This window comes from Rhea americana, unplaced genomic scaffold (assembly GCF_003343005.1).
Source record: "Rhea americana isolate MKP2758 unplaced genomic scaffold, rheAme1 scaffold_78, whole genome shotgun sequence".
NCBI lineage: Eukaryota > Metazoa > Chordata > Aves > Rheiformes > Rheidae > Rhea > Rhea americana.
In genome coordinates, this window is record NW_028186956.1 from 663,846 (window position 1) to 735,934 (window position 72,089).

Below are 72,089 nucleotides of genomic sequence, written 5' to 3' on the forward strand. Positions count from 1 at the left end.
TATCATTATTACTATTATTACAGCCTGATTAAGCATTGCCTTTAGTTTTGTCTTGTGTGTAAATTCCGAGCATAATCAACCGTGTTGAAACAGATTTGTTTGAAGTCTGTGTCCTCTGCTGTTAATTGAACTTCTCTCTTTAAGAAAATAATAAGTCCATTTACACTTGRAAAAGGAAAAATCTGACATAAAATCATACAGTTCCTAGTAGACAGTCAGGTAAGCACTCGGTATTCACTGTTGTCCACTTTTTAGTCTGTTTTACTGTACTACTGAAATCAAGTAACTGTGAGTTCTACTGTGTTTTATCTATTATTTTTAATCAATGAACACTTGAAGTAAAGAAAGCGCTAGCTGGCAGAGTTTGTTGCTAGAAGATGCCCACACACAAGTTGGACATAGAAGGGTCATTGTTCATTAGTGATCTGGGGTAACAATAGGAAAATGTCCCTTAAAAAAATTCAAGTTGTCAGCTGCCTTTACTTATGACTAAGTACACAATTTTATAAAAATCAGGAACACATATCTGTAGAGGATCTTAAATAGTCAATACAAATTTCAACCACTTAACACTACTGATGCAAAACCTAAAGAGTGAAGCCATTTCTTGACCCACTCAAGAATACTCCGTCACAACAGCTCACAGCTCTTAATATTACCCTCTCTGCTGGTGAGTCTGCTCCAGCTCTATTTCATACTGAGTTCACATGTTCAAAATGAAGGTCTTGCTCCCTAATGGGAACTACTAAAGTGAACATCACTGTTGAATCAGTGGGATTCACTGTGTGAAGCTGCAAACAAGTAACTGATGTTATGAATATCCTAGTCATATAGCAGCTGAAATGGCACTGTGAGARTCTATGACTTGCACAGGTGAGGTCAAGAGCAACCTGCTGATATGTGTTGAATAGTATTGTTAAATGCATGACAAAACCATCATAAAACCTTAATATACAAACTGATTGTTATATTAGTGCCATAAAGGAGTCAAATAACATATTCTTATTTTCTCGAATCCTCCTCAGATCTTCATCTGGCCTTCACTGGTACAATGTTGACATTCATTTACATGATGACTAAATATCATGAAATAGGATGGCCACACAGTGATATAATCTCTTTGACAATTGCTCTGTAGGAACTTACATATGAGGTAGACTTATGATATGATCTTTTGCTAATGAGAAGACATATATTAATAACTGTCTAGAGTTCTCAAAACAAGTAAAATCAAACTCATAAAAGTATTAAAAGCTGAAATATTTAAAACAGCAGATATCTAGCTTGATCTCTTGACATTACTATAATTCCATGACTGAATAAAGCTGAGGATGGCGAGCTGATATGTGCTATGATATGTAGCACCTCATCAGAAGTTGCGGTGACCATAATTTATTAAACCATCAATCTACCATAAGTGAAAAAACATTAGATCGAGCTCACAGCAACCAGCTCAGGATCAGCTGAGAATGCTGTATCAGTAAATCTTAAAATCATTATTCAGATGCTGCAGGTTAACGCAGTGGCTGCCACTGAAGTCAGTGGTATTTCTGACAAAATGTTCAAATATGGATGTCTATGTCTTTTCACACCAGAGCAACTGGCAGTCACCCTCTGGAGATAATACACTGGAAGTTTAAAATGGAAATGTCATCCGTGCCTATAAGCAGGATAGTGACAGTGAAAACCACTGTGTTTTGTTGTTTACCTCACCTTCTCAGAATCATAGAATCGCAAAATCATTGAGGTTAGAAGGGTCATCTTATCCAGCTCCATTGCTCAAGCAGGTCCATCTACAGAACATTGTGCAGGATTATGTCCAGACAGATCTTGAATACCTCCAAGGAAGGAGACTCCACAGCCTCTCAGGACAGCCTATTCCACTTTTCTGTCACTTCAGTAAAGAAGTTTTTCTTCATGTACAGCTGGAACTTCCTGTGTTTCAATTTGTGCCCACTGCTTCTCATCCTATCACTGGGCGCCACTGAAAAAAAACTGGCCTCATCTTCTCTTCACCTTGCCTTCAGATACTTACACACATTGACAAGATCCCTCCTCAACTTTCTCTTCTCCAAGCTGAACAGGCCCTACTCTCTCAGCCTTTCCTCTTATGAGAGATGCTCCATTCCCTTCATCATCTTAGTAGCCTCCCACTGGACTCACTCCGGTAGCTACATGTCTTGGATTGAGAAGTCCAGAACTGGGCTCAACACTCCAAATGTGGCCTCGTCAGGGCTGAGTAGAGGGGAAGCATTGCCTCCCTTGACCTACTGATACTGCTCTGCCTGATGCAACCCAGAATACTCTTGGCCTTCTTGGCCGCAAGGGCACACTGCTGGCTCATGGTCAACTTGTTGACCATGTTGTCCCCCAGGACTCCCAGGTCCTTCTCTGCAGAGCTGCTTTCCAGCAGGTCAGCCCCCAGCCTGTCCTAGTACATGGGATTATTCCTGCCTAGGTGCAGGACCCTGCACTTGCCTTGGTCRAACTTCAAGGGTTTACTGTCTGCCCATCTCTGCAGCCTGCCAAGGTCCCTCTCAATGGTAGCACAGCCCTGAGGTGTTTCAGCCACTCCTTCCAGTTTGGTATCATCAGTAAACCTGCTGAGGGTGCMCTCTGTCCCTTCATAGAGGTCACTGATGAGTAAGCTGAACAATCTTGGACTCGGTACTGATCCCTGGGGGACACCACTGGTCTTTGTGCCACTGAGCACAACCCTCTGAGCCCTACCATTCAGCCAGTAAAAATCCTTGGAAAACTCCTGGAAAACTCCTTGGTAAAATAACAATCAGCAGAATCTGTGGCAAAGAGCCCTCCCTAAAGTCAATCTGTCTGACCAWGACCAAGTTGATGTGAATTTCTGTTCACAGGCAAAATTAAGGAAAGTTCGGAGAACAAAGTCAAGGTCTACGTATGCCTCTAGCCAAAATCTTTAATACTGGGATCTGTGAAAACATCTACAGACATTTCTGCACGGGCAAGTCCATGGATAATTTTAAAGGTAAATAACTGCAGCAAAGGTGATATGTCAGAACCCTTTGTTACCAAAAAATGGCACCAGGCTAAGTAATATTCTTGTACTGATATAGTTTATCATTTATGTAGGTTAATCCTGGTCACTCTGCATGGGTTACATATGTATACATGTGAACCTGTGCATTGTGTTAGTCACTGTGAATGATTTCATCTGAAAAGAGTCCCTAATATTGATGGAAAGCATGTTAAACCAGCAGTATATACTGAAATCTGAGGACAATTCTGTTACTGTAACAGTGAACAGACATGCTGAGAGAAGCATGCCTGAAGACGGAGTCACACAGAGAAAAATAGAAGTCAGCACGGTATTTGGTTAAAATAGCGTGTTTGGTATGAAAGGCGAGTACTATGCAGTTGTTGTTACCATTTCTCTGTACATCTATGTATTTTTAGAGCTGTCACATCAAATGACTTAGACAGACACTCACTCATCGTCTAGATGCTCTTCTGGGTACAAAATAGTTAAAAATCTTGAACACGGAGTCTTAGAGCATTGCCTATATTTAGTATCTAAGCCATGCTCCCGTGAGCTGAGCTGCACCAGACATCTGGTGCATATATCAGACAACTAACCATCCATAAGCATTTGGTGTGGACAGTTTAAATACAATGAATGGCTAAGACTGACCCATTAAACATTACTGAGACATTCTCAAGGTAAATCTGCAGCCATATAACATCAGTCTCGCAACATGAGATACAATTAAAGGTCATCTGCTATAGCAGAGAACATATGCTGATGTTATGAAACATATGGGGAAAAAAATGAAAATTATGCTGAGCAAAATACAACAAAAGAAAGTAAGAATAGTGCATGTAGGAATCTACAGCTACCACATTCCCAGCTGTGGATGTACTGCAAATATTTAACAAAAATTCTCACTAGTAAGGCTGCTTATTTATTAAATTGACTTGTGACATTTTTGTCGGTACTGAATCTGCCATCAGTGTACATATCTGACCAAAAAAACCTCAAAAACACTAATATTATTATGAGCATTGTACAGGCAACACTACACTACCAAACTGGAGACAATAACAAAAAAAAAAGTAATTAATTATAAATTATATCTTTTCAAATAGAGGAATCCATGACAGGGCTTTCTGGTGTGAAAGGGCCAAGGGCAGGGCCAGACCTGCAGTGCAGCTCCCAGAGAGGGATCAGACTTGAACCTTTACCCTGCTATAATTCTAAATTAAGGTTTTAGAAGGTTTACAGATAGGCCAATATTCTTCATATTTGAAGCAGGAAGTAGGAGTTATGATTATATGACTTTATGACTTTATCACTAGTGAGTGTGCATCTGTTAGTCCTGATTATTAACCGATGAAAAAACTCTCTGCTGTATTATAAGCCTGCATAGGTTTTGCAATGCTGAGAACTACCACTGCCTTCTTCTATTCCAACCATTAGAAAAAATTTTTTATCCCTGAGTAGATCCATAAAAGTGAAAACAAAAGGAGAAAATTAGATGCCTTCAATATAGAGTTTATTAAATACAAGATAAAGACTAATCTCTTACATGTTATATAATAGATTGTTCATCCATGTTCTTTTAAAACTAATCCAGAGGCAGCTGATGCCTTTTTCAGATATCAATTACATTTTTTAAGGTATGGGAAACATCTCTTGCATTTAGTCTTTTTATAGGTTCCACCATGAGAGCAGAGAGATGAACACACCAAAGGTCTGTTTCTAAGTGTTTAAGCTGTCTTTTTAGCAATACAGATTAGTTTAGGAATATAAAACCAAATTCAGTCTCATGGACTATATGCAAATATATTTCCACTGAACATACCTCAGATGTTCCTAGTAATCAATATTTATGCACTAACAGGTATAAATGTGTGGAGATTCAGACCCTGCGTTTTCACTTCGATTCTAATTTGGGGGTATCAAAGTAACAAAAATAAGAACAATCTTAAAAAAAGAAAAAGGGCTAAATCCTACAATTTCAAACTCCTCTTGTACATTTGAATTTGATGCTTCTCTGTCTTAATCTCACAAAACTATATACTTTAGGTGAAGTTAAGTTATGAATATAGCAGGACATCATGAAAAGAATAATGGCTCAGATGACAATGAGTAAATAAATTTCAATTAATAATAACAACAATTTATTCAAAAATACTGCTTAGAAATGAAGAGCATAGTAGAATTATCAAAAGTCTGTATGAAAAAGTCAAATTGTTATTCCTTAACTATATCGTTAGATACTCAAAGATTTTTTTTTTCTCTTTTTTTTATGGAGGTATTCTTGATCAGGTATTGTGTATCGAAAATTTCACAAATTTGTCAGGAAAGCTTACTAGCTAGTACACTGAATCAAATTACTGCTGCATTTGCCTTAAATGTGCTTATGAAAAAAAGTTTGTGAAAAAACAATTTACTTCTCATAAGGGGAATTACTGCTTCTCAGATATTTAAACCAAGCTTCAAAACAAAGTCCAATCTACAGCACCCTTGCTAGATTATCTTGTCGGTGCAGGTCCATTGAATGGCAAGCTGTTTATCTTTACAAGAATTACATCATTTTCACTATAGAGGAAGCAGTCATCGGTCACTCTTTTTGTTGAAGTTTCATAATTTAAGCAATGAATAATCAAACAGACCATTAAAAGTGGTGTTAATAATAAAAGCTCATCTGAAAACAGCTAATGCTTTCGTGTGCCTGTCTGCTTTATATATGCCCTAGTATCAATACACTGTGAGAACAGCATGTGGTTTGTTTGATGGAAAGTAATGGAAAATGACAGACTGTTTGAAGATGCTGTGGTGCCAATTTCATGAATAATGCAGTAGGGTAGCAGGTATAATCAGTGCAGTTTAATAGACTGCAGCCTCCAGAGATACAACAGCAGCATACAGAGGAATTATTCTTATACTAGGTCCACCTGACACTTACCTTTTTTTTTCTTGACTTCATTGAGACTATGTTAAATAAAATTTTAAAAAGGCAGAGTCAAAGCCAAAAAAGTCTTGATTTAGAGTGAATTTAATCTATATGATCAGTTTACCTTTTAATAATAAACACAAATTTTAAATTCTTTTTTTCTCTGTTTTTAAATAAGATGTAAGCCTTAGATCTTAAAATTTTATAAGAAAATAATTTTTAGGCTTGTCATTCAAGTATTTTATAGGAATGACTTTATATCACTGCAAATGATGCAGCATGTTGCATACACCCCCAAAACATTTTTAAAAGCCCTAATTTTCCTATATCAAAATAAATATAAGACTAATTTACAAAAAGCCATCCTGCAGAATCTTGATAAAAGATTAATGACATGAAGCATCCACTGATTTATATTGAATGATCATAGAAAAGCTCCATGAAAAAGACTTATACTAAGATACACTGTAAGAAATATCTCTCTTGTCAATTGGATCTTATATTGCAATGTCATGACTCCACTACAATGCATATGAGTTAGGTTAAGTGACTTGGGACACATGGTTTCAACCTTCATACTCACAGTTTTACTCAATGAGAGATATATATTTCTGGGTTAAGAGTACCATTTCCCCTCTGACAAATGAACTAGAATGATGAACAGCTAGGTTTCTTCTTTCAGAATCTGTTCTACTTGGTACACATGCATCTTAAAAGTCATTTTTGGTAGATCTCTCTCTCTCTCTCTCTCTCTATATATATATATAGACACACATACCACAAATGAGAAAAAAATGTAATTAAGCTAGATTAATATAGGAAGCATTTTGGAAAAGTAAAATAAGGTGATCAGATGGTTATAAAAGCAGTTGGCACAAATAAGTTTATACAGAACATTATTGCTCATCAAATGTCAATCATGCCAGAACAGCATGACTATGAACTACACTATGCTATGATAATCTGTTCTAGTCTTCCACCCTTTATAAATCCCAGTTATAATTGCAAGTATAATTATTGTATGTCTTGCAGGTTAGTAAAACAAGCGTATGTGAAAACGCGATATGTCATGCCAGGAACAAAACAATATATTTTCATTTTATAGCAGTTTTAAAATAATTAGTGTCTTCTTCTACGAATATTTAGTAATAAAATACAAGTGGTTTCACTCATTATTAGAAGCATCATGGTTTTTAAGATAGAATTATTTCTTATTCTTCTAGTTATGTAAAAATCTATTGTAGTAAAAAAAAATGTATCTTAGCATGAGAAAAAAGGCTCATAAGTTTCTAGTTTCTAAACTGGGCCAAGGAAATGAATATTGTACTTCACACAACTGAGGAAATCTAGTATATGGGAAAGATGAATTCTGCAACCACCTGTCTTTTCTTGCAGCTTTTTCCTATAGGCTATCAGATGTATAGCATGAACACATTAAGAGCTTTCAACTTCCTTTTGAACTGATTCTTACAAAAAACCCACCCCTGTCTGTCCTGTCCAGTCCTTAAGCCCCCTCTGTTATTTGAATATCAGCCATTACAGGTAAATTTGCAGCAAATTTTCATTGTCATTTCTTTCTTGCTTGCTCTTGGATGTTTTATAATTTAGAAAGTTTGCTGTGTTCAAACTACAGTATAAATCATCTTGGATACAGTAGTAATTATATGCCTAGAGAACAGATTTAGTAATGAGATCTCCATCATTTAGTACACTTAGCAGATCTAGAATAAGTGATGAAGTTTTTTTCTTTTCTTTTTCTTTCTTTTTATAAACTATTCTGGGTAAAGAAAATAAGATAAAAACAACATAAAACAAGGACAGAGGGAAAGACTCATTTCCCTGTCTATTGGATTGGTTCAATGTCTGTGCTTAAATACATTGAAAGTATTTCACTGTATCACTATACCTACAAATATGTAGTGAAACAAATGATCAGTGTACAGAACATCATTTGTCAATTCACAATGGCATAAAACTGGTGCAGTGAAAAGTTAGCACCAGAATAAGCTGATAAAAGTTTAATTATCATCATCCATTTGGTATTCATACTTATTTAGCACCTGTTCTCCATATGTTGTGCATGAGTATCAAAAGCAAGAAATGTGAATGTAAATAATTATTTAAGAGCTTTCATGGGAGCACAGAGTTAAACAGATGGAATTCTGCCAGGCCAACTTTAAGCATGAGATCAAATTGCCAGAGTTTACTTGTGCAATGGATTAAAAGCTAAAACAGCCACTACAATCATTTTGGAGTCTGAAAATATGATAACAGAAAAAGTATTCTACCTAGGACTATACTAAATTAGTATATATTTATAAAATATTTTGGAAAATATTGTGCAGAAACTGTGCTTGACCCTCAGAAATGAAAATTAGCTTTGGAAATTGTATTGTTCTGTGGGCAGAACAATAGTAGAATGACCTACAACAGAAAATTTTTGTCTAGGACCATATTTGAAACCCACTATGAAAAGAAGAATATCCCCTGTAAATTACTATTACATGTTCAAAATAGAATTCAAATGAGAGTTTCATTGTCTCACAGGCAGACCCTGTGTGACAGAGTAGACAACAGTAGGCTCATTGCTATTAGGATCATTGCAGTCTGTTGCAGCCTTTTCAACTTCCACAAACAAACAACAAGGCCTTTCTACCCAGAAGTGGAACCACGGGGACTGTTGAAGATACATGYGTGGCCCCTTCATTCCCTGCCATTGCTGTGACACTCAGGAGGGCACCACTGCAGGATCCAATCTGCTTGATGTTTGGAGGTCTGAACCRCATGCATATACAGCTGATATCTAGATTGTCAGAATTTGAATTTAATATGTTATTTTTAACTAAAAGACCCTTAATACAACCTTTTTAATTGAAATATGTTTAATTAAAGGACAAAATAAATATGAAATGTTTGTTAGAATCAAAGTATGAAAGTCTTTAAAAATGTTTTCTCTTCTCTCCAGTTCCTCCAGAATTTTAAACCATATGCTTTATTCCTTCTCCCTTTTCAGTATATCGCTGCAACTCCTCTGCCTCTTCCACTGMCTTTACCCCAAATCCAAACTTCAAYTGTGTTTTTTTCTCCCARCCTGGTATGGTCTCCCCCCACCCCCACCCCCATGCTATAGCAAATGATTTTCAGGGTGACAGAATGCTTTTCATATCACTGTCAGTCCCTTTTGGGAAGCCTTGCACCCCTGTTCTTCAGGACTTCCAGGCCAAATGTAGATGTCTGTCAGCTCAAGTAGAAACGAACCCTCAGACTTATCAAGATTTGCCATTTCTTCAGTTATACGTCACTGCTATTGTGGTCAGAACAACTACAGGGGCAATATTAATCCCCCAAATCTGCCACCTTGTATACCAGACTAAGAGGTCCTTTTGCACAGCCCTTGGTGGTTCAGAAGACAAATGGGGCAGCAGTGGGAAGACCCTACAATTTTCCATAACCAAGGCCAGCACAGAGTCTTCTGGTACAGCTRGGAGACCAGCTGGTTCCAGTGGCTCTTCCCTCCCCCCCGCCCCCAAAGAAACAGATAATAGTGGTTCCAGAAGTAAATTCAGTCTTGAAGTAAATCAGAGTCTCCAATAACCTGTAACTCACGTGCAATCTGAAACTGCTCTGCCAGTTTTCTATCTGGGTAGCTGAATGGTCTTCCAGAAACTAGAAACATTGCTATCTGCTCTACTCAACATCCTTAGTTGTTTGCCGCCTTAGTTGTATAGTCTGCTTTTTTGGCACAGCTTTCTCACTTCTGTGTTCAAGGACGGACACAAGACAGATGGTCTGACAATCKTCTCTTTCCAATTTCTCCTACAGCAGGGAAGAGATTGGATGGGAAGAGCAGTGCAGCAGTTCCTTTAACACCAGTAAAATCTGTGGAGAGATGAAAAGCYTTAAAGATTTGTGAAGACACAATGAACTGCTCTGTTGCTTGTATGACAGCCTCTCCACAGCCCCCTGATTCTCAAGGGCAAAGATTTCTGTATGGAGTACAGACATAGATGCATTCCTTTGCTGAACATCTCCAAGGATGACTGAATAAGATTTCTGAATAGGATGATTCATCATCTGATGAATATCCCTTATGCTCTCTTTCTTACTGTGGCATAGAGACCACAGCTGCAGGAGCAGCACAAGAAGGCTAAGGAGCCAAAGCTCAAAAAACAAAGAGAAGATTTAATGAGAATGGTTATGTAATGAGRAGGAGAGTGTTGCCAATATAAAATGACCGAAATGCCCTCTGTAAATGTCAATCCCTTACTAGTTATCACTGCAAGAGGGCTGAGAGGTATTCACAAAGTAGTAGGCAGAGGCTTTGAGTACTTACAGGGTTATGCCTGTAATGCCGCTTTTGATTGCTGAGATGCTGCATGCCACACTGCTAGTGATCCAAATTAAGGAGAGATCCAAGTCTGTGTGGAACAGTGTGTGAGATGAATACTATGAGCTGAGTTGGGAGAAGCCTGTCTTGATTTGTTTGGCTTTTTGTCCTACTCTCTAAATTAGCAGATGTTGTAAAAATGTATCCACATCCTCATCTTRTATTGGGTTGTCAGGGGTCCTCTGTGCTAGAAGTTTACTGTCCATGTTGCCCAATATCATATTACCATCAGTTGTTCCTCTGTCTGCCCTGACTAACAAAGACACAGTCCTCTATTTAACATTATCTGCAACCAACAGCTTGCCCTATGCTCCTTTAGGCTAAATCTAATAAATGATTAGCACAATACCCTATGGTGTTCAGTGTGTATGGGTTAAAGMAGTCACAAGTATGCCGATGTACAGCTAATGAGCATTGCCTATRGCAGGATAAAGATGGGCTATTGGATCATATGAATGTCATGAAACCAGGAAGAAGGCTCAAGAGTAGATGAATATGGGAAACAGGAACTGTTTGTTATAGTYGCAAATGCTTTTTAGACTGAACAATCAGTACATACAATCTAGAGCTGTTCTTCAGTACGAAGTGGAAGAGAGGGGTCTATAGCAGTAGCGTACATGATAAYGTTTTGGTGTCAAAACCATGTAATCTGTCATGTTGGAGAAGGGAATAAACTACATGTACTAGACCTATAAACATAGCCTGGAACAGGTGCCTTTGGGACTTTAATTTGCACCACATGCTCAGCATCTAAAGCAGTGACATTGAGTAAGATGTTTCTATGTGGTTGGGACTCATAAATTGGGTTTTTGATGCATTTTGTCACTGTGTAGAAATGATCTCCAGCAATTGCTTTCTTAAAGGTGGTGGGAACAAGTCTTTTAAAGAGAAGARAGTCTCCTATTTTGAACTCTCATACAGATTCTCAACTGTTTTCTGAGGCTACATTGCTGGGCTGGGTTCAGGTAGTACTCTCCTTCTCATCCATCCTCAGGCTACATACAAGTATAGGAAAGCAGTACACTCAGCAGGACTGAGTTTTTGTACCACAGTAGAAGATGCAACTGATAGGGCCCAGGKTTCTGGTCAGGCTAGAGGTGAAGAGCTGAACTAGTGGCTTGTAGTATCTACCTCCTCACCAAGGAGCAAATATACTAGACGGATGTTATGGTCTAAATGATTTATTTCTTCCCCTATGACTGGCCTCAAATGCACACGAGCATTCAAGAACCGAGAATTGTGTGTAAACATTGGTTCAGTGACCGATTCAATACTGGAGGTCCAGTATCCCAGGTCTGGTTATCCCTCATTGGGAATTTCTCCCTTTTCTTAAACCTGAAGAGAAACAAACAGTCAGGTGATGAAAATAAAATGGAAGGTAGACTACCTGCATCTRTCTAAATACAGAGGTTAGAAATGTCCTGTTAATATTTTTGTTTCATCAAATAATCAATTACTATAAGTTTCTCTTTCTGTGTGTACATGAAGGTGCTGGCAAACTCTGTAATTCTGAATTTTGAGGAAAAAAKATAAATATGCAATTTTTATGACCCTGTCCTCCTTCTTTCCTTCTCCTTCTACCCAAATTTAGTCTTCCTRAAGGTTCTCTTGACTTTTACTGCTAGGCACACTTGGATCTTATTACTGAACTCATTATTTATCAGTATGTGGCTAAGTTATGTACTTTAACCTGGGAATTCCACAGAACTACCAAGTTTGGTAATATAGAGTTTGTCATAAATAGAAYGAATTACCTAAATGTCCTCTGGAGAATAGTTATAACAGAAGGATGTACATAACCTCAAGGTTATGTATGTAGTAACAAAAATCGCATAGAAGATAGTACATAGATGTAATAAGACACAGAAATGGCAGTAGGAGAATAATATGAAAAGGCAAGGTAGTTTTCAAYTTAAGTAGGATGAAGGAGGAAGAAAACAATAATAAAAGATCAAAGACAGTGCTGAAGTTGTGATTGAAGAACTGTGTGAATTGCAGTTAGGGGACTGCAGTGAAGATAGTGAAAGAGCAGCTGTAGTCAAGAAAAATATGCATTGATATACCTTAGGTATATTCAAATATACCTAAGGATAATTGAGAAAACGTGCAATAATTTTTGAAACAAGAAAGGAGAAGAAGAATAGAAAATACCACTGTTAAAAATTTCTTGGTGTAAAAGAGTTAACTCTTCTCTTTTGGTATAATGCTCAGCAGACTGCTCCAGGAAAAAGCTGGCACAACCTGACAATATTTCCAAGGAAAGCCTGAAGTCTTATTTCAACCAGCCCCATGTGTTAATCATTATAAATAGGCTCCTGTAAATAATGTAATTTTTCCTGTACTTTTTGGAAAGTAGAAGAGTTCACATTAGGAAACTGCATTGTGGCACATATTGCAGCTATCACACTAAGTATTTGGCACATACATAAAAAGATAATCATAAACATGCAAGAAATTAATGGTTCTTATTCTAAWTTTTTTGTCTTAGGAGTTGTGGTTGAAATCTTGTCTTGAGTTACCAAAGAAAATTTATCYAGGAAAAACACTGTTTGGTAATAATTTCGCTATTAAAAGACTCTAATTTTTAACACTTTTAATTTGGAGTATGAACAAAATATTGACACAGTCTAAACTTTCTAAAATGCATCRCTTGCTGGGAAAATAGAGAAAGATGTATGGATGACATCTCTAATTTTAGAAAGTCAGAACTACTTCACAAAATAAGGTGACAAAATTCAGATTTACTTCTAAATCACAAACTATATCGTTGTTTTTTTGGAAACTTCTACAGTGGTAAAATTCTCTCCCTCATCTCCTTTCTGCCTCCCCCACCACCCTCTTGTTTTCTTCTACTAATAATATTAGGGGAAAAAAGAGATTCTAAAATAACAAATTTGATCAGATATTTAAAGGAATGTCTTCCCAATTTTTTTTTCATGTTCTTTGGTAGAGCTTCACATGTGATAGATCTGTCACACTGCCTGTGACACTGAGTGGTAATTCTGAAGCCATTGGCATTATATAGTGATATCTATGATCTATCAAAGCAGAAGAAATAGTGAATTTGTTGTGAAGATAGAAGGAATTTTTGACTTTTCTTTCCTGTCTGTGAAATAAAAGGTAAAACCTTTCCACTTTGATGTTATGTACTCAGTATACTCAGTTTAARATGGTAGAAAGTCATACCTTCTGTTAGCAATTCTCTGTATGAGCATCCACACRTGTAGGTGTTATAAATTCAAGAAAAATATCTCAGATCCCTTGTGGATATTCTATGTTTTTATGATTTCTTTCTTTTTTTAGAGGAAAGATAAATTGATCATCTTCTCACCTTCCAATAATGAGTATATATCCTACCTTTTAATACTGCTATATTTGCATGATGGCTGCCATTTTTGCTTTAGAGATCAAACTAATGATCCAACTTTTGTATTCCTAGTAGGTAATGGCTAATCCTGAATCATTTTAGGTATACCTGTACTAAGCAATGACATGTGGACATACATATCCAAGCTAGCTCTGCCTTCCTCAGTAAAGTCAATTAATTCATATGCAACATATGTAATTCAAATATAACTGTATGGCAGTATAGTATTACGTGCTACCCAAGAAAGCTCATTTATCATACTGAATTATATGGTGTAGACATACATTATGACATGAAGGGGAAGGAATTATCAAGACTCAGGACAGAGCAATTTGTCATTAGGTGATGACTCAGGAAAAAAGTATTTACGTATAAGGAGTAGCTGAACTATTAACTGCATGTAGTTATTTTAATTCAAACCTTTTTTTATTATTATTATTTTGAATGAAACAAGAGAAAATTACTTTTATGAGTATATTTTTTTCTGTCATAAAAATTTTCTTGTCTCAATATTTCCTATGTACCAKCATCAGTTCCTGCATTTTGGAAGATTTGTTAAGAAATATCATTCCAAAAATGTTCCAACAAGCTAACTTTCTAAATCTGTTTTAGAATTTTAACATTTCTGTATAATATGGTATATGTTATGGATATAAAATGAAAAAGAAATACTTCAGATGAAACAATACGCATTAAAAAAATTAACATATCTTTGTATTTATATTTATGAGAGGCATTATTAATGYTGCATTTTTGTTAGCTCAGTAAAGATAGCCAATACAGGCAGCATTATACCTAATGAATTTACATTTGCAATACTCTTTGCAATGTAAGAATAACAAAAATAAGCTTTCAAGCATTTAAGTCCATAGGCAGCACTGTCTTTAACTATGAGCCAKTAAGCTGCAAAGTTATTCTACAGACTTTTTCATCATTCCAATCCCAATGACAAATAAGTGTGCACAAAACTATGCTGTCTAAACTGTACACAGTCGTATTTTGATTACCTTGAATAAGGATTTGCCTATATTGAACCAATATAATAAAGATAGTCAACAAATATGGTACAATCAGTATGTAAAAAGGTAATGTAATAGTTACTTTACAGAGTGAAATTAAGCAGCTTCACCCACATGGGAATTAATTCAATAGATATATTTCATTCCATTAAAATGGTACTAACTTTGTAAGTAACAGCTCCAAAACCAAAAGAATGGAACTCATTTCATTCTTCTTCTTCTTCTTCTTCTTCTTTTTTTTGGGGGGGAGGGGGTGGATCTTAGCAGACATATTAAGATTCTTATATAAATTGTTATGCATGGCCATGAATACAACTGTTCAATTGAAAATGTGCCATGTCAGCTTTGTGGCTAATGTTTATAGCCTCTAATAGTCTCGAGATTAACCTGAAAATGCACAAAGTGTAAGACATCTGACTCCACAGAATTTCTGCTGCTATTATTGGAACTGTATGTTATAACTAGTCATAACATTATCAGAGTTCATCACAGATTTTGGGAATAAATAGATGGATTCAGTGAGGAACTTTCTAGGTTGCTACTCAAGTTTTATATGAAGACAAAGTTACTAAATTTATAAACATTGAATGCTCTAAACCCAATTTTGTATAGTTGTAATTACTTGAGCAGATTTTGTTTGCTTGCTCACTTGCTGATTTTTTAATGCATGTACCATAAATTTAAGAATTCGTATCTTTTTTCTTTTTAATTCAAAACATGAAGTTGATTATTTTTAAATCTGCTTGCTTTTAATATTTTCTCCAGACTACTATTTTGTTTCCTTTAAATGCCATACATGATATACCAAATGGACCACGTACAAATGGTGTAATGTGAAACCAATTTATATTTTTAATTAAAAATTGCCCAGATTTAAATAGAAGTTTCCTGGTGTGTAGATGCACCCAGAAGAGCAAAACCAGCCTTGGGGTACATCCTGAAAAGAATGCATTCTGTCACAGCTGTATTTAAATCAGAATACTRTTTAATGAAACATCAGTGATATTTTTACAACTGCCTCAAAATGGCACCATCCAGGGGAGCCAACTTAATAAGGCCAAATAATTTTTTCATTGCTTTTTATATACTGCAGTCTCTCAGCTTTCTACCTCCTGAAAAAGCAGCTTATTGAAGGACAACCTGACTAAGGAATAAGTCTTAAGAACTGCCATGAACTAGATAATCTTTCTGTTTAATTGCCATTCCACCTCTTTTAATAAATATATCAGTGATTTTATTTGTTTGGTTTTGCTTGTTTGTTTTTTGTTTGCATGAAGACCTCCAAATATTTCCTTCGTTCTCTTCTTTGTCCAGAATAGTGGAATCAGAAGCTACCAGTGACTCTGAATATCTAGTTCATTATTGGAAGATTCTCTCATCATCTACTCTGAAAAAATATAAATAGTGTAAAGGAGGCGTAAATAGCAATCTTCTTTTACCATAGCAAAAGATTAATTTATTCCTCAGGAAATTTTGCATACTGTGTGGCCTTCCCACTTAATTTCTTTTACTTTCCACAGAGCGAGGACAAGTTTCACCCATATTCCCTGTTCGTTTTGTTGTTGTTGTTGTTGTTTTGTTTTGTTTTTGTTTTGTTTTGTTTTTTAATGAGCAGTTTGTTTGCAACTCTCTCATGAATGTACCAGAAAGATAGCTCAGGCTCAGCTTTCACTCAGCACAAGCTGCCTCTGCAGTATTAAATTAGCATCTATCCTTTAACAGGAACACGTTTGTTTCATATAAGCTCTGAAAAGAAATTGGACAATCTTTTGATCTCTGGTAACCTGAGCAGAATATGATTTTCTGACTTAAGTGTTCCTCTCTTCAGATGCAAGTGGGTTTTTTTTACATGTTTTCTTTATTATAGAAAGTTCCAATAAATACAAGGTAATCATTATGCAGTCAGTGCTTTGTAAGAGCCTCCTGACTATTCATGTCTTGAAACTACTTTCAGAATTAAGCATATATGTTAAGAAAGAACTTATGTTTGAGTGAAGTAAGAAGATTTGGCAGCTTTGAAAGCAAGTACAAGAGATTCAGCTAAGAACAAGCAATTCCAATTTACAGAAGTTAGAGCAACTTCACTTCTCAGTTGGTGGCATATTAGCAAGAACTTTGTCTCTCTCTTCCTTTGTTGATCAACAGACGTATCTTCTGCGTTCAGTTTTTAAATGCTTGAAAGTAGGAAAAAAATGCATGTAGAATCCCTCATTTATAGTTTATATAAAATGTGCAGATATTATTGAAAATCTAAAAAAATGAATAACAGTAATTACAGCTATCCTCTGCAGATCACAGGTGGGCTTATAACCATTTGTCCTAATGCACAAGTAAATATCAATTAAGGAGGCACATGTAACCTGACTTTTCAATATCAGTGTGAGCTACACTACAGGAGTTCCCTCCTAATAGCTTTTGGGTTATATTAATAGAATTGAAATAGCTTAATATCATTTAAATGTCTAATGAAATACAGTGGACTCAGTAAAATACATTTAACTGTATTAAATGTTAAATTATATTGTTGWCATCTTAACAAGTAATATGTTTGAAAGTCTAGTAACCTGCACTAAACAACTACTGTGCTACTATTACTGAAAATTTCATCCTTTTTGCAAGTAAAGAAAAGCTCCTAAATTTAGCAATAAATTCCTGAGGATGCACAAGTAGCAGGTACATTTGAGTGTTATCATCATATTTATGTTAACTTTAGTATACACCCTGTGCCCAAAATTAAGTATCACTAATCAATTTAGTCTAGTTGAGTCTAAAAAAGATTGTAGAAAGAAAAGACATTAATACACATTACTTTAACTGTCACCTTGACACATCCTTGTAAAAGCAGAGCAAATTAGCAAGTGGGTGTAAGTATGTCTAAAATGAGGATATATAAAGAACAGCAGTGTTCAGAAAAACCGTAAATAACATTTTATAAACCAGTCCTTTTTAGATTTTTTTTTCTCTCAACCTCCTGTTATCCACCCACTCCCCCAAAAAAGTTAATATACACTTCACTGAGAACTTCATACTAAAAGGACTAATACATACGTATGTGTGTGTATAMACAATATACATATGCACACCAAGATCCAGACTACCAAACTAATCCCAGTCTGTCTACTAAAGGGGAATATTAACTCTGGGCATTTTAATTTGTATTTTATGCATAACATTGTGTACCTGTGTGCCTAAACCTGTTATAGTTCAGACTGTACCATCAAGCTAAATATCAGCTTTTATAAATATATTAACATAGGATATGACTAAATGAAATTTTGAAGTGATTTCAGCTTCATTGTTTCCACACTCTTATGTGTTTCATCTGCAATCTCAACACTCTTAGCATAGTAATTGAGAAATTCAGTTCCAGCATTTTTCCGTCCTTTCATTTCAGCCCATTCCTCCTCAGTAGTCCCTTTCCCTTCTCAAAATGTTATTCCTCTTTCTGAGAAAAAAAAATATTATTCTTACACAAAATAAATTTCTTAATGTTGCTGATATCCTCACTCCAAGTACCCAGGGGTTAGGAAAATTGAACTATTTGCATTGAATATCCAAGTGTCTAATAATTAATTGGAAATATCATAAAATGTGTTGGCTAGTGGAGCTTGGATAGGAAAGATGAACTCAAGATGCAAAAAAGGAAAGGAATTGTATATTAATAATCCATTGCAACAAAAGCTAGTTTTAGTCTGAAAGTATGAAGCAGGAGTGCAAACTGGAGTAAGATAATTAAGATGGCTGAATATGAAAGAGTTCTTAACTTTGGAAGAGTCAATTTGAAGAGGAATGAGGAAAGAACAAAGCCATTCATTAAACACGAGAAAAAAAAAATCTTTTCTGGGAAGGAGAATGACCTGATTCAGACTGAAATGTCTGATACTTCTCTTGATTTTTCTCCTTGTTTCCAGTTATAATCTTTTGCTCAATTTGATCATAACAGAAGCAAGTAGTAGAAAATGCGGGCTATCCATCAGATAAATTAACATTTTTCAACCCCTGACATGTTCATACAGCACAGACCACAGAGAATTAAAATTAGATGGCCTTTAGAAACTTAATGGAAGAATGGAAGCATGCTTTCCTTTGAAACACGGAATGATTGCACTGCATCGTGGGAAGAAAAATCATTTATGGAAATGCAATATAAATATAATGATTAGCCCAGGGATTTTTAATATATTGTGTTTAATTTATCCTTCAAAAATTACCATAAACTAAATATTAAAAAAAAAAAACTTTCAATAATGAAAACTAATTAGTAAGATAATCTATTTAGGATTTCTATCTTTTTTATTATATAAGAGCTAAAATTCAGGTACAGAGAGTAAAGAAAAGATGCAACAACTCATCAGTGGAGAAAAAAGCTTTAACTGTATACAAAATATCATAGTAATAAAGCTTTTCATAGAGTGTTCAACACAATCATCAGCAATGATACAAACTGATCTGATAACACACAATAACCTAAAATATTTTTCACCTTTATGCCAAAAAAACATTTATAGGTTTGGGGTTTTTTTTCCTTTTTTTAAAGTAATTTTTATTTTAGGAAATATTCTACTCAGCCTTGGAGATTCACCTATTCCTACATCCTGAATATGACAAAAGGATAAAAATATGGAATATTTTGTTTGGTTACAATCTCAGTTTTAGACATTCAATATGCTCAACAAAATTAGAGACTCAGAAAAATTTCCCAAATATCATATTTCTACATACATAAAATTTGAGATTTACGATTAAAAAAAATCCTCTTGGATTCATATGTAGTGTGAGGAACAGCCAGGGCTGTGTTGTCTATATAAAGTCATCTCAGAGGCACTACTGCCTTTCTCCCACTCTGCCTCTCCCTCTGATTTTGTTTGGCTTGCTTAAACACCTATTTTCAATTAGCTTTACTTTAAACTGTAACAAGTTACTGGAAGTTCAGGCTAAAGGCATGAAAGAAAAAAAATAGAACTAGCTAAAAATTTAAGTACAGATTATTTAAATCCAGCTGATTTTTGAGCTTTGTTCATACTGACTTTTATGAAGTCCACATTACTGCTTGTATTCAAAACCCTAGAATTAACTATAGGATAAGGCACAATATAAAAGAAAAGCTAAATGATATGAGAGAGGAACTGATTAAATTGTCTCTGGTTTTCTGGAGGTGACATTCTCCAGCTCAGGCAAATTCACAGGGAAACCACAGAAAGCTCCTCTGTAAGTCCTTTGAATGTTAATCTTCCCAGGACTGGTAGAAAGTATGCAAAGTATGCAAATATTGCTTCAAGAACTGTTATGCAGTTATCCTACTTTACTTATTTGCAAAGAACATGGGTTTCCCTTACAAGAAACAGATACCTACCTTCATGAAAATTATGGCTGAATTATAGACTTTTTGCATTAATAGGCCTAATTAAGTCTTGGAAAGATTATTTGTGCGAGTGAGTTATCGTTCATCAACTGGAAATGAGATCTTGATTAAACAAAACAAAGCAAAATCCTATACGTAACTAGGAAGAGTGATTTGCATCACAGACCATGGGCCCTGTAAGTGTAGACAATCTAGTAGATGTTAGTTGTGCCTAAGTTTACCAGCTGATGAACTCCATAGCTCACTGTAAAATGCTGGTTGAAAGATCATTAAGATTATAGTTTGGTAAAGGATATTAAGAGGTCCCTGCTATGCTGTGAACCAGGATTAGTCACTGAAACCAGCAAGACAGAAGCAGGAGAAGAAAGCTAGCGTAGAGCTTCATACCATTCTAATCTTCAATGTCAGGCTACAGTTGCACTTAGGATGATATATGCTTTTAAATGTGAGAAAATTGGTGTAACCATTTAGCCTAGATGAAGAAATTAGACTGCTCACTCCACACTCCTTTAAATTACAAGCTACAAAATGCTTTCCCTAACAAGATTCAGAATATTAATACAAGAAATTGAAAGCTTTACAATTTATAATTTGCTAAGACACAAGAACAATAGAGGTCAAAATGACTACCAGTGTTCTTGGTGCCTGTGGCAGTGCAGAGTATGTTAGGTGATGATGTTATGCAGAGTTATTTAGCATTTTTCCTTCCAGCGCTATGAATTTCCAAATGACTATCTATTATTAGCTACCCACGTTGCACAAACTGTAAAACTTTTTTACAAGAAAGCAGATTGACCATCTTGAGGAGGACACAGGTGCCCAGATTTGAGGGTCCTGGTGGACAGTAATTTGGACATGAGCCAGCAATATACCTTTGTGGCCAAGAAGGCCAATGGCATCCTGGGCTGCATTAGGCAGATCATTGCCAGCAGGTCAAGGGAGGAGATGCTCCTCCTCTACTCAGCCCTGGTGAGGCCGCATCTGGAGAGCTGGATCCAGTTCTGGGCTCACCAGTAGAAGAGACATGGGCATACTGGAGTGAGTTGAGTGAAGGTCCACAAACATGATTAAGGGACCGGAGCATCTGTCACACAAGGAGAGGCTGAGAGAGCTGGGACTGGAGAAGATAAGGCTAAGAGATAATCTTCTCAATGTGTGTAAATGTCTGAAGGGAGGATGTAGAAAATATGAAGCCACACTCTTCAGTGGTGTTCAGAGACAGGATGGGAGGCAATGGACACAAACTGAAACAGGAATTCCGCCTGAGCATATGGAAAAACTTTTTCACTGTGAGGGTGACCGAGTACTGTCATGGGTTGCCTAGAGATTGTGGACTCTTCTTCCTTGGAAATATATTTAAAAGCCATCTGGACTGGACAATGTGCTCTAGGTCACCCTGATTGAGCRGGGCGGGGAGGGGGGRTTAGATGATCTCCAGAGATTCCTTCCCCAGCCTTTCTGTGATTTTGATCAAAATTATTTTCAGTTCTGAGAAAACAGAAGAATTTGATGTGCATTCTACTCTTAGCACATATAGAGCAATTGTTAATGATTCTCATTTTAAAATTGCAGTTCTCACAGTTTTAAAGCTTATATCATCCAGCAAGTTCTTAATTTTTTTTTCCTCCTTTCAATCACGTTTTCCCTCTCCTTTCCCCTTGAAATTTAGAACAGATTGCAGTGATGGAGTTTTATTGCTTTTTTTCCTTTCACTATTTCAGACCATTATCTCCACAGAGCTTCTTAATGTGAACATCTAAGTTTTACTGCAAGCTCTTCAGTGATTAAAGCATGGTTTTCAATGAGGCACAGGCTATTTTTGTCATACTTTATAAAATGAAGAGAAAGATGTATCCAAAATACAAAACTACCTGTAAGAAATAGTAGAATATACCTAAACAAGAACTTTTATATCTTAGTATAGTGTATTTTTCTTTCTGTATTTTTTTGAAAAGTAAGTTAAATGATCACATTGAATTAAAATTAATACTTTGTAATGTAAGGCGATGTTATGAAAACATGCCCTGGGCTCATTAATGAATATAATTGAGAATATATTTTTTCTTAGTCATGTTAATTTGAATTTTAYGCTAGATATGCAAGCATATGACTTAAGATCTGATTCTGTCACTCCTATTCATGAGAATTATTCTTTAATTCTTAGATTAGTAACTCACATAGTATGTAATTTAATATTCTCCACCAAAGATAGTTCACCAACTAATAACCAACTATCACCAACTAATGCTGGAAGAATATAATTTTCAGTTTGTCTTATACAGTCAATATATAAAACAAACAATTAAAAATAGTCTTGATAAAACCATGTTTTTATATAATGTATTCTGGAATGTTTAAATATTTATTTACAAAATAAGGACTGTAGATTTAGGGAGTTTTATACTAAAAGAGATGGCTAATAAACCACATCTGTCTCACTACTGACAGATGTCCAGAAATAGTAGGTCACATTTATAAATGTTTACCTCATCAGCTTCTTTAGAAATATGTTTTGTTATTTATGTATTTCTAGTGTCTGAAAATTTCATTATGTAAATTCTTTGGTTTTCAGAATAATTCTACAATTCCTTACCTATACATATATATATGTATGTATGTATGTATGTGTGTGTGTGTGTGTATATATATATATATACACACATATATATGTATGTATATATATGTATAAATATAAGAATTGGGGGGAGTGGCAGTTATTGCATAAATATATAGTGTTTTTATTTCCATATACACAGGGATAAATTAGGTTAGGATTTCAGTATCATCAGATGTACTCTGTGGGCATTTAGTTTATAGAAAAATCAATTCTACCTCAGAAATGACTGGGGTAAGCAGAGGGTAATTATCCTGAGAATTGATTCTGTTTTGCATTGTGTGTAATAAAAATAATCAGCAGTTTGCTTTGATATCTTTATTTCTATCCAGAATATTGTCAAAAAGACCCATAAAAGTCTGACAGCTCCTGCGTTGTAACAGCTGTCTATATACTATATTGTTGAGTATCTAGACAAAGCACAAGGTAGATATATTTCAAATGGAATCAACCTATATTCATGTTTCTTAAATTACCAGGAAGTTCTACAGAGCTTCATAAAAAATGGCAACCTTTCTGAGCAGTGATGTTTTAAACTTGCCATGATAACTTGCAGTGACAGTGATGCTGAATGACACTTAAACTACTTATAGATTTTTGTTGTTCAGTGTCATGTCCTGCTTCTAGGTGGTAATAGAACCAACATTTGTTTCTCATTTTTCAGGGTAGAAAAAAGCTATGTGTCTGTTAAGGAAAATAGTCTTGGGGAGTCCGTATGGTGTCCCTCAGTTCAAAGTTAATTCCTTTTCTCTCTCTGAACAGATAGATTCATAACTGCAGGCACATAGCAAGGTACTTGTGAGGAATACCACTGGCTAGGCAAAAGCTTTTCAAAATCTAGGCAAAGTTGTTCACCTGTGCATTGTTAAGCCTATCATGTACACCTGCAGTTCCTTACAGTTACATCTGTGCAGTAATAATAGTGAGTTATGTAGCTCTTGAGGAAACTCAGGAAGATTAATGGAGCCCTYTTACTGTGGAAGAATGCTCCAAAAAGGGCCTTTTAGACACTATCTTCATGATTGGTGTTTGAAGTGCAGTTTGGCATTTCATTGTCATGTTTGCTGACAGACAGTTTGGGGTTTTAAGAGTCTTAGTCAGCTAGTGACCCATATTAACAAACATAATGGCATTTCTGAACTATGGCACAACTTTCTTTGGGTTATCAGTTTCCTCTAGGATATACATATAAGTGATTCTGTCTAGCCACCTGAATAATCTCTAGTAGGGTAATAATTCATTTTTTCCACTTGCAAATGCGACTCAGCTTTAGATAGTTTTTTACATGAATTCCTTTTATRCAGACTTCTGTTATGAACCAAAGGACATTGAATTAATGGGCACTTTACCTGTGAAAATAACTGGAATGAGAGTTTGCAACTCTGTGTTAATTTCATACTTTATTGCTGCTACTAAGAGTATTTTAAATAATTCAATTTGTTTAGGTTCAAACCTCTTGATTTCTTACGTTGATTTCATCATACGCATTAAGTGCTCTTCACCTTGAAATCCTAGCTGAGTCACGTTTTGGATCATTTGAAACTTCTACAGGATGTGGTACATGAACACATATAAAAGCATTTCTTTTTCTTGATAACTGTTGTTATATCTGCTTTGGAGTGATTTAACTTGTTTATAACCTCTGGATGACTGGACCGGAGTATGATGCACTTTTTGCACTGAGTCAAAAGCAAGGTTTTTTATTATTTGAAAACAATTTTCCCTTTGTGTATAATAGTTCTTGTGGCAAAAGGCAATGGCTGTGCTGAGAGAGCACAGCAATAGAATCAAGAATAGCTGCTACAGTAGTTATTCTTGATATAGTAGTTACCCTATGTATGTCACCTATCACTTCATTTCCAATAATTGCCTGCACTGTTAAGCAAAAGGCCACTGTAATGGCTTCTGCTATCCTTCTTGGTATTTCTTACAGCATAGGGAAGCCTCCCAAATGCCCTTCATACTGAACAGTTCAGGCTTACTTTAACTTTAGTTACACAGGCACAGTTCCATAGTTTTGATCTATCTTTGCTCTAGGAGTGAAAAGGAGAGTTTGGATCAAAAAGACCAACAACTAATGCAGATGAAACAGATGTAGGCACAAGGTGTCTGAGGTGTCCAGAAGCAGATACCCAGCTTGTATGAGAAGGATTACATGAGAAGGCCTGCTAAAATGGTTAAGGGACTAGAGCATCTGTCACATGAGCAGAGGCTGAGAGAGCTGGGACTTTTCAGCCTGGAGAGAGGAAGGTTCAGGGAAATCTTATCAATGTGTATAAATACCTGATGGGAGGATATAAAGAAGATGGAGCCAGACTCTTTTTAGTGATGTCCAGTGACAAGCATCGTGACTTGTGTGGACACAGACTTGACACACAGGAAGTTCCAACTGAATCTAAGAGAAAGCTTTTTCACTGTGAAAGTGACTGAACACTGGAGCAGGCTACCCAGAGAATTTGTGGAGTCTCCATCCTTAAAGACATTCAAAAGCTGTCTGGACACGGTCCTAGGAAGCCTGCTCCCGTGACCCTGCTTGAGCAGTGGGATTAGACTAGATGATCTCCACAGGTCCCTTCCAAACTCACCTATTCTGTGATTCTATGTGATTCCAGGATTATTTCAACACACACTTCAGAGATGACACCTGTCATCTAATACCAGCTCACTACTGCCTTGGAACATGTCTACAACGAGAAGAGGACTGCCATTGCACCAGGGAACCTTTCCATGTTTCACCAGACAGCTTAACATTGCAAATTGATGGTTACTGGAAAAGCCTGGGAAGCCATCAACTGGACATAGTAACAAAGGGTGGGGAAAGGGTTTTTTCCTCGGGTCATTTCTTAGATGGGGGTTCTCCTTTACTGATCAGAATTCAAACTGACATATAGTGTCTTTCACAGTACTTCAGTGTCAACTGAAAGTGCAAACACTTGATTCAGCAGCCATCAGTGGATCTCCAGGGATGATCCAGGATGCTTTACTGAATTACAGTAGCCACATGCATAACACCAACATCTCTGAGATCTTTTTACTTGTATCAGTAGGGTTAGGTCAGCACCTTCTTTCCACTCATGTTTATCAAACTATAACAATTGTATGATATGTCGATCGTGGATTTTGAGACAAAGAGGCAACAATTCTTCAGCTTGGTCCTGATTTTCACAAAGAATTTAATCCTAAGTGCCCTCTTATTGCTTATTGCACCTTATACAACCTGTGTGAAGTCACTGCAGAGCTGTTTCAGGTATAATAACCTCTTCAAATTCAGATCTGTTCTTCCCACAATCACCATGAAAATATTTTTAAAAATGGACGTCACATTTCTCATCTGCCAGTCCACATTCTCTCAGGCACTTTAAGGCAAGCAGTTGCAAGGCACAATTAGAATTTCAGCTATTTCATGTTCTTGCCATTTTAGAATTGGGTGAAAAGCTTCATGGCAATTTGCTACTGACCCCTTTGCCAGTTTTGTAAATTCTCCTACCAACCATTCAATTTATTATCAGTCCTCTGTGGCACATCTTTCAAAGAGAGAGGAATCATAGTTTTTTCAATTTCTTCAACAGTATAGCTTCAGAATATTATTATTATTATTTTTCTTCTATGACCATAAGTTATAGTCTCTTTTTCACATGTCTGAGCAGGTTTCCTGCTTCTGATGCCTTTGGGGAAGAATCGTTAATGGTTTTTATGCCCTTTGAAAGTTGTCCCCAGCTCTCTTTTGGCATACTTTTTATATTTTACCTGCTAGAGTTTGTTACTCCTTTCATTTTCATCATTTGCATGCAATTTAACTCTTTTTGAAGGATATCTTCTTGAATTAAATATTTTCTATGACTCTGCAATTTAACCATGCCAGCTTTATTTTGCATTTTGAAGTCTCTAGTTTGTTTTTACGTAGTTTCCCTCTTTGAAATTATGCATATACTCATGGATTTCTTGGCTTTTGTTGCTTCTACAAGGATGCTGAATGCAAGCACATTTTAGTTTCTATTATAGAGTAGCTTTTTGGCAGCAACATTTCAGAGAAGTTCTGAGTCTGTTCAGGACAGAGATACTTCTCCTTTTATGTGTTTCTTAATTAGCTACTTCGTGAAGCAACCACTGCAACTTGTCCACAGATTTTTATTTGCCACCATCTATACCTACAATAATGGCTTTCTCTGGGGAAGAAATCCCACAGAAGTGCAAAAGGAAAAGATGAAAAAGGTTCATTTTCATGATTTCTAGAGAAAACAAATGATAATGTCTTCAATATAGAGTTTTACTTGCTTCAACTTACACAGTAAATATGTCAAATATTTAAACTTCCCTCTGAAGGCAACAATAAACTTGTTGAATGTACCGTTTGGAAATCCTCACTTCAGAAAACTGCAATATGGAATGTAAAATAAATCTAAATTTCTTGTTTTATCTGCCTATGAATTTTGATCTGGTTTACACAAAAATTCATCATATCCATTTTTTCAAAATTACTTTTTCTAACATTTTCTAGAACATTTTATTCTGCTTTTACTGGAAAAGGAAACCATTATAGTTTTGCATTATTTGGAAACTTTATTTCACATCACAGCTTCTACAAGATTATTCAAAAGATCCTGAGCCCACCTTGCTATGTTACTCTTTCAGACAGACAGTTTCCAAGATGGAAACCCTGTGCTACCTGGCAGTGTTCTTTATGTCCTACCTCACCTGCTGGGGAAGAATAAGTAGGAGACCTCAGAGCAAACATAAGATGAAGTAGAAATAAAGATGATGTGGTACCCCTTTGAGTAATGGCACAACTGCCTCAGCCTGTCCTTAACTGTGTTGCTGATTCCAGGAATGAGTTAAAAGGTCAACAGTTACCTTCTTATAATTCAGTTAGTTAGACTTAATACAGACAAAAGCATATGACTACCTTTAAAAAAGTAAAATGATAATGATGTGACCTATGACCTCTCAGTTTTGAATTAACTATTAGTAAGATCTGATTATATAGATGTGCATATGTCTATTAAATATATTCACATAGTATTTTTTTAGCTTCACAAATATTCTTATTTTTCATACGAAAGTGTTTTCAACTTGGAGGTATTTAAACGAGCTCCCAAACAGCATCAGCCTTTCCAATTATATTCCTGTCCATGAATTAGAGACTGTATGTGTGAGAACTTACTATTCTTACCACATTCTCACTGTAAGTGCATCATTATTTATTCAGTATAACATCATATCAGAAAGAAAGGCCAGTTTTTTAAGACCTTGGCCAACAGACATGTTATGTGACATACAGTAAATTTCCAAATAGAGATTAAAAAAAAAAAAAATCCTTGTCCTACACAAATCTCCCCCTCGATTAAAGAAAGAAAAGAAAAAAATAATAGTAGTTAATATAATAGGACTTTAAATAATACAGGAAAGAGAACCACATCATTTAAAACTAAGTTGGGAAAAATGTAATATGATGTAAGTTGATCAAGACATCCACAGATCCATGGGCCCGGATGGGATGCACCCACAGGTACTGAGGGAGCTGGCAAATATTATTGCCAAGCCGCTCTCTATCATCTTTGAAAGGTCCTGGACTAGAGAGGTGCCTGAGGACTGGAAGAAAGCCAGTGTCACTCCAGTCTTCAAGAAGGGCAAGAAGGAGGACCCAGGCAACTATAGGCTGGTCAGGCTCACCTCCATCCTTGGAAAGGTGTATGGAACAGCTCATTCTGGATGTCATCTCCAGGCATATGGAGGAAAAGAAGGTGATCAGGAGTAGCCAGCATGGATTCACCAAGGGGAAATCCTGCTTAACCAACCTGATAGCCTTCTAGGATGGAATGACAGGCTGGGTAGATGAGGGCAGAGCAGTGGACGTTGTGTACCTTGACTTCAGCAAGGCCTTTGACACTGTCTCCCATAACATCCTCCTAGAGAAGCTCAAGAAGTGTGGGTTAGACGAGTGGAAAGTGAGGTGGCTTGAGAACTGGCTGAAAGGCAGAGCTCAGAGGGTCGTCATCTCTGGTATGGAGCCCAGTTGGAGGCCTTTGGCTAGTGGGGTCCTCCAGGGCTCAGGACTGGGTCCCATCCTGTTCAACTTCTTCATCAATGACCTGGGTGAGGGGACAGAGTGCCTCCTCAGCAAGTTTGCTGACGATCCCAAGCTGGGAGGAGTGGCTGACACACCTGAGGGCCGTGCTGCCCTTCAGGGAGACCTGGACAGGCTAGAGAGTTGGGTAGAGAGGAACCTCCTGAGGTTCAACAAGGGCAAGTGCAGAGCCCTGCACCTAGGGAAAATAACTCTAGGCAGCAGTACAAGCTGGGGGCTGACCTGCTGGGGAGCAGCTCTGCCGAGAAGGACCTGGGAGTGCTGGTGGATGACAAGTTGACCATGAGCCAGCAATGTGCCCTTGTGGCCAAGAAGGCCAATGGTCTCCTGGTGTGCATTAGGAAGGATGTTGCCAGCAGGTGGAGGGAGGTGATGCTGCCCCTCTACTCAGCCCTGSKGAGGCCTCATCTTGAGCACTGTGCCCAGTTCTGGCCTCCCCACTACAAGAGAGACATGGAGCTACTGCAGAGAGTCCAGTGTAGAGCTACCAAGATGATCAGAGGGCTGGAGCACCTGCCCTATGAGGAACGGCTGCGAGAGCTGGGCCTCTTCAGCTTGGGGAAGAGAAGACTGAGGGGGGATCTTATCCATGTGTATAAGTACCTGAAGGGTCAGGGGGGACAGGGCCAAACTCTTTTTAGTTGTCCCATGTGACAGGACAAGAGGCAATGGGCAGAAATTGAAGCACAGGAAGTTCCACCTGAMCGTGAGGGGGAATTTCTTCCCTGTGAGAGTGACGGAGCACTGGACCAGGTTGCCCAGAGAGGTTGTGGAGTCTCCTTCTCTGGAGATCTTCAAGGACCGCCTGGATGCAATCCTGTCTAACATGCTCTAGATSACCCTGCTGAGCAGGGATGTTGGACTAGGTGATCTCCACAGGTCCCTTCAAACCTTACTAATTCTATTATTCTATGATTCTATGATTACAGTTTTCATAACTGTATAGAATACTAATCTATTCAGAATTAAAGTTATAAAATTCGTAAGATAGAAAAAGGACTCAAATTTAATGTAATTTATTTTATTAAATGTATTTTTTGTCCTTTCTGCTGCATTTTCACTTTCTCTACAGGTTTGTTCTTATAAAAGGCTATTGCACAAAAGACCTGATCTAAAACTGTTGAGCATGTATGTGTTAAATTATGCATAAAATCCCTCATTCAGCAAAAAGTTTAAGCATAAAGTTAAATCTCACCATCTTTGGATCAAGCTGAAAAAGATAGCTTGCCAAAAGATAGGTAAAGATAGATTCATAGCTAGCCATAACTTTTATTATAAAAGAAGAAAATGCATATTTAGTATTTGTTTAATCACATTTAAATATAATAGAGAATCCAACTGCTTCACTCGTTCATGGCCCAAAACAATCCAAAGACTCCTTGGTATTCCCTGAAGTTTTGTAAATCACAATTTAGCTTACTCATATCTGAAGCTAAGTGCATGAGCAAGGAGTTGCAAGATCAGTGTCTAAATTAAAGGAAAATAGCATATTTTAAAAGATCCTTGTAGTATTTGCCAAACTAATTGCACACTTTGCTCCAGCAAAGCATCACTGCTCAGGATTATGTCTAAGATGAGAGCTAAAAAAAGTGTAAAAGTGTCCAGATTCAATTTGTCTCACTGTTATCCAGAAGTCATGGAGGACCCTGACTACAATGTTTCCACAAGGACCTAAGTGCAAACTCAATGTTAAGCATACATGATATATGCCAAATTCAGGTAACTGATAAAAATAAACTGAAGAGTTAATATTTCTGGAAAGTTCTCAAAATACTCAGACAAAATATAAGTAAGTAAAAAATATAAGTAATATGAGTATAAAGTAAGTAAAGTAAATAATATAAATAATAAAGAGCAAGTGTGAATTTAAGGGAAAAGTATCTAACAGTTTGAGAGGTTCCAATTTAGGTTCCACTTTACTCTCAGCAAGCCGATAAGAAGCTAAATGAGTAATCTCTTAATTGTTTTCTGTCTTATTTTAACATTAGGATTTGCTCAGATCTTTTATTTGAATATCATAGCATTGAAATCTATTCCAGAAATATATAAACAATATAATTTTTTTTGCAATTTATTTTGTAACATAGTTTTATGACTATGTTTTCAAATGCACTGTCAAGCATCCCCACAAAACCATGACCATGTATTTTGCTGTAAAATCATAACACTTGCATGACTTCACACAAATGAGGCATGGAGCTACTCAGCTGGCGTGCCCTTGTTCCAGGTTAAATATGTCTGAACTCATGTATTTTGTAGACTTTTAGGAGATTTTTACTGCACACAATCTTGAAAATGAAACTCGGAGATTTATTCTGTAAATTTCTATTCACATTAATGATTAATTTCTCACTGATTAATCAGCCAAGTAACTGTTGTCATATAATATCCCTACAAACATTATCAAATATTTTCATCAAGAGTCACTAGTCATCACGTTTCTTTAACAACACATACTGTGTTTCAGTAGATGAGGGAATATTTACAATTAATCTATTCACTATATGAATAAAATAATACAGATCAAATCAGCAATCAGAAGATGTCCACTTTTAAATTTTTAAGAGTTATGATATGCCGGAATAAAACTTTATGTAAACCTTTTTAAGTATGCACAGGGCTATTTTTAATCTCATGGCCTAACACAGTTTTCCTCTCTCCATATGACTTCTACTTTATTTAGTGCACTGAACGAAAAATACACCCTGCATGCATTCACAATGTTTGTGAGCTTCACTTCAATTTGTTGTCTTAGGTCTTATTTATTTTAGAAACTTTAAACCTGCTCTGTAAATAAAGTTAATTATTTCCTTACCATTTTCTCCTGTGGTGCTCACTGAGGTAACATGTCTATGAACTGCTCAGAGGATATCTTCAAAGTCCCTTATCAGACATCATTGYTATTTTGCAGATGGAGAGCTGATGCACAGAGAAAATAATGCCAAATTATTTGCTTTTTCTTTTGATTATGGTGCTTGTTTTTGTTGTTATTGTTTCTGAATATTTGTCATCATGTAGTTTCCAAAAGGTTACTAACATATCTCACTGGCTTCAGCTGAAATTCTGAATGCTCAGARTTCTTACAATAAAATGTTAGGATCTCAAGCTGGGTCCTCAGAAAATAATGAATATTTGACTACTTTCATTTTTGAAAATTTATATATATCTATACCCTATCACAACTTTGAAATAAATAAAGTTCCTTCTTTTTATTTTTTCAATCCTATGATTCATCTAACRTCTTCCATTTTCTATCACAGATTTAAAACCCCCTAAAACAGCATTCTTTTTTATCATTTTATCTAGATCAATTCATAGAGAATATCAATTAGATGAATTGAATAAAAGCTGGAGCACAGAAGAAAATAAGGGAGAAAATGTAGAAGTTGTCTAATTATCTATGGGTAAGCAATATCAGTTCTAGCATTTCTGAGTAGTTAGATTTGGAATGTTAGTAGTGTTTTATTAACACAGTCACTGTGATAAATCTCCATAGAATACTTCTAGGGTCGTATGCACATATGAATTTTATATATGTATGTATGTATTTCTGTATGCATGTATTTTTCAAACATGTTTACATATGCAAGGAAACTGGCAAGGTCAGGTTACTGGCAAGGTTGTCATCTCCACTCTGACTTCAACCTGCCCACCTGATAGTGACTTAGAGAGTGACTCACTCTGCATTTACCGATAGAAGGGAGCAAGTCCTACACATCTGCAGCACGTTCATGAATATTTGGTAGAGGAGACTTCTGGAGATGTGCCTTTTAAAACCTGTATTTGRTGCATTGCTATTCTACTGATTAATCCCTTCTCCCTCATCCTGCCTGATCATTCTGCAATTCTGCCACCAGCTTCTGAGCCACTACAGCCTTTCAGCYGTCCCTTTTTATTGGTCTTATTTCCCTCTCTTTTTATTGTTCACCTCAAATCTTACTCTTCCTGTAGCTGGTCCTAGGCCCACCCAGCACAACACAGGAATGCACATGCAACCTGGTCTCCTGGGCTAACTTGTGCGGGTACTTCATTATTTGCTGAAGCTAATGTAGGTAAAAGCTTCTGAATGCTATAAAGTGCTGGAACATGCCCAGTATTCCCTGGAAATAATAAACAAACAGTTTATTCAGCATATACAGCTAAAGAGAAGTGTATATTATGTGATTTTAGGCAATAAGTACATATGTGCTTCAGTGCCTCATTTTTARTTTAGCAAGAATTGAGTCTTTGACAAAAAGACCCCTTCCCACCAAAAYTCATATTCTCATTTCAAAGTATGAAGACACTAGAGCATTTCAAAGAAAAAAATCATTCATCTYCAATGTGGGCAAAGACAAAACAAAAATTTTACTTTTAAAAATGGAGGCTACATAGCCCTTACAAAAAAGAAACAGTTCAATTAATTAGCAATTTTCTCTAATAAAAGATAATCACTTTTAATGAGCTTTGCCTTGCTTATATTTTTGCCTCACTATGGCAATGGTAATATTACTATAAAAGGAATTTTGCAAGATGTAATTTTTCCTTCTGAAATTCAAGATATAGCTGAGTAAAGGTATCCCACAAGGGAAAAACTTCAATAAGAATTCAGAATTTTCAAAAATAAGGTGAAATAAAACAAATGGTCCAGGATTGTTTAAGATGGAAAATAAGAGTATCTAACTGTTACTAGATGAAGCAAGAAATAGCTCATCTATGTCTGCATGTTATTACATCAGAAAAGCATTTACTTTTAATTCATGGAAATATTAATACTTAGAYTAGTTGTTTTGACTTGATTTTGCGTTTTTTTTCTAAGGCTCAACACAAGACTTGATAAGGTACTACCTGTATTCAKCCCCCAATGGAAGTATATGTTAATTCCTTCTGTGAAAGAAACTGAGARAGTAAATATCTACAATTAGAAGTTAATATATGCAAGAATCTGGTTATCTGCTATTTTTGTGAGCTCTATCAAAATTACACGATTCTTAGAACTGCTGAGAATATATTTATATTCTTACTCCACTAAGAAAATAGTTGTGCTCAGTAGCTCTGAAAAGAAAGTCATTTAAAACAGATCTGAACATCTGATAGTGAGTCATAATGTTTCTCAACTGAAGTTAGAGGAAATCTCTAAAAGGAATACTACTGTAAAAACATGGAGTGTGAAGGATATCATTTGACACTTGGGACTGGGTTTTAGAAAAGTGTCGAAAATTTATTGAGCTGAAGGAAAGACTTTTATTCGGGTTTCTTTTTTTTGTGTGCTTGTGCTACTTTTATTTGTGTATGTGGGCAGAGTTGCGCAAATAGATTCTGTATCAACAGGTATATTCTATGTTAAATGTTTCACATTACAGATCAGAAAGACAAAAATTGTCTCAGGAGATGCAGCATGGAGAAATGTAAGGCCAGGAAAAGCTAGAAACTGTTAAAAAACGCATACTCTTAAATTATAAATTAGCTTACAGAATTTTTTCCTCTACAATGGCAGAAACTTGGGTTATCACATAACTTAACCTCTCAAATAACATCAAATTCAGGTAACAAGCTATATGGTGTTACTAGCAAAAATTCAGTATTTGCAGGTCAGACTTCTGGTAAGCTGGTTTTGAAACTCTCATAGAAAACAACTTTACTCACTTTTCAGAAGTGGAAGCACTGGATTTGATTGTAGTATGGAACAGAACAACCAATTCTAGTTTAAAGACAAGGGTCAATTGCCAATATTCATGTCTTATTGTATTTCTCTGAATCTACTTTGTAGTTATTTGTTTTGCTGTCAGGTATCACATTCTGGACAAGCATTAAAGCACTTGTTCATTCACTAGGTTTGGCCTTGCAATATTCTTCATAATTRTATCTTTTTGAGTTTATATATGAGTAAAGATAAGGTTCTGGACAAAATTCAATGCTACTACCCAATATAATGCACTTCTTTTCATCATTTTCAGTATATATGACTTACAGAAATTTAAATATTCCTGCTTCTATAGTGTTCCTGGTTCTCGTGTTTACTTTTATGTGATCCTTCTTATCCACTCATATTAGACGATTACACATTTTCTAGCTTTCATCTATGCAAACTGCAAATGTGCTGAAATGTTTGATGTTAACACTCATTTCTCCTTGAGCCTTGGTTTCTAAAATGTTTATTCCTTTCTTTTTTTCTGAAACCAAAACRTATTAATATGCGTATAGTAACTGGCAAAATAGAAATCCTAACCATTTTAAAATGAAATTTAAATCTCTGCCGCTTGTGAAATGGCAAATAGCAAATGGCCTTTCTTTTTAAGCCATCTTCTTCTCAACCTCCCTTCCCACAATTTCCCYTGCAAACTTATTTTACTTCAAAAAGTCCTACAATGCATTCTTGTACTACCTATCAGAATATAAGAAAWAAAGCTGAAAAGGAGATGAATTGAGTGAACTGCTGTTTCCCTGTTTCTTGATGGCAATGCTTAACAATAATATTAATGAGCCTTAGACAGTCATGTTCAGTAGAACTAAGGACCCAAAATACAAAACAACTCTTTGGTCCCTTCTCTGTTCTATCAGGGTACACCGAGATGTTTTGTCTTTAAATTCCTAATACTTTTATAGCTCAATAGTTTGAATACCTTTAAAAAAATATATATCTCTTATTAAAGAAAGATTTCACATGTTCATTATTTCCTAAATGTAATTAAGATGCAGTCCAAATATTAAATTAAAAGCATTCTAATCTAATACCTTGTATTCCTTAGTAGATGAAATATCCAAGACAAAACTAATAGTACAATCTTACAATAGTACTTTAAATTACTTTTTTGCCTTTATCTATTTAAGTCACCTGTGAAAGGATAGAGTAGTTTATTTCTCATTCTTTTCAGTCACTTGCATCTCCGTATGTGCATATTAAAATAGATRCTAATTAGTAAAAGGTCATGATGGATTTTAATATGGCAATTGTCTGTCACRAACAGGACTGGACAAAATGCATTTTATAAGGTTGCACATTAGCCTTCAGACACTGTCCCGTGGAAGGAATATGACTAATTAACTGAAAAAGAAGTGTGCTGATATTCTAGTGCCCGTTTGAAAAGACATCCTTCCTTCAAATCACAGAACTTCTAGAGGTCATCCAGTCCAACTCGCTGCTCAGCCCAGGGCAGATTTTAAACTTTAGATCCTATTTCAAACTCTGCTCAGGTTGCTCAGGGTAATACCCAGTCAAGCATGTCCCAGGATGAAGATTCCATTATGTCTCTGTTCTAGTGTTTCACTTCCACAGAAWTTTTTTTTTCCTCACCTATTTTCTAATTTCTTTTATTAAAATTATGTCTGTTGCTCTCATTCTTGCACTGTAACCTTCTGAGAGAAATCTGGCTCCAGCTTCTGGATCATGACCATTACGTGGTTGAAGGCTATGCTAGAATACGACCTAAATCTTTAAAAAATCAGTTAGTTTTAGATGTTCAAAATGACTCTGTTTAAAGGAGTTTCAATTTTTATACCGACATATAGTTTTATACTTTTATGATTTTATTATTTCACCGTAGTTAGCTACTATTAGTAGCTGGAATCTTGGGAAAAGACAGTTTAACTAAGGAAAGTCAACATTTTGTAAAATGAATAAATAAATATAAGAAGCATGTGTATTTCTCATGAAAATATGTAGATTTTTGTTTTAATTATTGTTAATAAGAATATAGTGCTTTTGACTTCAGTTATTACACAGATAAATAAATTCTCTTCATCTCTGGAAAAAATTTTTTAAAAAAGTAAAACTGGGAAAGGAGCCTGTGAACCAATGCGTCCTTTCTAGTTAAAGTCTGGTAGTTGATGATTCTTCCCCCTTTAGCAAGGGTGATTTAAAATCTAAAGGTAATTGTGTACTTTCCTTGCTGTGTTTGTAAACAAAATATTTATGGCTTTCCCCAACCTCCTAAAAACATACATGTCCTAAAACAGTGTCTGTTAAGTACACCTTTTATATGAGTAAGAAACTAGGCATATGAGGTGTACAGCATCCTAAGTTATAAYACTTATTAAGCTTCTGTCATGCGGAAATGCATCCTTGCATTGGTGAGTTATGCTTCTTACTGTTGTATAAAATGTAAAGGCCATTAAATCAATGAAAAAGAAATCAAAGGGTAATCAGGATGCTTCATAAAAACCTAGTGTTTACCATGAGCTTTCTTTTCTACCTAATTAACTGTAATACCATTTCTTTTAATTATCACGTTGGCTGCCCTTGTACGACTCCAAAAGAAAATAACATGTATAGGTTCTCTACCAAATCTCACACCAGAAATGTTTGCTGCAATGCACCAGTAAAGCAATTCTTATTGTAACCCCTGTCTATTCATTAGCATATCCCTTTTGGGCACTTTGACCTTGCTTTKCTATTACAAAAGCTACATGCCTACAGGCTATCTTTAGACAATATTCAGGTTATTCATTTTGCAGAGAAAGTTGTTCTGCAGTTAAACTGTCTTTAGAGAGGCACAAATTCAAAATGGAAGCAGAAGTATCATTTCTAGGAAAAGTAGCAGTCAGAAGTTCAGGCAATACAGATTTCCCAAATCAGCCTCCATTGACTGGCTTGTGTAATTCTACATCTTTTCAGTGTTTTTTTTGAACTAAGCTCTGGATCTCAGATTCCGCAGTAATGATTCTAAGAGGAAATGAGCTTTTATTCTGATGTCAGATACCAAATTGAAAAAGATCTCTCTTTGAAAGTAAAAAAATGAAAATGGAGACATCATTGTAACCATACTAATATGAAGGAAAAAACATGCTCTACAAGCAAAGTCTATTTTTCCATCAGCAAAAGTCTCTTTTTATGTAATGCTTACTGTGCTGCTTTGGCAATCTGCAGATCTGATAGACTTTGAAGAGTTCCTATCAAAATAATAGGGACAAAGAAAACAGAGAGATGTAAACTTTGACTTTTACTTAATAAAGTGCATATATCTTGCTTGCAGAGAATCTCTGTAACACTATCTTGTCTGGTGGAAAGTATCTTGCTATAAAATCTGTGTTTTATCTTATCCATGGTTTGCTTAAGGAACATTGACCTTAGATACATCTCAAATGATAAATGATCATTTCCCTAGTGAAGGTATCCAACCAGCAAACWTTATCAATTTTAAAGTAGCTTTACAACCACAAAACATTTAAGGAAGAACAAGATCCTGCCACCTAATCTATATTGTCTGATGCTTCATCCCTTGGGGAGACTACCAGGATGCTATAACCATGAGATTCTTCACAGGAAACTGATAAATAAATAGGTATGCTTTGATAGCCACATTTTTCTTTCTAAGTATTTTTAARCCAATTTTATGTTCAGGTATACAATAATATTTATAATAAAATACAGCTTTCATTTTTTTTGTGGAATAATTTAAGTATTATAATGGCAGTCCTGGGGAGCATGGACTTTTAATTTATTCCGTTTTCAAATAAATAAATAAATAAATAAAAAGGCCTATCTATTGAATCTGAGCCAAAAAGAAAACCATTTTTGTCACAATTTTTCTTAAGCATTTACTTTTCAGCTTTCAAACAGTGGAAAATCATCTGAAAAAGAAGCTTTTAATTAAACAATTTTTAGAGCATGTTTTTACATAGAAATGCACTAAATTACCAATAGGAAGATTAACTTTCATAAAATACTCTGACATAAATATATAATCAAGTCAGTATAAAGGATGGTATATTTGAATCATTAAGATCATTAAGAGTTTCTTCCCAATTAACAGTAGTTTTGATTGTAAAATATTAATACTGGTAAGGAATTCTTGTATTATCAACTGAATATGGATAAAATGTGTGCAGGGGCTTAAGGACATGTGAAGAATGTACAAAGTCTTTTCCAAGTGGAAACATATAGGAACTGGATTTACCAATCCTTTCACAAAATGTTTCTCAATATGCTGTAAGCCACTGATAGTCATAATGTTGGAGCTAGTACRAGGAAAATGCAAATTTAATTATAAAACATCTTTTACCTTATTCTACATTACCTGGAATATATTAATTTGAGAAATATCTTTTAATAGCTTATAATCATATAAGGCAATTTATTCACTTTATATATAGTTGGTCTTGTGTATTTCCACAGGGGAAAAAAAAAAAATGATTTGTTTGTTTTCAGTTGTCTCTTTTCAAAAATTTATTAAATATTTTCCCATTTTAACAATGTAGTTGTTTATCRATCTTGAATACAACATTTAATCATATGTAAAATATGATAAACAAACAATTTTAGGAGTCTAATGTCATAAAACAATTTTTAAAAAGCAATTAGGAATCAAATATAAATTAATTAACATTTAATCTAACTAAAGAATGAGGAAATTGAGAAACTAAAAAGTCATCTAACTGCCATTTGCATTTTGCAACATACCATTGTGAAACAGATTATATCACAGATATATCCTATTTATAATATTTAGATAATGAGGTTTTCATAAATTCTCACAAGCTAAATGTGATCCTATCTTTTTTTCTACTGAAGTGAGGCCTAGCGAAAATGCAATAATGTTGATCCTGTTTAATAGCTACCATTAGAGAAATCAATGGTGTTACACTCATATTTCTATGTATAGCATCTGTCCCAATATTATTTCTGCTATCAATATACCTTGTGCCTTTTAACTACTGTACATATTAAAGACTTGACTTGGAAGTTTTACAGCCTGAAATTGACAGAATAAAGGAAATAAAATAGCTTTATCTCCAATTTACAGAGAAGGTTTTAGACATGAGATTTCATGGTTTTCATTGGAGGACTTGCTAGTTTAGCTAGTTAACTGYCTTCCAAACCAGCTCAGTCTTATATCCCTCCTGGTTTGAGCACTGCTGGAGAGTCTAAGGACAGAACTCAAGCAAAGCAGAATCTAAGACAATATACAAAAAGATGGTGGCAAAAATAGAAATAAATACAGACTTTCTGAGCCCCCATGGCATAGAGGTTTGCCCAAAGGGTGCTCATGTCTATGTTCACTTAAAAAGTCTTCTCCCTTGCCTTTCATGCTAATAAAATTCTGTGGGACCACAGTTTAAACATCATCGTTAAACTGATCTAGGTAAAAAAAWAAAATAAAATAAAAGAGAGAGAGAGAGAAACAGGAAATTTTTAACTTCTTTCCTTCCCTGCCTCTATTCCTTAGAGAAATCAATACCATCTTATAGRTGGAAGTAAATGGTTGGGAACGATCAGCCAGGTCTGAAAAATCTTTAAGCAGATGCACCTGTCCAACCTTTGTACAGTGAAATTACTGTCTTAAGATCCTTCACAAAAACAACACTGAGAAGGTGCACCAACAGGCTTCTTTTGAGTTCCCTTGTGCATAGCTACTACCATCTTTGATCTCAAATAAAAGTTGCTTAAGTGTTATGAGCATTAACTCTAGTTAGTAATTTTATAACACAGTTAATCACTTGCCTCTTTTATTAGGATGACCAAAGTTGAGTTGGATAAGAAATGATATCACAGCAGAAGATTGAAATTAATTTCTGATTCCATTTAATTACAGATTTCTAGAACAAGGAAAGGAGAGGGAAATTTGGATACAAATAAACCTCTATAGGACATTTTTAAGGTGAAAAAAGGGAAGGAAACTTTATTTGCAGGTAATCTGAGGTCTTAAAAGTGTACATAAAACTTTAACCCTAGTCAAATAGCTCTTCTGACAGCTTCCTACCTAAATTTACAGAAGTAAAAGAAACTTTGGGATTTAATCTTAGAATATGATATTTGGATTAATCTTTTCTTTTAGCTCTGGTACCTGCAGCTTTATAAAATGCTGCAAATAATGTTGTCTGGTTTGGATCTGCCACTTGCTTTTTTTCTGAATTTGGCTTGATTTTAAGTCAAGTAGTTAACATGAAGGTACTCCAACCCCTTTTGTACAGTGAACCTTAAAATAAGGGCTACTGGGACTGTAATTACATGTTACTTCAAGATAGAGTAAGAGAGAATTACTTTCCTAAGGCTACTTTTGTAAACTGTTGACAAAAACATGAACAAGAAATATTTTTCATTAATAAGCAAGGCAGCAGAGCGAGGACYTGAATTTTAATGGTCCTCACACGAACTTCTGAGAGTAGCTTAGTCAACAGATCCTGCCTATGAAAACATAATAGCAAAAGCAAAATAGCAGAAACAAAATAATAGAAGGTACAAAGTTAGGCAAAAGACCTTATCCAAATCAAAGATCAAATATTGTCCAGGTGCAATCAAAGTCTGTGGCAGCCTGCACAGGAAAGCTCTAGGGGAGAGGCAGATCAGGACTCCTCCCCCCCCCCCCAGCTTTTCATTACAACTCTTTAAGGAGTTGCCTAGATGGGAAACTGTGGCAGAAAGTTGGAGTCAGTGTTTCTCTCCTCACAAGAGACCAGAACTCCATGACCTGTGTGAACAAGTTGAAGAGTGACTAAGACAAGCAATAAGAAAACAGATTATATATAGATATACATGTAATAGATAAAATCTACACTGAGCAGATACTGAAATAGTCKTGTTATCAGTGTAGAACTTCAATCTTCCTAACTTTAAAAAAAAGTAAATAAAAATAAATTGAGCTTCAGATAATTCTGTGTTTCTTTTCTATAGGAAGGTAATTTTGATAGGCTTGTCACTGCAGTAAAAAAGGCTTCATTTACAATTTCATCCACATTGGTCTTACATTTCTACCACACTGAAGTTTAAGCAATAACTGTTCACCTTTGCTTCTGTAAGCAGCATTTCTATCACTGGGAACAAAGATCTGCTTTAGCAGATCCTACCTGAAACAACTCCAGCAGTGAAAAATATAAAATATGCACAATTTATATAAAGGAGGTTAACTTTTTTTTTTAATTGATTTTTTTCTTGATTTAGCCATTTGTCTGGATTTTTCTCATTTTTTTAATGATGCAAGTGCTGTGAAGTGATGAAATTGCTGACTTGGGTGATGACAACCTGAACAATGATTGCTGTCAAAAGAAGAATACCTTTTATCTCCAAACTTCTGAAATATTAAAGCAGAGACAGCCAATAGATATTTCATTTTTTAAAAATGGCTTTCCAATTATCTTTTTTTTTAGTTCTATTTTCTTTGCACAAAGGGAAGTAAAAAATGTGTGTGTTTGTCACAATCACATTTTTTTCTGATTTCTTCTGTGTTGTGTATAAAAATAATCTTTGAATTCCAGCTTCACAATGATAGACAATATGTTTCTAGGACTTTTGCATAATGGGCAACCAAATCTTTACTGAAAACCTGAATGGAGAAGAGGATGAAAAGAAGTTTATCTTTGGTATGAAGTTACTGTATTCTTTTATGATAAAACAAGAAAAACAAAAGGAAAGTTTTGGGAATGGCAATAATAAGAATAACAAGTCTATACATAGATATACAAGGAGACAGGAACACATATGTGTTTATGTGCATATATTTGTTCTTTTAATCTCAGCTAATACCCCGATAAAGGAACTATAACAAGGCTTATATGAGATTACTCAGATTTCAGTTTAGCTTTTTATCTTTCTTCGTACTCCATCTCTCTCCATTATATATCCTTCTTGGCACAAATTCCATTATATCTTCAATATTCCAGAATAGTTTCAATTTATTAAAAACAAACACATAAAAACATTGTCTTGGATTCATTTTTAAATACAAGTCTAAAAGAGTATTTCACTTGCATGTAAAAAAGTCTATATTTCAGAAGGGTTATTGAAAACTGATTTTTTTTTCATTAACTAGACCTTCTTCAGTGCTATTGTGTTGTAGTCTTGCTAGAAAGGCTTTAAATAATTTAAAACACTCCAGGACTTCTGAAAAAAAAGAAAATATGACTATTTTCTAATTTGAATAAATCTCTTATTTTAAAATTTATTTTATATAAGTGTTTCAAAAGGAGTAAAATCCAGTTGTTTTCAAATTTTCATTTTGAAAAATGCCATTATTTCACTTTGAAAAACTACTGAAAGATTTATGCAAAGAGAGTTAAAATTTCATGATATTCTATAAGAAAGGAAAAGGCAATTTCCAAGTAGCTTCAGTTTGTTTATGTCTACGCTTGAGTTAATTTAGGAATATTTCTTTCATTGGCCTCAGTGGGATTGCTGGAAAAAAATAAGAAAGTATTACTAAATTAGGTCATTATAAWTTTTTAATGTATGTTATAATTAGTAAATTCGGTTATGTATTCTTTTGCMTATTGCCAGGTCTAATCTGAAATTTATTCACACCTCCTAATTCGATCGCATTATTGTTATCTATTATTATTATTATTTAGATAATTAGATGAAGTATTCCGAAACGGTGTTGTATTCTTTCATAGTCATCAAGACTTTTAAAGATGCCTCAGCAGCTATCCGTATGATTTGATATACCATTCTATTCATGCTAGTATGAATGAACATGAAAGCATTAAAAAATGTTGAAACTTTTATCTATATTAATTAGACTTTGTAATCAGCATTTCAATCAGGCTTGTGAAAATCTACTTTTATTTTTAGTACAATACTGATGCAAATCCTCATACCTAAAAGGGTGTTGATAGGCAGAGAAATTATCTGAATGTCGTTCTACTGAATTAATGAAAGAGAAAATCTCCTTACAAGCCTTTTAGTCATTAGTAGACACAAGATTATGTATCTTCTACTTGTTTTGAGTACAACTTTGTCATATTAGCTCWGSAAGTGYGGGTTAGATGAGTGGACAGTGTGGCGGCTTGAGAACTGGCTGAAAGGCAGAGCTCAGAGGGTCGTTATCAGTGGCGTGGACTCTAGTTGGAGGCCTGTGGCTAGTGGAGTCCCCCAGGGCTCAGGACTGGGTCCCATCCTGTTCAACTTCTTCATCAATGACCTGGATGAGGGGACGGAGTGCCTCCTCAGCAAGTTTGCTGACGATCCCAAGCTGAGAGGAGTGGCTGACACACCTGAGGGCTGTGCTGCCCTTCAGGGAGACCTGGTCAGGCTGGGGAATTGGGTGTAGAGGAACCTCCTGAGGTTCAACAAGGGCAAGTGCAGGGTCCTGCACCCAGGGAAAAAATAACCCTAGGCAGCAGTACAAGCCGGGGGCTGACCTGCTGGGGAGCAGCTCTGCMGAGAAGGACCTGGGAGTGCTGCTGGATGACAAGTTGACCATGAGCCAGCAATGTGCCCTTGTGGCCAAGAAGGCCAATGGTCTCCTGGGGTGCATTAGGAAGAGTGTTGCCAGCAGGTGGAGGGAGGTGATGCTGCCCCTCTACTCAGCCCTGCTGAGGCCTCATCTCAAGCACTGTGTCCAATTCTGGCCTCCCCAGTACAAGAGAGACATGGAGCTACTGSAGAGAGTCCAGTGTAGGGCTACMAAGATGATCAGAGGGCTGGAGCACCTGCCCTATGAGGAACGGCTGTGAGAGCTGGGCCTCYTYAGCCTGGGGAAGAGAAGACTGAGGGGGGAACTTATSCATGTGTACAAGTACCTGAAGGGAGGGTGTCAAGAGGACAGGGCCAAACTCTTTTYAGTTGTCCCGTGTGASAGGACAAGAGGCAATGGGCAGAAATTGAACCACAGGAAGTTCCACCTGAACGTGAGGGGGAATTTCTTCCCTGTGAGAGTGACAGAGCACTGGAGCAGGTTGCCCMGAGAGGTTGTGGAGTCTCCTTCTCTGGAGATCTTCAAGGACCGCCTGGTTGCAATCCTGTCTAACATGCTCTAGATGACCCTGCTGAGCAGGGATGTTGGACTAGGTGATCTCCAGAGGTCCCTTCCAACCTTACTAATTCTATGATTCTATAATTCTATGATTAACCATACAGCAATGAATTTATCAAAGCAGGACTGTTTTAAAGATAGAAGCAATAATGTGGTACAGTGTTGAATAACAAGATCAGGATGATTTGATGGTGGTAGGTGGTAGTAGTGATCCATCTTGCAATTTAGTTATGTCACTAATGTAATCAGTAATATAATTCTGTCTTCTTATTTCTTCACTGGGAGGATTATCTATGCTGTAAAAATGGTAAACAGTTTTAAAATAAAGCTGATGTCCATGGGTGAAATTCTAAAAAATGTACTGATTCTTTTTAATTTTATTCCCCAGACTCAGAAGGAAAAAAAATAAAGATAAAGAAGAACAATGAAGTTGAGGAATAAGAGAAATATTAAAATGGTGACTTGAGTGGAAGAATGAACTTGATAGAGAAGTACTACCTTAGCAGGGTACTACTGGACCTCAAATATCAACCAGTAATTCCCCATGTGGTGCATCAGCCAGAGGTTCCTCTCAGGTTTTCCAAGAGAAAAGGTTCTGCTGAGCCCTAAAAAGCCAGTTAATCCCTAGAGAAGAACAGGGACAGCCAGAGACTACCACTGCCTCACTCCTACCTTTTGCTATAACCCTACCGTGATGCAGTGGTTCTGGGTCTGGCCCTATTTGCTGAAAGTCATTGATTTTGGATGTCACTAAGGAAGCAGAATGTCTCACTCCAGCTCCAAGGACAGAACCATCCTTGTCATCACTCATATGCTGTAGTAGTAGTACTGGAGTCCTAGAGCCTCTCTATGGGGAGGAAAATGCTGAGCAGGTTACTCTGTAGTCAGGGTGGACAGGGGTGTGCACTGCCCACTGCAGACATCATTGGTGGATACTGGGATATGTCCTCCCTTCCATAGGTTGGGTTAAGGACATTGCAGTTGACCCTACTGCTGTTACTCAACCATAATGTCAGGTCTTTTTTTCTTGGATGGCAGCAGGGTGCATAAAGGTCATCAGAGGGGAGCGTACTGCCATGWCATAGTGTTACCAGAAGACACTTCAATGGAGAGGGGAAGCACCACATCTGGCAGAAGCAGGGCTGTGGGTACAGATACAGACAAGACCCAGTGAAGGTCAGGAGCGTGGCATGGACCATACACTCTATCTGTATTTTAACCTTGAACATAAATGAAGCCTAAGCGTTTTGGAGTAGATGATATGGTCTTACCAAGGAAGATACAGGAATGGAAAATTTAGAAAGATTTAAGCAGATGAGGTATTCTTTGATGAACATTCCTTTTTAAGCTTTTGTAGTTGACAAATATATTGGTAAAGAAAAGAAACCTACMGTTTTGAAAGAAAAGAAAAAGTAAATCTAAATATTCAAGGAATAAAAAATGTGAAGTGGAAAAAAATTGATCTATTTTCTCCCAAAAGGAACTTTTCATTCATAGTTCATTCCACATCCTAATGATATAATTCTAAGCCTCATCTTCCAGATCTGTTATGTTTTGAATGAAGATCAAGTGACCAGTGCTTATAATACATGGCATTCTGAACCCTCAGGGTTACAGTAGGGAAATAGTGTTAAAGTACATAGCTATTTTATCTGAGTRTGAATCTGTTTTCTCACTCTTCTCATTCAGGCTGTAGATTCTTGTTCCACTAGAATGGCACTTCATCAAACTCAACTGGAAAAGAAAGATTAAAATATGGACAGGAAGTCTATTGTATTTGAAATTTGCATATAGATAAGCTAATTAGGTGCAATCTCCAGAAAGTCTTATAGACCCCTACTGACACATTAGAATTATTTTATCCAGAAGAGTCAGAGTTGAATCCACTGATATAAAACTACAGGCACGTTCCTCCTAGATCAAGTGCCTAAAGAARGAGGATATATTTTGCAACTTTGCACCAAAGATGGTAAACTGAGAAAAGCATTTATCCCCAAAGCAGTCATTCCCTGTGGGAACTTCTATCTGTTCCTTTTTTTTTTTAACTTCTGACCCATTTTTCATCACTGTAGCATTTCATTCTGCAATCAATACTCACAGGATTTATGGGACTTAGCCCTATTAATGCCAATGGAGTTTATGTAGGACTGGTCCCTAGGCATAGTTAGCTGGCCAGAGCCCTTAATTGCTGGCCAAAGCTAGAATGTTATATGTAGTTTGAGGACTTTAGCGGTATATTCAGCATTTCTTTTTGTCCTCAGTTCTGCTGGTTTATTCATCAAGAGCTACAGATCCAGTTACTAAAATAGCATCTCCATTAAAAGAGGATATTCATGACATGGATAACACTCACTTTCTGAGTAATTAGTACAGTCAAAGGAAGACTTTTTTCCTTTGATAGCCTGGGACAAGTTGGGGTCAGCAACATTATTGTCTATGACAGTAAACAGGTTTATTAAATAGATCAAACAGAAATTTCACAATCTGCTCGATCCTTAATTACCTTCAAATTTAAATCCCTATTTTATTGGAAGTCTCAGGTGTTCTTCTCAAAATCTCTATTAAAATGCAAATAGGTCATTATATAATTGAAGCTATTTAAATAAAGTATATTTTCTTCAGCAGCTCATCTTGTCATGAGATTGTGAAGAGGTGGATTATACGAAAGGACAAGGGCTAGAGGGGATTCGAGTGAGGTTTGTTAAAGTTATAAAGCACATGAAGACTGTCCAACCTTTCAGTTTGCTTTATCACCATAAAACAGGAAAACTCTCTACAAAACTAAAGAGTAATAACTTTAGCTTAGGAGGAAATAGAATTGTACATGAGATATAGTTCATCATGAGACTTCATTACCCCAAAAGGTCATTAAGACAAACAATGTGACTATTTTGTTCTTTTTAATAACATAAAATAGGCAAGTGAAGAGCTGGGCTACGGAAGGTGAATTCTCATAACCTACTTGCATCAGTGGTTACAGCTGAGCTATTCCAATGGAACCTTCATAGTTATATTTGTTTAGGGCAATTTGTAAAGACTGTATTAAATTAATTATAATTATCTAGAAATAGTCCATATTCCAAATCTTAAGTGGRGGCACTTTTTTAAGTTGGCTTTAGAGCATAGTTCTGTGACTAAGAATTGGAGGGTATTTCACTGAAAATTCTGCATCTGTGGTGTTCTGTAGTATATTGTGCCACGTTTCAAAAGTTAAATATGAACAAAAARTATATTTTAAGAATTTGAGCAGAGTGGTAGGAAGGTATTCACCAAGGAAAGAACCTTATAAAGAGAGAGACTACAGGCAAAATTATAAAAAGTAGAGTTAATAAAAATTAATGCTCATAAGTAGAACTCAAAACCTACAGTTTTCTTGCCTCTGAAATTCTGACATCTGAAATTCTGTCATATTTTTTTTCCAGATAAGAGCAAAATGTCAAAATGATGCATTATCCTGCAAAATACATCTTATTAAAATTTCAGTTTGGAATAACTGAATCACTCAATTTCAGGAACAATGAAGTATTACWGTATATTTACTCACCTAGTTAGATATAAACTTACAGACATGTATGTGTTCAGGAGGTTTAGTAAAGCATATGGTGCAATTCTGGACATTAATACAGTGGAATTAAAGTAAGTGAAAAAAATATAATTAAATGAAATTACTTTCCTAGAAAAAAAACAACAATAAAATGAAGTAAAATTCCACAATGAGTTTGGGGGGGTTGTTTTGGAAAAATTCAGTAAAAATAATAGTCTTATAAATCTATTTCATTTTGACAAATCTTCATCTTATAGTATAAAATATTTCCATCAAGTCATTTTCTTTCCTCTTTTTCCTCTCTCTCTGTGCACGTAAACAAGAGGGAGGAAAAAAAGGAAGGAAAGTAATATTTAGTATTAATATCAGTCCTTGCACTATAAAGCATCAGTAACTCATTCTTTTCTAGTTTCACATTACATGAGTGACKGAGTATCATCCTGTTTGGGGGAGGGGGAGGGGAAGGAGAAACAAAGACACTAACTTGTTTAATACTAGCAAATATGACATCATGCTGAAAGCAATTGCAACTACAAGGCTTTCAGAGTCCTGTTGTTAGACTGCTAGTACCTTTTCATTAGRTGAGTTTTTTTTAAACTAATTATTTGGAGTCTTTTGTTCACAGAAAACATTGACATTTTATTCTAATTTGCTGGAATCCCCCTTTTTCCTACTCAATCAGCTGCAGAAATTGCTGTATTTTGGTATCCTAGGAAGTTGTTCCTGCTAACAGATGTATACTTACCTTAGAAATGCATGTATACATACGTACATACATACATACATACATACATATATAAGTATGAAATAAAAGATACATCTATGAAACAGAACTTAGGAGTATTTTCTTCCAAAAAAGTCTGTACTGTGCTGGACCTCGGTGTATGTCGGCGGTGTTTCTCCCTTCCCTGTGTTCCAACACACATACGTACGTATCCTGTGTGAGTCAAGACAGAAGCTGCAGTCATCTCTAAATGCAGTCTGCACAATCGACTAACCAAAACCCTACAGTGTCCACAAGTAAAGGTAAATGCAGGCGTAATGATCCAAGAGAAAGTGTTTAGGGAACATATCTGACCAGCTAACATTTTGACATTTGCTGTTATGAATATACAATTTACTTGTTTCACATTGATTGAACAGGAATCCTCCAAACAGCTCTGGTGAACAATATTGAATTCTTTTGATGTACCTTTAAATAGAAAGGATTTCAGGGTAGTTGCATGTGGTATTCTCTGCTCTGAGGATTCCCTGAGGGAGCAAAGAGAATACAAAATCCAAAGTCATGGAAATAAGTAGCTAATAAGTTTGAAAAAGGAAGTAATAAAAATAAAAATAAAAATAAAAAAGCTAGATTTCTAGGAGAGATGTGAAATATGATAGTAATTAATCATAAATTTTTGCAGAACTTACTACAATATATTTAAAGAAGAAAATGACCTTTTTGCCTTAAAAAATAGAAAAAGCTTGCTGAAGTCAAAGGTGAAAGAGAAGATAGAATTTTCTGGTTATAAAATTAATTATTTATGRATCAAAAGTAATAGACTTAGTTTTATATTTTATGTTTATGTATGTGCACATGTGTGTAAGTGTGTRTRTATATATATGTATATATATGATTTATATACATAGTTGTGTGCACATTATTTCTTTGTCTATTTTCTAAAGCTAAGTTACCTTCTCAATACATACACACAGTCATACACAAAACAAGCATTTGGAGTGCAGCGGGGGGAATAGTGTTCATCGCTCATTCTTTAAAAGAATAGAGGCAAGTAATTCCTCTCTTTCTTTTGCTGCYCAGTCAGAGATAGAATACTGGACTAAGCAGACCTCTAGTCTCATTCATCAGGATATTTGTTAGTATCCTATTCTTTGTTAGACACTGTAACTGTCTAATCATTCTACTTTTTTTCTTTTTTTCATACTAAAAAAAACAAAAAACAAAAAAAACCTCAAGCATATACAGCTCCACATTCATGAATAATGGCATTTTTTAGACATCTCTACAATAAATATATATATATATATATATATTCCTTTTTCAGGAAAGACTAAAAATGTTCTTTAAGAATTTACCAGAGGACTGATTTCCCCCTCTTAGCTTGTCGTAATGTATCTTTCAAACATCTTGCATTGAGTCTTTCAGAACTAAAGAAAAATTCAATGTTATTCAGAATAAGGCAATCAGCAGCAAATATCACTTTCTTAATAAACAGATAAACACAAGAGTTTTATATTTGTATGTTATCTCTCCTTTTTACCATCACGCTCTCATTCTATTCTACTTCTTTTTCCTATTACTGAATTGCTTTCTTGCTTAGTAAATGCAGCTGGCATCAGTTTATTGTGAAAATGATTGTTGATGCTGAATTTCCTCAGCAGCATGTGGCTAGAGAAATGTAATCTAATATTTTGTTGAATTGATTCAGAATTAAGTGTTAGCTACATCAAAAAGAAGTATTTACATAATGGGCCAAATGTTTCAAAACACAATAKTCAWTTTATATTTTCTTGATGGAAATGAAAAACTGTGGGTTTTCTTTCAGAAAATAAATCTGACTACCAAGTTTCAGAGAAATATTAACACCAGTGAATCTAAATTTAAAGGGCTGAATTCCAGTTCAGATTTCACTGGTGTTTGATGTTGGATCCATATTTCATTCTAGGTTATGTCTTTCCTCTTGCCTCTAATTCCTCTAATTGCATTTGAACTCCTGTATGAATGAGCATAGGTCCTTCTGAAAACCTTTAGCTCAGCAAAATAAGTAATACTGCCAAGGCCATTAGTTTTATGCAAAAGAAAAAATTTGTATCATGACTGGATAAGGCAATAGAATTGCTTAAAACAGATAAAGAATAGAAGATATCAAAGTACAAACATCTGACAAAATTTTGAGTGARTAAGAAAAAAGACTTTAGAGTAATTTCTTATATCAGCCTACCAAGARTATAGAACTTTTGTAAATAGAATTACAATTATGTTTCATTCTTATCAGTAGTATTAAAGGAAGTTAAGAGGGGGATAAAGAAAGGTGCATGAAAAAAGGGAAAGAMTATCCTCCTTGCCTTCAATAACAGAATGACGCACACAATTTAAATTGTATAAAATTTGTATTTGTATGAAAGAATTTTTACTAGRAAGACCTGAGTAGCATTTCTATGTAAAATGTTCCCTAAAGTCTGAGACTTAAAATCTTGACATGATTGAACTTTGGATTCAGAGCCTGGTGCTTTAGGTTTAGATATTYCTACTCTTCATACAGATGAAGCACAGAACCTGTAATAAGCCCTAGTATTTACTGTGTGATCTCCTTATGATGATTACACAGAATCACAGAATGATTGAGATTAGAAGGGATCTCTGGAGATCATCTAGTCCAACTCCTTACTCAGMGTCACCTAAAGTACACTGCACAAGATCATATCCAGGCAGGTTTCGAATATTTCTAGAGAAGGAGACTCCACAGCCTCTCTGGGCAACGTGTTCCAGTGCTCTGTCACTCTCATAGTAAAGAAGTTTTTCTTCATATTCAGACAGAACCTCCTATGTTTCAGTTTGCGTCTGTTGCCTCTTGTCCTGTTGCTGGGCACCACTGAAAAGAGTACAACCTACCTTCTTGACATCTTCTGCTAAAATATAGACATCGGTAAGATCTCCTCTCAGTCTTCTCTTTTTCAGGCTAAACTGGCCCAGCTCTGGCAGTCTCTCCTTATAAGGGAGATGCTCCAGCCCTCTAATCATCTTCGTAGCCCTCCACTGTACTCTTTCCAGTAGTTCCATRTTTCTCTTGCACTGGGGAGCCCAGAATTGTACACAATATTCCAGATGAGGCCTCACCAGGACTGAGTAGAGGGGCAGGATCACCTCCCTCAATCTACTGGCAACACTCTGTCTAGTGCAGCCCGGGATACCATTGGCTTTCTTGACCACAAGGACACATTGCTGGCTCATGGTTAGCTTGTCATCCAGCAGGACTCCCAGGTCCTTCTCTGCAGAGCTGCTTTCCAACAGGTCAATCCCTGGCCTGTACTGGTGCATGGAGTCTTTCCTGCCTAGGGGCAGGACCCCGCATTTGCCTTGGTTGAATTTCATGAGGTTCCTCTCCACCCATCTCTCCAGCCTGTTGAGGTCCCTCTGAATGGCATCACAGACTGCTGGTGTATCAGCCACTCCTCGCAGTGTATCATCAGCAAACTTGCTGAGGAGGCACTCTGTCCGTTCATCTAGGTCACTCATGAATAAGTTGAACAAGACTGGACCCAGTACTGACCCCTGGGAGACATCACTGGATACAGGCACATAGAATTGCACACAGAATCACAYAGAATGGTTGAGATAGGAAGAGACCTCTTGAGATCATCTAGTCCACCCACCTGCTCAAGCAGGTTCATCTAGAACATATTAGACAGGATCGCATCTAGGCGAGTTTTGAAYATCTCCAGCAAAGGAGACAGAGAAGGAAGCCTCTAACTAGACTTTGCACCACTGGTGACAAGCATCTGAGTTCTGCCTTTCTGCCAGTTCTCAATCCACTTCACTGTCCACTTATCTAACCCACACTTCCTGAGATTACCTATGAGGATGTTATGGGAAACAGTGTCAAAAGCCTTGCTGAAGTCAAGGTACACAACGTCCACTGCTCTCCCCTCATCTAYCCAGCCAGTCATTCCATCACAGAAGGCTATCAGATTGGTTAAGCAGGATTTCTTCCTGGTGAATCCATGCTGACTACTCCTCACCTTCTTTTCCTCCACATGCTTAGAGATGATATCCAGGATGAGTTGTTCCATCTATCACCTTTCTAGGCATGGAGAAGATGTTGACTGGCCTGTAGTTTCCTGGGTCCTCCTTCTTGCCTTTCTTGAAGACTGGAGTGACACTGGCTTTMYTCTAGTCCTCAGGCACCTCTTCTRTTTTCTATTATCTTTCAAAGATGATGGAGAGTGACCTATCAATAATATCCATCAGCTACCTCAGCCCTTGTGGGCATATGCCATCTGGGCCCATGGATTTGTGGGTGTCAAATTTGCCTAAATGATCTCTAACTTAAACGTCCTCAACTAAAAGAAAGTCTTCCTTTCTCCAGACTTCCTTTCTCATCTCCAGGCTCTGGGATTTCTGAGTGCTGGCCCTAGTAGTAAAGACTACAGCAAAGAAAGCATTCAGTAACTCTGCCTTCTYTGTATCCTATCCAGGGCACYCACCCYATTCAGCAGCGGGCCCACATTTTCCCTAGTCCTCCGTTTGTTACTGATATATTTTGAAGAAGCCCTTCTTGTTGTCCCAGATTTAATTCCAAATAGGCCTTAGCCTTCCTCATCATATCCCTGCATACTCTAACAATGTTCCTATATTCCTCCCAAGTGGCCTGTCCCATTTTCCATTCTCTGTGTACTTTCTTCTTCTGTTTGAGTTTTGCCAGGAGCTCCTTGCTCATCCATGCAGGTCTCTTGCTTGACTTCATTTGATTCCTTTTTTCTTGACTCCCTTTGCTTGACTTTTTACTCATAGGGATGCACTAATCTTCAGCTTGGAGGAAGTGATGCTTGAATATTAACCAGCTCTTTTGGATCCATCTTCCCTAACCCTAGGGATTCCTCTAAATAGTTCCCTGAAGAGGATAAAGTTTGCTCTCCAAAGTCCAGGACTGTGATACTTATTGCCTTTCTTYCTCCTTGCAGGATCCTGAACTCCATCTCATGGTCACTGCAGCCAAAACATCCCCTAACATTCACATCTCCAACCAGTTCTTCTTTGTTTCTTAGGACAAGGTGCAGCAGCACACTTCTCCTCATTGGCTCTTCCATCGCCTGTGTCGAAAAGTTATCATCAGTGCTCTGCAAAAGCCTCCTGGACTGTTTGTGCCTAGCTGTGTTCCTGCAGATATCAGGGTAGTTGAAGTCCCCCATGAGAACTAAGGTCTGCAATTATGATGCTATTTCCAGCTGTAGAAGTCTGCCTGTAGAAGGCCTTATTGACTTCCTGTTCCTGACCAGGTGGCCTGTAGTGAACACCCACAACAGTGTCACTGTTGTGTAACCTGCCCTTTAATCCTTACCCATATACTCTTCATCCACCCCTAGGCAGAGCTCGATACATAAAGAGCAACTCCACTACCTCACCTTCCTGGCCTGTCTTTCCTAAAAAGCACGTAGCCGTCCATAGCAGCATTCCAGTCATGCCAGCCATCCCACCATGTCTCTGTGACTGCAGTGAGATCTTGGCCCTGCGACTGCACACCGATTTCTAATTCTTCCTGTTTATTCCCCAGCCTGCGTGTGTTGGTGCACAGGCATTTCAGAGAGGTAACTGAGCATGYAGATTTCCCAGGAGGGGTGCAAGARGATTCTCCRTAATCTTGTCCCKTATACACKTCCCTGGCTGCACGCACCCACTGGAGGCATCCTGACTTAAGACACATTTTGTTGTCTACTCTGTCTCTATAATTCTCCCTTTCCCTCATCTTTCCTCGTTTAAAGCCCTTTTTACCAGGCTGCCCTAGCTGTTGGCAAAGACACACATGCCCCTTTTAGTGAGGTGGACCACATCTCTCCCCATCAGTTGTCTATCTTCAAACAGGGTCCAATGATCACAGAAACTAAAACCCTGTTGCCAACACCGGCAGTGCAGCCAGCTGTTAATTTGGAAAATTTTTCTGTTCCTCCTCCTATCCTTCCTTGTGTGGTAGGACTGAAGAGAAAACGACCTGGCCTCTCAGACCCTTGACCTTGATTATATAGGACTGCATGAAAATAAGAAGCCATATACTATAAAACAAAAGATTGAATAAAATAAGTTTGTTCAAGTTTAAAAATATTAAAATTGAATGTCAGTCCAAATCAACTGGAATTTTAATTATTTTTAATTAAAAATAATTTAATCTCTCAAAAAAGATTGGTTTGTGCCTCCACATTTATTATATATACACTTTAAAAGGGAGATATTTAATAATTTTCTGATTGATGTYTTCAGGGTTTGGATGAAGCTGTATATCAGGATAACACATACCACATGGTTAGGTTTTACTCATCTACTGACTCTTCTAAACATTCATCACAAGAATATTTGAAGTGCATATGGCAACAATGATCTATTTAAATACCTATATTCTCATCCAGAAATTGATGTTGATTACTTATTTTTTTGGGGGATTTTTCTCTGTTTTTCAACTTGATATTAGCAATTAGTTAATTAGTCATTATAATCAAGGAAGTAATTTATTTTTCAGTTTACACACAGAATTGGGAGAGAGCTGTGAGGCCCCTGAAATTCTAGATATACTTATTTAAATATACTCCTAGAGGTACATAGAGGCCTGCTGAGATAGATAAGGCTTCAGTAAATTGTTGCATGCCAGTTTCACAAGGGAAATGAAATCGTTTCATCCAGCTGTTGTGTTCTAACAGAGCAGGACACAGTTGTCACTTCTTAGTAAAGTCAAGAAGAATTTTGTCTCTAAAATTTGTTTCTGAACATGTACRAAACCATCTCACTCGCCATCTGTTTTTACAACACTCTTTCTGCTGACCTTCCCCCTCTTCTGTCACTGTCCCTTTTTCAGTTGCCTTCTCCTCGCCCTAGTGCTTTTCAAAGTCAAGCACACATGTGTGAACCTACCAGGATGCTAGAGACAAAACAAACTTAGCAGTTACTTGTAAACTTGATTGGGCCTTATTARTATGGAAAAAAAAATCAACCTGCCCTTGATATTTGATTTTCTATGAGGTGGCAGCAAAGAAATTCTTCCTCTCCTCATGTACAACTTCCCTTGATAGTTCCATTTGCMTCAAAACATCTTTAAGTGARAGCAAGAATCTGCCCTGTTTGATTGATCTGGTTTAGACTTTGTACTAGCTGCTTCCTAGAAAGCATGTGGTGAACAACCTCACTTGTCATCTTAGCAATCCAGTTTCTTCCTTTTCATATCTCTCCTGCCAACTTGCCTTCCCAACATATCCTGCCCCGTAGCACTTCCTTTAAGCAGTTAACGTACTGTATTTCAGTATCCTGGGTATTTCTACCTCCTGGGGAAATACTGTAACGTGATACGTACAATATCTCTTGTGTGGGGCATGTAACATTCTCATCTGGAATCATAAAAGTTGTTTGAAAAGTATGCACTTAATAAAGTGCATCTCATTGAGTTTAACATAGGAGTAACTGGAYGCAACACTCTAGGCCTAAGTCCTGTAGGAAGTTGTGCTAGATAATCTAGTGTTCCATTATGGCCTTCTCATTTCTAATTTGTGTAAATATATAAAAATGATGCAAGATAGTCGGAAAAGGGTTTTGTTAATATAAAAAGTATAAGAAAAACAAAAAATTATAGACAATCTGGCATTGCTGAATTTCTTTCAATGAGAAAATATACGTATATAAAAAAATCAGTTTTCATAACTGATTTTCATAACTCCTGGCAGTATTATTGAAAAACAAAGAAACATGAAGTTATTGTAAAYGTGATTTATTTCTTTTGTTCAGGAAAAGAGAGACTATGCTCTAATAATMAAAATCCTACAATAATCAAAAATCTTATAAATCATTTTTGATCTCATTACCTCTTTGTTCACTTTAAAAAAATAGGGGGTGTTTCACAGCATTATGAATGGTTTAATCTGATGTGGAATGTCTTTTCTGGAAACACAAGATGAGTTCAGGCCACTGAAGAGAAACAAGCCTTTCAAATTCCTAGTAGCAACCCTTCACCTTTGCTCCTTGCTCCCATTAAAGAATGGAGAACAGAAGCCGAATAATACTCTACAGCGCCAAATAACCCCTACTACAGATCTTATTTTAGAGTCCTTAGATTGTCACTCAGAAGGCAGATTTCTTGACACCAAGGGAAAAAAGAACATGTATTTAGARCATCACAAGAGCCCTATTGTTGCTGATTACTGGAACGGGAGAGAGAGACAGAGCGAGGAAGGGGAGGGAGCGAAGGAAAAAAAAATCTTCAGAGGCTTTTAAGGAGCTTTGGGCTTTGAAAAATGAATAAAACATTACATTTGAAATCCCTTTGTGCATTACAACAAAGAGATAAAAGTTTATGATAAAATAAAGGCCTGGCAACTTCAGCAAATATGTCCAAGGAATTGGAATTTAAAGTGTTATAAATAAAAAAAAATGTTAAAAGGAAGTTTGCCATCTGTGTTTGAAGGTTATTAGAATGTTCTTTGTTGCAAGATGAGCTTTTTCAATTAATGACTATGTAGATTTAGATCAGTAATTCCTTTAGTAATTATACTCTGTGTAAAGAAGGAATTATATGCCTTGTAAGCATGTTCCATTCTATCAAAGCAGATTTGTGCAAAAACTGAATTAAAAAGATAGTTTATCGGTAGTAGTTCACATAATAGATATGTCAGTCAACATATCCTGGGAGTCACAAGCAAAATGTAGACTTTATTTTTATCTAATTATTAGATGAATTTCCTATTTAAACATATATTTTTACCTGTCAAGTTGTGGATCTTTCTACTTATTAGTGAGGGAGTAAGAGAATGAATGAAAGTATGGACTGGCAGTGATTATGTTTTATCACTGAATTGGCTATAATTTCTATTATGCCTCATGTTTTTATTGAAACATTTTCAGTAAGCGATATGTTCCCATCATCAGCTCCATTGCCCATTTAGTGCTTAAATCTGAAACAGAATCAACTGGATATTATAACCTTTTCTTGTTGTTGTTGTTGTTGTTGTTGTTGTTGTTTCTCAGTGAAAGAATGTCCCAAGCAAATATTTTCAAAGAAAATGAAAAAACTCATATATATTCATTGTACAAAAGCTGGCGTCTGCTTCACTCGCATGACTTCACTGGGGTTAAAAAGAAACACCAGGCTGTTAGTTCAGCAGAGAAATAAATTAGTCTAAAATATTTACAAAGGAAGATAATGGGGGCTACTAAATGAAATTCAGTTGTACGTCATCTTTGGGGACTTATTTCTTAGCCTATTTCACAGGATGGATTTATGTGAAAGCTTATTATAAATCTGTTCCCACTGACTTCAGATTAATGGTGCCAGCAAATAAGAAAACATGTAGTGTTTTCAAAAATAGTTGAATACAAAGGGTGCATGGCTAAACTGGAAATTAAATTGCATTTGTGTTACCAAAATAATAGAAATAAGTTATCTTTAGCTTTTATATTAGCTTTCATTACTCTTTCACCAAAATACTTGCTTTCTTTCCTCCTTTCCTCTTTCTTATATCCTCCTCTCCATTTAGTGAATTTGGCATGTTATCTAGCATCATTTTTTTCTCCTCATTGTTTCAGAACATCTGCATGATCTCGAGTGGGATACTGGGCAGTTGGTAGATAGAGTTCTTTCTTTGTGATGCATTGTAAGCTTCAATCACTTTACTTATTGCTCTATTTTTATTTGCCTTCATCTGTTTTTCCAGCATAATTAGTAAAATCCTAGAAGGCCAGGATTCTTTATCACTATGTTATTATCTGTCACTGAAAAGAAAAATAAGATCCTTAGTGAAGTGAATACTTTACTGTAGTCAAACCTACACCAACATAATGCATCCTATTTCTTCACTAGGTACACTGTGTGCTACTATATTTAATTTACATATTATCAGTTCTTTCTATTACCTACCTTTGTCATGTTGTGACCTTCTGTTTTCTAGGTTTTTTTTATCTCTTTCATTGATAGTGCTTAATATGAACATTTTTCTCTGTTAATTTTTGTTTTTTAATGTGCAGTTCACATGTGATTACATATGAAATAGAACTATCAGTAATGGATTGCTGTATGGAGCATACAAATAGCAAAGATTTCCAAAAACTCATATCTTCAGTTTAAAATGTCCCATGTCTCTTTTATAYTAGTGAGCTCACTGTTAAAGATCTATGAAAGTAGGATCCTTTTGAGAGAATTATGATAAAAAGGAAGGAGATGTTTCTGAAAACCTTTTTCAGATTTTTATGTTTTGAGGTTTTGTTCATATCTGTGGTTGGGGGCAGCAGACTTATCTTCAAGAATTTTTGAAATAATTAGCTTTGACTATTATTTCTTAACTAATTCTCAGCAACTAAACTCAAAAAATGTTGCTAGTTGTACTGGAGACAGATACGATTGCCATGAACATACAGGGGAGAGAAGTCTTACTGCGTTTACCTTGCATTACTAATGTGAATCTCTCACTTAGATATCAAAGTAAGTCTAAAAGCAGGTAGTGCTATAAGGATATTCTRCAAAAGACTGATGGGCTGGAGAGTCTTTTGACAATTGAGATTTTTCTCACATTCTCTCTTTTGATTCTCAACAAAACTCCTAAACATCAGCAATCTCAAACTTATTTTTCTTTTCTTTAAATGGCCAAGTATTTCAATATATTCTGGGTTAATTGCCTCATAAATTAAATGTTCTCCTTAAGTTCTCCACTTGTTTTGGATTTCTTGTTTATTTTAGATATACCCTTGCTTCCTGGTGATGACTGCTAAGGTCTAGAATAACAACTACATTAGTATCACGAATAATCTATAGTGGCAAAGCCTATATCACCTAGTTAGTGAAATTTCTAGTTTTGCTTCATATGTTTTCAAATTTTTGCATGAGTTCTTWGCCAATATTAAGTTTTTCTTCCTAATATCCTGAAGAAAAAAAGAAAAAAAATATGTATATTCTCAGTTTCATGGCCTCTGTTGGACCTCAAATGTTGGACCTCATGCTAAAGGATAGATACAGTTACAGATTTACAWTAACATCACATTTTAAAAAGTTTTGTTAAAACATTTTTTTGTGTCAATATCTACCTGACTCTTACTGAAGTACACTTTGATACCCGTTCAAGTTATTGGGTTATCCCAAATCACACTCTTTCAGACCAAACTGTGTGTGCATGTAGAGGGAAATAGGAAAAAGATAACCTAATGCACATTTGCTTTTGCAATGATATGAAGTCCAGACAAAGTCCAGGCTGACGCCTGGGCTACTGAAGTCTGTATTCAGCAACTGGGAAGCATTCCTAGTTATGAGCAGAGAATAGCCAGAAAGGTTTTTGAGGCCCATTAATGAATAAGTTTAATTCCTGAGGGCTGGGGAAGAAAGGGGATGGGAGTTTTGTTGTTGTTGTTGTTGTTGTTGTTGTTGTTTCCTTTGGGTGTAAAGTAATCGTTTTATCTGAAAAGAACAAGTAGATAGAGTGTATTACTAGAAAAAAAAATTGCAGTAATATCAAAGGACCATCTCCTTACATTCCATTATGTCAGTCTTGGAATGAATCTTCCAAGCAGATGCCAAGGAGAGCCAGTAAGGAAGAAATATTACTTCTGCTTCTGCTGTATCTCRGTTAGTACATGCTGCTTGCCACATGTTAGTAGTCAAAGTCTTAAGCACTAATGTAACTTCCACAAGGAGTAGAGAAAAAAAGGCATTGGTCTTTGCTGTTGTTGTTAAGTAAACATAATTTCTACCAAGACTTACTGACATTGTAGAAAAATCCTGACTTTTTTTCACCTGTCATCAATAAATAAATAAAACAAACATCAGTCTGTGTTTTCAAGAAGTGTTGCAGATGTGTTTCTTCCTCCATAAAAAAGGTTTCGGTGATAATAGCAAAATATTTAGAAATACCTAATGGCTACATTTTGATGCATGTCATAGGGAACTGAAGACAGTCTTTTCTCAGAATTCTAAGTTCAGAAAAATAGATTCCCCAAAAGATAGTTGGATCTGTAAAAGAAAGTAAATGTGCATATGAGCTTAAAGTTCCCTTAGGCACAGTTCAACATTTTGTAATTAAACATTTTATCTTTTCTTTCACAATACCTATCCTAGGAATGGGATTAAATACCCAGATAGTGTAAAATGTATGACATGTATATTTAAACTATCTAACTATTTCAACTTACCTACATTATGGATATGGATGCATAAATAAAAATTATAGAAAATAGAAATCATGATCACCAAAAATAGGAACATAATCTCTTGAAATAGAAGCAATACACTATTTCAGCTGGTACAATTACATTTATGTATATCTATGTGTGCACTCAAATGCTGAAATATGTTTAACAGTTTTGGTCAGTATAAATATATTCAACAATAAGGCATCATTTGATTAAATTGGTACCAATATCAAACAGATAACAATATAGACAATATTCTATGCARCTCCATTAATTTATGTTTCATTAAAATCTTCCTGTCTGAGTGAGGTTCAAGTCCTTAACAGATAACACGAGTTTGATGAAGGGATACATAATTTTTTATCATCTGTTCTATCCTTTCTCTACCGTGTTATTTTAATCAGCATTATGTGGTAGGTCACAGCTCTTACAATAGTGTTTACCAGTTAGTCTAGCAAAGAATATTTTGATACAAGTGACAACTTCTGCTCAAAGCATATCAAGAAGTGTGTTAAGAAGGCCCCTAATCACCAAGAGAATAATTAGATAAATGTGAGCTGAGAATATATAAAGGTAATAGGCAGGCAGCTATTGCATATTTCACTAGTGTATTCTTTACTCCCCATGAACACTAGAGAATTTAAAATTTAGCAATTCTGTGATACAATTATAATAGGAATATCTTAAGTAGTAAGTGAAAAGGAGAAAAGAGTAGCAAGGTTTCTTTTGCCCTTCATGGCAGTGAACACTTATTGTCGATTCTGATTCTGTGTAGTCCATCAAAACTTATTAATTTCATGAACAAAAACTACATATTCGGTGAGAGCTACTCACTGTTTCAACTTCTTGCATACTTCATTTTTTTCATCCATATTGCATCATATTGAAATTCAGCAGTGAATAGTTACACCTAAGACTTCTTATTTTATAATGTAAGGTTTGGAATAAATAGCAATTTTATTTGTACGTGAATCCAGTGTTGCTATCATAAAATTACACCTTGAATGGTTCAAATAAATTGAATGGTGAATTGTCTGAACCAAATGATATTTAATGTAGCAACATGAAAATAAAATTTGCTAAAATGCATACTAAAAAAAAAAAAAAAAAAAAAAAAAAAAAAAAGTCTGTAAAGGATCCAACTTCCATTTCAGACAAATATAAATCAAATATGAATTCTCCAGGACTGGAATTACAGTGTCCCAAGAGTAGTGCAAGGGAGATCAAACTTCAATATACTGTGTCTATGACAATGCACATCTCAGCATTTTTGCCTTTGCTCTCTTTCTATAGTTTATATTAAGAATTATAATGACCTCTAGGTCGGCCATTTCCTGACAGCTAATTACTGACTGCATTAAGTGCCTAAGGCAAAGCCTGTGGGCCACAGCTTCTCTGGCCAGTCCTTGTCTGTTAGGAACAGCTTTCTTTATCTGATATGATTCCTTAATTGAAGCTCTTTATGAGCTTCAAGAAACTAAATTGTCTCTTTTTATTAATCCCAATAACAACACATTAATTTGCATGCGTTCTCTCCAATTAAWGTATAAAGTGTCCTTAAAATTCACAAAGAAAAGTTTTTGAAGTTTAGTGCTCTTTGATTTCTTATCTCTTGACTATAGATTTACACCTACTGTAACATTAGAAACAGGACAACAGTTGTTTTCAGAGAACAGTGCTAGCAATTTATGTATCATCTTATATTGGTACTTATATTAAGCAACTTATATTTAGACATCTCACTATCTCCTTATCGAATYTAGGCTCTTTATCTAACAATATTTATAAAGGGAAGGTGTAACAAACCCAGTGAGGGACACTTCTGATCTGGTAATATTTCTGTGGCCATCAATTCCAGATTATTTTAGGCCACAACATTTTTCACGTACATTGGTCCTTAGAAGCTAAGATTCTTAGATTCTGTGAGGAAAATAGTTGGCATTAGATTTGCCTGAGAAGTTCCATATAGTTTAATACYTTTTCTCAGCATTTTAGCATCTTAGCATGAGGCATCAAAATCAKCAGCAGCAGCAGCTAAATTTCTATTGAATATCCTCTGCTCTGCAGGATAAGAGCCTTTTTCTGAGTATAAAATTCTATTTAGGATAGGAAATTTACAGCAGCAAGTTTAGTGTGGAGCTTTTAAGGCTTGAAGGACTTGTCAAATTTCTAAGTGTTAAGATGTTAAGGATTTTTCTTGGAAGGTATGAAGATCTAGCGGTGTTTCCCTGCTATCATCTGAATYCCTTATTTACCACATTTTGGTCAACAATAAGCAACACTGTTTTTCTTGAAACAAAATCATTTGAGGTCAACTTTTATTGAAAAAATTCTAGAGACTTCATTTAACTCAAGGTGCAGTATTTTATTCAGGTAACTAATTCCATCATATACTAATTTTAAATACTGAACTTTGCAACCATATTTGTTGTTTTTAACTACTTAGTTAAGAGCAACCTTCTGTTTTTAATTTTCCAGAATCACAAAAGAAAAAGAAAGAGGAAACAGTGCAAGTTCTCTCCCCTCAAAACTCCAGGAATGCAATCTATTTACAACAGAAATATTGATTACCTAGTCAAACAAACATTAGTGATAACGCATGTCCATTCTTTGGGCCACTTTCTGATGGAAGAGCTGCCATTATTGGCAGTGAATTCTATAAAAAGGATTTATGAGATCTAGGAATCCTGATTTTGATTGTCCCTTGTGCTTCTACCTGCCTCTTCATATTAACCTTGAGTTCTTTCTGCCCCAGCATCTCCTGTCCTTCTTATATTTTTATTCAATGTCCCATGAGTTTTCTCAGTTTTGTGTTTTAATACAGCACAGTCTTGTTTCATTTTTCAGATAGGATTCTTATCTAGCCAGCTTCCTGACACCTTCTAGCCTCCAATGTAACTTCTCCGTATTCTACTTGTATTCCATATTGACCTGGAAAGGACCAAAGAGATTGTTTCAAAACTCTGGCAAACCCTTACATTTTTAGTAGTCTAACGCATTTGTGTTGATTGAGATTTACAGGAGTTAAAGTCTCTGAATTTTGTCAGAGATTCATAGAAATTATAAAATGTTCTTTTCTCATTTTTGAGAAGACAGTATTCCTCGGGCTGGCTCCATGTCCCAGCACATGGCATCTAGGGCTTCCTAAACAAAGAGTTTAAACAAACTGTTAATGTAAACATATTAGTATATGCTTTCTTCAACATATTTCTCTAAGCTTTTCCAGAAAGACTCATTCCAAGGTAAACTGATTAAAAGGAATTGAAAATATGTAACAGAATTTCTTATTGCACAATGTTGTATTAAAACTACATTCAGAATTTGTTCTGAAAAGGTCAGTATTGAAAATAACATTGCTTTTCTATATCATTTGTCATAATCTTTTTTATGTACTTAGAATGCTTTTATATGTAAATATACAAATCCCGGAAGAGAAAAAGAAGAATTAAGGAACTTAATGAACAGATTTATTCCCCAATGTTTGTGACAGGTCGATGAAGGGACACAAAATAAAACAATAATGTTAGATCTGTAATAGTTTTACCATCCACAGAACTAGCACATGGAAGACGGATTCTTACACATTAGGCAGCTGATAACCTCCTATCCCATTTTACTGAATATTGTCTAGTTAGTTGTTCCTACTAAGGAGTTAGAAATGTGGGTTTGTGAGGATGCTCTCTGCAAACCGTTGCAAAGTCTGCTCTGGCTGCCACTTGGATGATGGCCTCTAAAATTGATTCACTTTAATTCTTCCCCCCCTAGTGTTAGTTGAGTGACATTTATTTTTTCTAAAAAAAAACTATTCCATTTGCTATTTAACCCCCCAAAACATTTTAGTGCTGTGTCTGTACTGTGGATTGCATCCTGCTGAAAAGCTAGATAAATTTGTCCCTGCTGAGTTTCATTCTGCAATAGTTAGATTTCCAGCAGCACCTTCTCAAGCTATTTTAAAACAAACTCACATACCTTTTTGCTATTCTGAACCTTGGAGTGACAACATATGCTGAAATATTTAGGCATGAGCAATATATAACAGTTCAGGCCCTTYAAAGTTCAGAAAAATGTCATCTCCAAGTTCCCCCAACAATGTTAATTATATACCTGTTATAGTCAAATACATCTTGTGCACTTACAGGCATGATTACTCTAAGGTAAATGCACAGAGGAAAGCAACACAAGAAACACTTAAAGGCTACCCTCTCCACAGTCAGTGAAGCTAAAGAGACCACATCCTTTATACACACCCAGAATTTTCATTAGTCCTCATAGGACTAATTTGAGGTTACTTGAGAGTTTCAAGAGAATTCAGCATGAGATCTGGTCCTAAACACCTGGTAGACTACTGATCTTTTGCATGGGTCCATATTACCTTAAAAATAAAAGTTTAGTCTTATATATTATTTCCAAAATACACATACATTTGGGAAACATTAGGGTTGGAGGGGGAGGAGTTACAAGCTAAATTATAAGAACATACATTTTAATAATTAAATGTGTACAGTTTCACTGTGTCTTCATAAATAGCTTACCTCAGATGAGACTTACAGAACAAAAAGTTAAATAAAAGTACTTGCTGTTTAACAAAACATCCCATAATCATCCATCATTTATATTAATTCAGTGCTAACATTTTTTTTTGCACCACAAACTACAATAGGATACTTACTTTTCTCTTGAAAAGAGTCAAGAATACCTGACCCTGTGTAACTGTTTCATTCTGCTCTCCTAGGTAGCTTTAGATTCCTTTTAAACTTCTCCAAATATCAAGTTATAAGCTCTTATTATGACTTTATTAATGTTTTCCTGTAAGAATTTCCCCTTCACTAGAAGAGTTTGGGGGTTTTGTTTGTTTGTTTGCGGGTTCTCCCTCTTCCCCTAACACAATATACTAACACAGATGGTGTTCTGTAATAACTGATGAACACTTGATATTAACAGTGCTATTGGGGTGTTTTAATATATAATTTTAGCAGGATAAATCAACACTGATGCATGCAAACAACCAACCAGAGGTGTAAAGCTCCGATTCTTCTAACAAGTACATGAATACATAAGCCGTGACAATGACCCAACTATTTTTTCAGATAGGCCAACCAAGCAGCTTCAGGCAGACAGCCTGGCTAGAAAATTAAAAAAAAAAAAAAAAAAAAAAAAAAAAAAAAAAAAAAAAAAAAAAAAAAAAAAAAAAAAAAAAAAAAAAAAAAAAAAATTTTTGAATAAAAAAAAAAAAATAAAAAAAAAAAAAAAAAAAAAAAAAAAAAAAAAAAAAAAAAAAAAAAAAAAAAAAAGTTTGAATAATGAAAAAAAAAGGAAAAGAAAAATAAACAAAAAAGTATCCTAATGTTGCAAATCAGGAAACAATGGACCTGGCTTTAAGTCACAGACTCTAGAGATAGAAAATAACTGGAAGATTAAGGCATAAGGCCAAGCAAGGTTGAGGTTTCATGTAAGCCGTAAGCCACTGCAGCAGCCAGCTGACAACAGATAGGCTGGTCCAACCCTTGCCTCCAACTCCGTAATACCTGTTATCTTCATCATGCCAGCATCACTGTTCAACTGACTCCACAGGACACTGACAGAGGAAATTAAACTGGCAGAAAACAATTCTTCACTTTTATATAATTAGTTTTCAGCTGAATTGGCTCAGTTTAGACACAGAGAACAGAGCTCATAACGGAATTATCAGCAGGTGGCCAAGAAGGGGGACTGCTCCCTTCAATGACAGTTACCTATCAATCAGGTTCAGCTGTGACTCATCCTTAGACACTTTATCCAAAAAGACACATCTTTGGATGTGGTATGTATGTAAACTATTAGAAAAATCATTTTCCTCTTATACTAATCTCTAGTAAGATAATAAAAGTAAGGAGGGTCATCTGCAGTACTAACACAGACTCCTGAGACAAGAACTGTGATTGCCACAGCTATCAGTTAGATGAATTATAGCCAACACAGAGTATGAGATCTCAAGGCCTAATTTAACACTGAGAAAAAAATAGAATAATTTAATCTCATGCAAGTAACGGGACTTTATATTCGAAGGAAGTAACTTAAAAGAAAGAAAAAAAATGTTGCTAGCTGTGCAACGTGATGGAAAAGTGTACCTTTAAGGGATTCTGAAGTGTACTAGTTGATTTTATGTAACTCGCTTATAATTTTAACCAATGTTCTGCTCAAAGCTAACTTCTGTTGAATATATTACATATTACTATTGAACACCTTCTATGAGAGAAAATAACCTACCTTCATATCTGCCTTCCCTCCTAAGGATGTTAGTAGAGCAGTTAAAATCTCCAATAGGRCTTAAACTTTTTGAAAGCACAGGAGATGCCTAAAGCAAGCTTGCTGGATGTCATTCCGAAGCATATATGAAACTGAGACACATCAACGTGTTTTTGAAACCGAGGAGACAAAAAGAAAGTTTTACAGGAAAGCCCGTGTGTAATGGGAAGCTGAAGAGCCAAGAGGATGGCTTCAAAATGCTATCTGAATTTGCTGGTGTGTGCTGAAGCCCCCTCTTGGATCCTACCCCCTCTATAAGACACCTGTTCAGTGTCACAAAGCCTATCTGGTCCGTGCCTCAGTTTTGCTCTGGAGACAGGGCTCAAAAGTCAGTGCTTGGCAAGGCTTTGCACATATAGAGAGTGGATGCATGACCAGAACGCAGCACTGAACCCGTTCTCTGAAACAAGTCCAGTAACAAAGTGATTAACTCATTCTACAGAAAAGGACAGAACAGGACTAGAGTCTGAGGAAAAAAATGCCCTGTGAAAGACAGCTCTGTTAGATACAGAGTTAGTGATTAGACTTTGTCAAGAAACATCTCTCGGGCCTTGCTGAGGCATAGGCCTCTCTGTTAGTTTTTCAAGTTCCAAATATCATGAAAAAGGGCTGGAGGCAGAAGGTTGAGCTAAGCCCAAACTCAACACCAGGAAAGAGCGCACACAGCCACTCACAACGTGACAGTTAATTCAAACGCACAAAAATCAYCCTCCATAAAGACACGCCGGAGTGCATTGCTTCCCCAAACACTGCGCGCAGCGTAAACAAAGACAGTGAAAGCCGAACTCCTCGCTCAGGTTAATTTCCCCCTCTCGGGAGTTTTGACTGAGCGCTGCAACAGAAGAGGAATATCAAGGGGAAAAGCAGCCAGGCGTTGTTTACATTAGGTTGGACACTATCCTGCAGTCAGTGCTAGACAGATTGTTAGTACCTCGGAAGTAAAAGGCACCAACAGAGAAAATAAAGAGAAAATCCCAAAGAACTTAATGTTGTAATGTCACTGCCACTGAAAGTAACTAAATATACGTGTAAGTAAATAATCAAATGGAAAAATAATATAATCATTCTAGAAAAATAACCTTTTTTGAAAAAAGAATGCTGATAGTGTCTTCAAAATGATGCACCCTGTTGAGAGGAAAAGGAGAAAAATAGCTGAAGTGGATTTAGAAAACATCTTTCAGATAGAATAGAGGTGAGGGAGTGAGTAATTTTCCAACCATCCTCTGATTTCCAAAACTAAAGAAGATTTCTTGGAGTGGCAAACTGTTATGGAAATATGATGTGTTGCATATAGCTGCTAAAGCAGCTACCCAAGGGTGCTACTTTTTGAAAATATCCTCTCCATGTCTACATGGACATACATCTTAACAAATTTGAGTAATGGGAGCAATTCTTTAAAGAAGCCCTAATCCTAAAATACTATGACAGCAAATATATAGCAAACCTATGAAGAGGACTAGTACAACCTGATTTCCTGTGATCTTCTGGTCTCATTTATAGATTGACAAATAAAAGACGTGATTTAATATTTTGTTTGGAYAATTTGTGATGTCCTTCCTCTACAGGGATTCTCTGACATGTGATAAGAGATATGCCATTGTGCAATTTTTTTTTCCTTGCACTGCAGTAGTGGGATATGTATTATCTAACAAGACCTATTTTCATGAAACAATATTTGTGAAACYCCTACTTCACTCTTGAGTTTTACTGAAAATATATTTGGTGGACAAAAGACAAGTGTACATCTGCTGAGACAAATACCACTGGCACAGCTTAATATTCTTAAGAAAACAGGCTGAAAATAATTTGTTTCAAAGACGCTTTTCAGGAGGGAATAAACAAACGTTCCCTCAAAATCAGGTAAAGCCAAAATACATTCTTTCTGAACTTTTAAAAAAGGTAAAGTGAAATAACAGATTAACAAAAAAAAAAAACAGACAAAAAGTCATTTACCTAGTTCAAGAGTGATACAGACAGACCTGTATTTTTATTGATGGCTAGTCTTACTACAGGTTTGTCCCAAACCCATTATTGCCATTGTCTAAGACTTATGGACTTATGAAAATGTACTTTTCTTATTAAACATACTTCATCTGACATCTGAGCATATGCCTAGAAAAAACTGTGTGACAGCAGACAAATCTTTGATAATGTAGTGCAGCCCAGCAAATGCAGAGTTAAATGTTGTACGTTTCAAATAAGTTTTAATAATGATACATGGTCTCAGAAAAAGCATGAAAACTCTCAGAATAATGCTTCTGCGTGAAGAGCAGGGATGATGGGCAGGGTAGAGAATATAAGCCACATAATGGAGACAGATTTAGTCCTATCCAGTAAATCCAAGCCTGGCAACGATTACCAAAGTTATGATCCAAGATAAGACCCTGAGGAAAGTGATTAAAGCTGTTAGCGCAGTGTGGCCAGTGCAGCAATTGTTACCAACTCAGGAAGAAGATCTTACTGCCAGAGGGATTTTCTTTTCAAGAACCAGATTAGTTATCCTAAATGTGCTACAAAAAGCATTCTAAAGGGAATGCATGGCAGCCACTAGAAACTGCAAAATCAAAATTAGAAACAAGAACTCCTTCACACTAGTCTCAAATGAACAGTGATACTGAGGAACCCATAAATCCTTTCTTCAAGCAATACAAATCAAGACAAATCAAATCAAAGAACCCCAGGCTAAAACCAAAGGAAAATTATCCCTGGGAGCTAAATTAAACACACAGTTGTTTATTTTGACTAGGTTTATGCAATCTATTTGATATTATTTTTTCATACTTGAAATAGCTTCTATTTATATTATTAAAATATAAAATATAATTGCACATTTGGAGTCTATTTTTGTTAAACTAGGAGAGTTGGGATCATAATCACTTCCTTGTAGGCACTGGATGAGGAAAGTTGAATTCAATGTTTTATTCAGCTGATTAATAAATGTGAATCACAAAACATAAATTTGGACAAATGTCCTGGCTTTACAATCATTAAATCATATTGTTTGGAATTAATTCATGTTAAGATGTCCCTCAGAATTTCTCTGACCAGTTGAAAGCTGGTCACCTGTGAAGCTGTATCAGGCTGCTCTTGCCCTGGCAAGAATATTGTTCACATCTCAAAGAATTTCGAGAGATTAATCACATATTATTGGTTAGTACGACTATTGGTTGACTGCTTATTTCGTCTGGAAGACGGGAACACTGAAAACTATACTTTAAATAACTCATTGCATGTGAGAAAAGGCTCCTACTGCCTTCTTTCAGTTGAAAGATTGAAACTTTTTTTTTTTTTTCCGATAGCTGTTAAACACGATTAGTATGGGACTTAGAAACTTGCAGACTTTAAAATATATTAGTTCTATCTAAGAGTTGTGAATGCTACGAGGAGGCATACTTTACACTGACAAAAACTGGTATATTTGTTTTTTGTCAAAAATAAATCTACAGCATCTCTTAATTATAAAGTAGAATAGTATTATGTACTTACAAAAAATCCAGATATTAAAGCAGAAATAAACCAGAACCAAAAAACGTTTTTTTTTTCCTCCTCATTATTTCTACAAATTTCAAGTTCTTATTCTGCAATGATTTGGTTACCAGTGTCAATAGCCTAGTACAGAATAACTTAAGGGAAGAGTGGTGCCTAGCAGGTAACATTACAGTATGTTATTATTACTCATAATAACACTTCACTGTAGAGGTCAGTAAGTGTTAATAGTGRCTCTGTAGAAGGATAGCAACGGGAAAATTCAATATTGAACTCTTTGAATTAAGGAAAATGAATTAGTCTGCATTGCAGAAGGTAACACACTGCCAAGACTCGCAACTCAGCACCAGCTAAATGAGCTGGCTTGTCATCTTGTTATTGACACTGCTAAGATGTTCACCCGACTAACTTGTTTCCAGTGTTTAGTTCACGGCAATACACAGTGTCACACTGGCTAGCCAGCTGACTGAGAGTTAACGTGGCGAGGTGTGCATCGCACTGTGTTGCACGTTGCAATCAAGTCCTCTGTGATTTTATTTTTTTTATTTTTGGCATACAAAACTTCTGTCCTAAAGGCTGTGAAGTAACTGGAGATACAGAGCTAGTGGTTGAAAGATGTTGGCTTGTGGGCAACAGGGAAATCACAGGKATTTTATTTAGTTTGTTGCTTTTAATTTAGCATGAACTGAACAGTTTCACCTAAACATCTAAATTAATTAAATATAACAAAAGCAGCTAAGTGTGYTAAGTGTCCACTCTTTCTGAAGAAATCTAATCGACTAGTTAAGAACACAAACGAGAACTTGACACTTTTGGAAACTTCTCAGGGTTTGAATATGATCTCAATAAACCTGATAGAAAAGTGACTATTGATAAAGAAAAAAAAATGTCCTTTTGAAGCATGGAAAATAATGAAAGGTCTTTATCAAGACCAAGTGTTTATCAAGTGTTTACTTTCAAAATGTTTACAGCAGTCTTGTAATCAGAATCCAAATGTAAGAGCTTCAGGGCCATACTTGACCATTCTGAACCATTATAACCTATTTGTATCTCCTTATATGACTTTCAACATTATCATAATGTTTCAAGAATTCTTTTYCTTTGAAAGATATGCCATATAGGTTTCAAATTGCAAAAAGTCATCTATGTTTCTAAAGATGGTTAGTCTTTGCAGAAATATTTAATTTTAATAAACAAACATCCAGTTTGCCTGAGGAATTGGAAATATTCTACCTTGCTTTTAGACTCAGTGGAATCCAACATCTCTGGCTGGCAGAGAGTAGCACAGTTTTCAATTAATTCTCCATCCTGGATTAATCTGATTTTATTTCTTTTAGCAAAAAAAAAATAAAAAAATAAAATAAAATAAAGCTGGGTTTCTAGCCATATATGATAATTCAGATTTCTTGACATTTTTCATCAGCTAGGGGCACTAATCCTGGTGTTTTACACAAATTGCAATGCGGTTGCATCATGC